We start from the raw sequence: 72,089 nt of genomic DNA, 5'->3' as shown, positions 1-72,089 counted from the left end.
CATTTCATTCAATAAGTCTCATAATTAACTATGGTTCTTATATAAACCACAGTGAGATTCCAAAAGTGTATTGAAGGTGTGTTTCAGGCACTCCAACTATCCAAAATAGCTTCCTTCTCCTCTGCTGAGTAGGGAAAATAGAGACGCCTGGCCCCAGCCGTCTTTCAGTGCTCTAAGACTCTTGAAGGGAAAGCTCTTTTTCTTGGTTTAAGGTGATATCTCTTCTTAAGTCCATCATTCTTGGCGAGTAGAGGTTTGGAACAATTTGTAAAAGTCTCTTCAGTGAACAAGCTACCCTCTCTGAGATCCTCCCAGCTGTGACTAGCCCTTTTCTAGGTGGCTTCTCTTTATCTCACACTGTGAGGAGCATGGGTGGAGCCAAGCTTCAAATTAGCCATTCCATGAGATGGAATAAACCTCAGAGTAACTTCATCATATTAGAAAACCAATGAGATAAAAATAATGCCAAATGCCTACTACAAGTCCTTTCTTTCACTTTCTCCCATTACTATTGTGGAGGGGCAAAACCACCTGGTTTTCCTCCTGGGTCAGGCTTGGTGCTTTGCATTGAAGCCCCTCCTTGGACGTGGATATTAAAGCAACACTCATACACACACACACATCTATCAAAGCTCCCGTCAGCCTTCTCAGTCAGGAGAAAAGCCAGTGGGAAAACATGACAACCTACACAAAAGTAAAGGAAAACAAGAACAGTTACCCATAAGAAGCAGTCTAGTCCTTCATTCTTGAATTGGAATGGACCAGGATCAAAAAGATAAAACAAGCAGCATAAAATATAAGGAACAAACTATCCAGTAAAAAAAAAGAAAAGATAACAGCAAGTAGAAGAAGACTAAAATTTTAAAAATCTAATGTATGTGCTTAGAGAGGATACAGATGATATTAATTTTATGAAACAAGAAGAGGATGCTATGAAAAGAGAGCAGAGAAGAAAGAGTTCTTGGAAAGATAAAACATGATTTCTAAGATAGTAATGAAAAGAATGGAAAGCTTTGAAGAACCATTCAAGAAAATCTTCTAAAAAAGAGAAAAAGATAAAAAACAGCAATTATGACAGGAAAAAATGAAGGGGTGCAGCACAGGATATCCATCACACAACTAATCAAAATTTCAAAGAGAGAAGAAGTAAAAAGTCAGGAAATTATGAAAGAAAAAATAGACTATTTCCCAGATCTGAAGGTATAGAATACTTCCAAAAAAAAAAACCTCATCAAGTACCCAAAACAATCCTTGAAAAAACACCCACAAGTGACATCTCATTGTAACATTGCAGAACACTAAGTCAGAAATATTTAAAAAAGAAAAAACGAAGGTTCCAAAGAGAAAAAAGCAAACGCACATCAAACAATAAGTAAATAATAATAATAAATAATCAAATAATAATTTTAAATCAAGCTGACGTCATACCTCTTATTAGCTACATTAGTGCTAGAAAAAAATTAAAGATGGCTTCAAAATTATAATGGAAACTATTTTCAACCTATTTTCTAAACCTAACTATATCCAGATGAGAGAGAAAGGGCATAGGAATGTGGGAGAGATCCAGAGATCCAGAAAGAAGATCTTGTGCAAAAGAATTTATTGCTGGCACACACCTAATATTTATTTCCTTTTTGGCTTGTACTTAGTAATCATCAACCATATTTTACTTCAATACTGGTCATACTCACAGATTTTAACTAGAATACAAGTGTTGCAGATGTTTTCAGTTTGGGCCTGCTTCGGATGTGTCTGCCATTCAAATTGGTGACAGGACCAGTTTGTCTTTGGAGTGACACATCCCTCCCACTGTGGTCTGCTTTCTGGCCCGAGACAGGCTCTTGAGAATCTATCCAAGGACCCGTGCTGGAGCTCCGGGAAAGAGGGGAGCTATTTCCACGAAGGTCGCTAAACTGGGGGACATCTTCATGCAGCTTCTGGCAGCAAAAGCAACAGGCCTAAGAGGGAAACCAACACACCGGACAGCCAGGCCAAGAGACGGAGAGAGGCTGCAGCCTCATCACATTGCGTGGCGCCTGGTACACCAAGTTACTCGAGAGATGTGTGACTGAGTCTGTCTACACTTACTATAATAACTGATACTTGATTGTATTTCTTCATCATTTATGTGCTGTCTCTCTATATTGTGTCATCTTTTCTACATCTGTTCTTACCTTTCCTTTTTTTGACTGAGTACCTCACACCATGTCCTTCTGTCTACTAGTTTATAAGTTACACTAAACACTTTAATATGCATACTTACAAACTATCTTTACCATTCTCTGAACAATGTGGGAAACTTAGATAGTAACTAGTCACCCCACTTCTTCATCTCCAATCTACATGATTAAGAGGTCTTTTCTCTACAAAGAAATATAATAAACTGCTAAGTCCCTAGGGGCATGTGCCACCTATAGAAGAGCTTCACTCAATATTTATAGTAGCTTCCACTTATTGAATGCTTTGAGGCTTCAGACACTATACTAAGTGCTTTAGAGACCTCTCCAGTTATCCTGACAAAAGCCTTATGAGGTAAGTTTTCTTCGTTCTACATACAAAGAAACAAAAGCTATAGAAAATTAAATATATTATTCATGGTCAGACAATGAGTTAACAGCAGAGATGGGTTTTAAACCCAAGCCTTTCTGACTCCCAAGTCTGTGCTTCTAGCACTAAACTAGATTACCAAGAGAAAGCATCACTACAGTATACATTCATATATTCTGAATACGTATTTAGCACCTTTTATGTGCTGAATAGGTATAGAAGACACAGCAATGGACAAAACACATGTGGTGCCTGCCCACATGCCGTGGATATAGGTGTCACTCTTGGGTACAGTTTTCCATGACCTTCAGGAAGATAATTTCCGTAAATATCAACTTCTTTAATAATTAGAAAATTTATTTCTACTGAAATCTATTTGCACAAGTTAACTTTAAAATAGCAGAGATGGCTATGTGATCATATGTCATTATAATCTTAAAAGCTAATGGATGGATCCACCACATAGAATTTACAGTATTTAAATAATTTTATTAATCTCTTGAATCAATTCAAATTGATAATCAACTTACGTTGTCCTCTTCTTGCTTAGCTGATAATATTCCCATGTTTCCTCTTTGATGGTGCGGAGGGTATGCCTCATCTTTAAGCCCCAAGAGTGACTTTTCCTTAAAAATAAACAGTTGGTTTCTTTCTTTGGTAACTTCTCACAAATTTGTCTACTTCATCACAAGTATTTACCCAGAGCTAAGCTGTTTTACTTATCTCTTGTTACTCTATGTTTCTGTGTCATTGCAGAAAAGTAAACTCACTCTTGCTGGATGGATGGGATGGAAGTAGCAGATTTATTTTCAGAGGAAAAAGAGTTTTAACACTCTAGTGGCACAAGAATGTTCCCAGTATGTATTATCTGACAGGAGAGCACAGATGTAAAAATGGATGGATTGCACACACGCTACAGAGCTATCCTTAAGCACGCCTGAGTGTTTCAGAGATATTGCCTATACAATGAACAGACAACGCCTAATCAGTCAAAGTGCTGATGGTTTTGCTGACGATACAGGTCCATCCAGCAATGCAAGTTGAACAACGTAACTTCTGAGTGCTCAGTCACATGTTCCACCTGTATGACCAATGAACACAGGGAAACGTGTCCAGCCATCATCTTGGGGCGCAGAGCACCTGGTGCTTACACTGGGATCATCAGTGCTGACATCAATGAGGAGAAAAGTTTCCTGGCGAAAGCTGTAAGGGATTGCCTCAACCCTCAGGACTGCAAAATGCCCACCCATTAGGTGATGGTGGAAATGACTGGTTTGGGCACTGATTTCACATTTGAGGCCATCAAACTCATCAATACTACTGAAGATTGCTTTGGGACAAAGAAAAAGAATCAAATATCAATTGTGACCACACATTGAATTAATTTAGTGTAGACATAAATTTTTTAATTATAGTAAGTGGTCTTTTTGTGCACTGCTTATGACATAAGAACTTTATGAAGTGCTTCCAATAAACTCTCCCATGTAACTGTCATAGCAGCAAAAATCAAATTTTATAGATTAAAAACTGATACTTTAAAAAGTTAACAAATTTCTCCATAATAACTCAGGTTATTACTTGAGTAATATTACCTTATATTAGATACCAAGACAAAATTTGAACTCCCATTCTATCTAGTTATACGTTATCCATAACGTAAAACTCTGAAAATAAATCCTGGGATTACAAACAAAAAACTAATCCCAGAGATTGAGGCCAGCAAGATGGAAAAGAGGAAGTCCTAGTCCTTGTTCCCCCACAGAAACACCAATTTAGAAAATGACATACAAACCCACACACCTTTACGTGAATTCCAGATCCCAGTTAAGAAGTTGCAGTACCACAAGCAAGCAGAAGCCAAGAAGAGCCGCATGAAATAGAGAAGCAGAGCAATTTCACTTTACCTGCAGCAGCCTCACCCCCAAGCTAACAGCTCAGTGCCAAGAGAGAAAGCCCGAACCTGCAATTTCTCCTTTGGGGGGAAAGACAGATGGACCCTGCATCTACTTGTCAGAGCCCCGGTTTCTGTCTCGCCTCACTCTTCAATCAGAGAGCCAGCAGAATCAGTATGGTTTGGCAGGCAGGGGGCAGCAGAGAACAACAGAAAGTGGCAGGCAGCTTGAAGCGGCTGGCAGGACTTTGCGCAACTGGGAGGTGGGGTAGGACCTGAGACTTCTCCAGCAGAGAGGGCGAGGAGTGCAGTGGGCCTCCAACATACCAACTTTTCTGAGGGCAGCCCCAGGGACTGATTTTGTCTCACCTTACTCCTTGGAGTGAGAAAGGAGTGGAGTGGAGCATGCACCCAGCTATCAGGCGTTTCAGAGGACTGTCCAAGGGACTGAAATCTCTCTGGGCTAACTCAGGGCACTGACAGGCAGCTGCCTGGTGCACTGAGAACCAGGGAGAGTAGCGTGACTTGCTACTGTAGAACCAGAGAACCCACAGAGCCACACACAGACACCAGAGGAAACAAGATTAACAAGCACCTGAAACAAGAAACTGGCAAGTGTCTCTAATCAGCACTTTACACACACAAGTCCAGAAAAAACACATCCACAGAAAAGGTTTGAGGCAAAATAAAAACTTTCTCAGACAAACAAAAATTGTAAGAATTTGTTTCTGGTAGACTCATCTTGCCAAAAATGTTAAAAGATGTTCTTTTGAAACAAGGAACATTATAGACTTGAGTCTACAAAAAGAAAAGAAGAGCATCAGAGAACGAATAAGTAAAGGAAAAATGAAAACTTTTATTTAACTTTTTCAGAAATGAAATAACAGATAACAGTTTGTTCAAAATAATTAATAGCAAAACCATATTCAATTATGTGTGCTTGTGTATATACATCATATGCTTATATATAAGTGAAACGATTGACAGCAATGATACCGGGGAAAGGAGGGAGTAATTAGGATTGTTTTGTTGTTATAAGGTACTCACTACCCATGAAGGAGTATAGTGTTATTTGAAAGTGGACTTGGATTAGCTATAAACATACATTGCAAGCACTAGGGCAAGCACTAAAAGAATAAGAACTGATATGCTAAGAAAAGAGAGAGAGCTGTCTGGGAGTGACGTCAGCAAGAGGGCAGAATAGGAGGTGTTTTTTTTTTTTTTTTCTGAGGAAGATCAGCCCAGGGCTAACATCCGTGCCCATTTTCCTCTACTTTATACGGGATGCCGCCACAGCATGGCTTGACAAGCAGTGCGTCAGTGCGTGCCCAGCATCTAAACCTGTGAACCCCCGGGCCACTGAAGTAGAGCACATGCACTTAACCGCTACACCAAGGGGCCAGCCCCAGAATAGGAGTTCTTTACCATCGTCTTCCCACACAACACTGATTTTGGCAGTCACTCAGGGGCGAGAGTACCTTGGTGGGAGTCTGCGAGTCCAGTAAAGAAGTTCCAGCACACTGTTGGAGCAAAAACATCCAGGAACAAGCAGATAGAAGAGGGTGAGAGATACAGATTCATTATGTCTGCATTACTCCTCCTCTGAGGCAGCACAGCTTGGTGCCAGGAGAGAACCCTACAGCAGGCAGTATCTCCCAAGGGGGAAAGTGAGAGCATGTGAGTGAGCACTCAGCTTTCCCAGCCATGGGGGACACTTTCCAAGAGGCCCATTTCTTTCTCACCTAACCCAGATCTGCAAAATGAGGGGCTGGGAGAGGCTGGGAGCACAGCAGCCAGGGTTCAGAACTCATCAAAGGGATTCTACTAACCACTTCATGGTTCTTTCTATTAACCATTTCACGGACTCCAACAGAAAGCCTGACCACAAGCTGCTGGCAATGCCTCACTTGTAGACCCCCAACTGGCCCACGGGCAACCCAAACATCCCATGTACCTCACCCACACCCTACTTCCTTTTCCCCCACCCATGGCCAGCAAGAGCAAGCCTTTGGAGACAGCTAATGAGCAACTGCAGAAAGCTGGGCCAGTTCTGCAAGATAGAGAGAAGGCTCACAAACATAAGCATTTCAGGGCACCATCCCAGGAAAACAAATGAGAGGCTCTCGACACCCAGCCTGGCTTTGCAGGAATGAGATAAGGTATACAATCTCAAGAATTCCCCTCTCCCAAGGGAGAACAAGAAGCATGGAGCAGGTGCATCGATAGAAAGGTCTGAGAAAGCCTCAGAATCCCTAGCTAGACTAACAGAGGAAGTCCAGCCTCTCTCCCCAAAGTCGGTCAGTAAAAACTGAAGGAGGTGACTGCCTCCACAAATGTGAAGACAGCAACATAAGACTTCAAGGAACATAAAAATTTAAGAAAACATGACACCATGAGAACACAATAATTTTCCAGTAACAAACCTCAAAGAAATGAGGATATACAAATTATCTGACAAATAACTTAAAATAGTTGTTTGAAGGAAGCTCAGCAAGCTACAAGGGAACATAGACGGAGACAATTCAATAAAATCAGGAAAATGATACTTAAGCAAAATGAGAGGTTCAACAAAGAGATAGAAATCATAAAAAAAGAACCAAACAGAAATTCTGGAGGTGAAGAATACAATGAATGAGATGAGAAATGCAATACAAAGCATCAACAGCAAATCGAATCAACCAGACAAAAGAATCTGAACTCAAAGGCAGATCCTTTGAAATTGTTCAGTCAGAGAAAAATAATGAAAAAAAGTGAAGACAGTTTACGTGAATTATGGGACACCATCAAGCGAAATAATGTTTTGCTATGAGAATCCTAAAGGAGAAGAGAGAGACAAAGGGGCAGAAAGCTTATTTAAAGAAATAATGGAGCTTGGTCATCATCTGGGTAGTGTAAGAGGATCCCTTTGTCTCTCCACTTTAATCTACAGTGAGTAAAACATCCGTAACCCAACAAAGGTTACATTGCCCAATACACCAGGATGCCAGAGAGATCCACACATCAAGACATACAGAAGTAAGTGAATTGGAGCACACAGAGGAGGCTAAACAGGGGAACAGCATAGTCAGTGCCCAAGACCCTGGACCCCCACCCTCAGCCGTGGCAGGTGAGCCAGCCACCCCCAGCCCCAGAGAACCCAATGGGCAGCAGCAGAGGTGTGCATGTGACTTCAGCCAGCCAGCCACACAGCACCTGTGGCCGTGGGGAGTGGAGAAGCAGCAGAGGAAGAGCCCCAAGATCCTGGGCCCCCTGCCACAGCTCAGAGGCATGCACAGGACTCCAGCATCCCAACTGCAGCAGTGCCTTCAGCCACAAGGTAAAGGGGAACAGCAGAAGCAGTGCCCCACAAACCCAGTTCTCCCCTCACAATCTCCTCCCCCTCCACAGCAGCAGAGTCTCTGACCCAGGTGATCTCAGATGCAGCAGAGCTGTCAGCCATCTCTGTACTCCCAAAGGCAAAGCCAGCAACCACAGTGACACCAGCAACAGCAAGGCATCAGCGACCCCCAGAGGTGCAGGCAGAGACAATGCAAGGACAAGCAACACCTGAGATAGAGGCAGTAAAGGGTGGAACTTGCAAATCCTCAAATATAGCAGAAAGGCCTCTGATCTCCAACCAATTAAAAAGTTTGAATCAAAACAAACAAAGCTATATCTAAATAAGAAAAGTGTTTGCTACAACAATTCATCAGCAGAGGAATAACTCAGCAAGCACCACAAAGTGCCACAGTAACATGGCTTCACAAAAAGAAGATAGCAATTCTCCAGAAACCAGCCATAAAGTCATGGAAGATTGTGATCTATCTGATAATTCAAAATAGCTGTCATGAAGAAACTCAATGAACTACAAGAAAACTCAGAAGGGCAATTCAATGAACTCAGGAATAAAATCAATGAACAGAAGGAAAACTTTACCAAAGGCTGAAACTTTAAAAAAGAAATTCTGGAGCATAGGGATAATGGGTACTCCTGGAGGAGAAGAGACAGACAATGGAGCAGAGAGCTTATTTAAAGAAATAGTAGCTGAGAACTCCTTAGACCTGGGGAAGAAACTAGAAATACAAGTACATGAAGCTAATAGAACACTCATTTATCTCAATGCAAAAAGACCTTCTCCAAGACATAAGATAATAAAGCTGTCAAAAGTCAATGACAAAGAAAGAATATTAATGGCAGCCAACTGACAGAGGAACCCCCATTAGGCCATCAGTAGATTACTCACCAGCAACTCTACAAGACAGGAGAGAGTGGAATGATAGATCCAAAATATTGAAAGATAAAAACTGTCAGCCCAGAATACTCTAGTCAGCAAAATTATCTTTTAGATATGAAGGACAAGACTTTCCCAGGCAAATAAAAGCTGAAAGAGTTCATTGCCACTAGCCCTACAGAAATGTTGAAAGAAGCCCTCCTACCTGAAACAAAAAGGCAAAGGTATACAAATCTTTGAGCAAGGTGATAAATACATGGACAGAATTGGAAAATTGCAACTCTATATCAGAATAGGTTAGCAAGCATGTAATGATAACATAAAGCTAAAGGGAAAGAAAGCATTCAAAATAGCTATAATCGCTTCAACTGGGTAACAAACTCACAATACAAAGAGGGATAACTTGTGACAACAGATACAAAGAAGAGGAAGAGGAAAAGGACAGAATCTGCATAGGCAAATGGAGATAAGATGCTACCAGCAGAAAAAGGACTATCTCATCTATGAGATCTTCTATACAAACCTCACGATAACTACAAAACAAAAACTCTGAGCAGAGATACAAAACATGAAAAAAAAGGAAACTGAGAAACACATCACAGAAAATCACCGAACTAAAGTGGCAGACAGAAACACAAGTAAAAAGAAACAATGAAAACATACAGCAACCATAAAACAAAGATAAAATGGCAGTATGAAGTCCTCATATATCAATATTCACCCAAAATGTAAATGAATTGACTTCATCAATCAAAAAACACAGAGTGGTTGGGTGGTTTAAAAAATAAGACCCAAAAATATGCTGGCTCCAGGAGACCCATCTCAGCTTTAACGACAAACATAGGCTCAGAGTGAAGGGATGGAAGATGATACTCCAAGCAAATGGCAACCAAAAGAAAGTGTGTGAGCCGTACTTATATCAAACAAAATAGACTTCAAGCCAAAAAAGATAACAAGAGATGAAGATGGACATTATATGATGATAAAGGGGACAATCCATCGAAAAAATATAACATGTATTAATATATACGCACCTAACATAAGAGCACCAAAGTATATAAAGCAATTATTCACAGACCTAAAGGGAGAAATTGACAGTCACACAATAATAGTAGGGGACTTTAATATCCCACTCACATCAATGGATAGATTATCCAGACAGAAAGTCAGCAAGCAAACATCAGCCTTCAATGAAACATTAGACCAGATGGACTTGATATATATAGAACATTTCATCCAAAGTAGCAGAATACACATTCTTCTCAAGTGCACATAGAGCATTCTCAAAGATAGACCATATGTTGGGAAACAAGGCAAGCCTCAATATATTTAAGAAGGCTGAAATCATATCAAGCATCTTTTCTGACTACAATGGTGTGAAACTAGAGATCAGCTACAAGAAGAAAGCTGGAAAAGTCACAAATATGTGGAGACTGAACAACATGCTACTGAACCACTATTGAATCAATGAAGAAATCAAAGGAGAAATCAAAAAATACCTGGTGACAAATGAAAATAAAATCACAACATACCAAAACCTATGGAATGCAGCAAAAGTGGTACTAAGAGGGATGTTTATAGCAATACAGGCCTACCTCAAGAAACAAGAAAAATCTCAAATAAACAATCTAACATTTCACCTAAAGGAATTAGAAAAAGAAGAACAAATGAAGCCCAAAGTCAGTAGAAGGAAGGAAATAATAAAAATCAGAGTGGAAATAAATGAAATAGAGACTAAAAAGATTTTAGAAAAAGACACTTAAACTAAGAGCTGGTTCTTTGAAAAGATAAACAAAATTGACAAACCTTTAGCTAGACTTACTAGGAAAAAAAGAGAGAAGGCTCAAATAAATCAAATCAGAAATGAAAGAGGAGACATTACAATGAATACCACAGAAATACAAAGGATTATAAGAGAATACTATGAAAAGCTGTATGCCAACAAATTGGATAACCTAGAAATAAACGGAAAAATTATTAGAATCATACAACCTCCCAGAACTGAATCAAGAAGAAATAGAGAATCTGAATAGGCCAATCACAAGTAAAGAGATTGAAACAGTAATCAAAAACCTCCCTAAAAAAAAGTCCAGGACAAGACGGCTTCTCTGGTAAATTCTACCACACATTCAAAGATTTAATACCTATCCTTCTCAAATTCTTCCAAAACATTGAAGAGAAGGGGATGCTTCCTAACTCATTTTACAAGGCCGACATTACCTTAATACCAACCAGACAAGGACAACAGAATAAAAGAAAATTACAGGCCAATATTGCTAATGAACATAGATGCAAAAATCATCAATAAAATATTAGCAAATGGTATACAACAATAAGTTAAAAGGATCAAGTGGGACTTATTCCAGGGAGGCAAGGATGGTTCAACATCTGCAAATCAATCAACGTGATACACCTTATCATAACGTGATAATATACACATTAACAAAATGAAGACTTCAAATCACATGATCATCCAAATAGATGCAGAGAAAGCATTTGACAAGATTCAGCATCCATTTACGATAAACACTCTCAATAAAATGGGTATAGAAAGAAAGTACCTCAACATAATAAATGCCATATATGACCAATTCACAGCTAACATCATACTCAATGATGAAAAACTGAAAGCTATCCCTCTAAGAACAGGAACAAGACAAGGAAGCCCACTTTCACCACTCTTATTTAACATAGTATTGGAAATCCTAGCCAGAGCAATTAGGGAGAAAAAGAAATAAAAGGGATCCAAATTGGAAAGGAAGAAGTAAAAGTGTCACTATTTGCCAATGACATGATTCTGTATATAGAAAATCCTAAAGAATCCACCAAAAAACTACCGGGAATAATTAATAAATACAGTAAAGTTGCAGGGTACAAAATCAACGTACAAAAATCAGTTGCATTTTTATATACTAACAACAAAATAGCAGAAAGAAAAATCAATAACACAATCCCATTTACAATCACAACAAAAAGAATAAAATACCTAGGAATAAATTTAACCAAGAGGTGAAAGATCTGTACACTTGAAAATCATAAGACAAAAGAAATTGAAGAAGACATCAAGAAATGGAAAGATATTCCATGATCTTGGATTGGAAGAATTAACATGATTAAAGTGCCCATATTACCTAAAGGAATCTACAGGTGCAGTGCAACCCCAATCAGAATCCCAATGACACTTTTCACAGAAATAGGACAAAGAAACCTAAGATTTATATGGAACAACCAAAATTTATATGGAATAGCCAAAGCAATCTTGAGAAAGAAGAACAAAGCTGGAGGTATCACAGTCCCTGATATCAAAGTATACCTCAAAGCTATAGTAATCAAAACAGCACGGTACTGACAGAAAAGCAGAAACACAGATCAATGAAACAGAATTGAGAGCCTAGAAAAAAAACCCCACACATTTATGGACAGCTAATTTTTGACAAAGGAGCCAAGAACATACAATGGAGAAAGGAAAGTCTCTTCAATAAATGGTGTTGGGAAATCTGGGCAGCCATATGCAAAAGAATGAAAATAGACTATCTTATACCATACACAAACACTAACTCAAAATGGATTAAAGACTTGAATACAAGAAACCTGAAACCATAAAACTCCCATTAGAAAACATAGGCAGGATGCTCTTTGACATCAGTCTTAGCAATATCTTTTTGGATATGTCTCTTCAGGCAAGAAAAAATAAACAAATGGAACTACATCAAACTAAAAAGCTTCTGAACAGCAAAGGAAACCATCAACAAAATGAAAAGATGACCTACCAATTGGGAGAAGATAATTGCAAATCATATATCCAATGAGGGGTTAATATCCAAAATACGTAGGGAAGTCAAACAATTCAACAACAAGAAAACAAACAACCCGATTAAAAAATGGACAGAGGATCTAAACAGACATTTTTCCAAAGAATCATGCTGACCCTTGAATCCCACACTTTACTCAGGACGTTCAGGGTAAAGGACAAAAATCAGCAACTCTCTAAGTGAGCTCCATATGTGTGATGGTGGCACTACCATCTATAAAATATACAAACTCCGTTTACTGTTCATTCAGTTGAGCCCAAGGGGTTCCCCATGTAGCCAAGGGATCCAGGAGAGGGTGACCTCCTGTAGCACCATGGCATCTGGCAAGGGCCTGAGGACAGGAAGGCCACCCACTGTTACAGGTGGCACATGCTGGAGGACTCAGATTTGGCTCTGTTCTGTAGGAACCATTTTCATTTTAGCAAGGGGGACTCAGAGGTCATGCCGTCGTTGTGGGGTAGTGCTTCCATGACACAGGCATAATGAGCAACTGGGTATGGAAGGTCACGGGCTCAGAACCTATGAAAACCTCCGTCCCAAACAACCTAGTATGTGGCCAGCTGTCACTCTACTGGCATGTAGTGTGGGGCCTAGGAGAGCAGCCTCTTACATCAGAAGCCCCTTCTAAGTAAGCCATTATGGCATTCTGTGTGGCCTGCAGCCTGCGGCTGGTAAAGAAGGTGGAGAACTTACGGCCATCACCGGCAGTCCAGAGACTCCGGGAGGCAAGAAAGGAGGTAGTTAAGGCCTCTCCCGCGCAGGAGTCTTGGCGGGCACCGACGGAAGTGCCTTTACGCTGCTCTTTGGACAGATTCTAGAGCTTTGTCGTAGAGGGCCCCCTTCAAAGTGGGCTGATTTGCAAGTAACAGCATAAATTGGCTTAAGCAAAACCTGTGAACGAGGACAATGTTGCCTCTAAAACCCAAAATGTCTTAAACGATATTGGGCTTATTTTAACACTGTGAGTGCTGGGAGTGTCAGTAACTGTTTCCTGATGGTACCGGGGATGGAATGGCCATTGACTAACCAGATAGTGCCCTGAAATGCCATTGAGGTGGTGAGGCCTTGTACCATGTGTGGGGCAAGGGCCTGGACCTTTTTGTGAGCAAACTGGTAAGTATTTTTATGGCCTTAGTGAATACCTCAAATAAATCTGAGAGGAGGAGGAGGATGCCATCGACGTAATATCATACCTGTGTTCCTGGAGAAAGTTGGATGCAGTGCAATGGTAGGAGTGTTGAGACCCCCCACGAATAGCCAGCTAAGGCTGGTAAAGGAGTACTGTGCTCCTTCAAAGGCAAAGGCAGACTGCAGGTAAGAGGCTGCTGAAATAGGCACTGAACAAAATGTATTAGCCAAATCTGTACTACCAAAATATTGTTCGGGCGCTGACTGCAGGTAGTCATGGGTTGCAATAATACTGTGTAGAGGCCTTATTGAGTACGCCCACAACATTCCAGTTGTGGAAATCCACCGGGAGGAGCCATTCCTTCTTGTCAGGCTTGAGAACAGCCCAAATTGGGCTGCAAAATGGAGAAACAGTGGGGGATAATCATCCCTTCTTTAAATAGGTCTTGTATAATGGGTTTCGATCCTTAAAAGCCCTGTCCTAATGTCTTTTGTGACATATTAACTACTTTAACTAGGGGTGAAGGGTTATTTTGTCAAGCCAATTGTAAGTGCCAGAGATTTAATTTAATTTATTACCTATTGGGCCAGAGTGTCCACGCCCAATGGGAGATATTTTAGGGCAAGAATGTTATATGACCATGGAAAATTTAAGCAAGGCAATAGTTCTGATGGTTAAGGTGAAGAATACCTAATTTTCCTCTATCTTATATTTGGTAACTCCCCTAAGAGTGTAAAGGGTGATTTATTTAAATTTAGTGGGATCTCCACGTATAGGGTCTATTGTTTAAATGTAGTGGGATCCCCAGGTAGAACTATACTTTCAGCCCTAGTATTGATTAAGTCTACGAAAGTTTGTCAATTGGTGCATCTCAGCAGATGTTAATTTAGAATGTACATCATAGGGGCATAAAAACTTTGTTTTGCTGTTGTATAAAGTTTTTAGTAATTTTGAACTTCTAATTGGGTCCAATTACAGCTGTCTTTTTTGGTAGTTACTGGCTATACTTTAAGAGAGTCCTCTCTATGTACTCAGTTCATATTTATAGGTTTCTTCCTCCAGAGAGTCTTAAATCAGTATTGTCAGGCTTAGGGGCCTCTCCCATAGCAATGGTTGCTCGGGAGGGGTTAAGGCACCCTGACTGAGGTTGGGTTTGAATTAACACCTTGGCTGTGCTGTGGGTATTCTTCCCTATAGATCCAAGAAACAGAATCTTTGTTGGTGACAGAGGCATAGGCAGCAGCAGCAGCAAAGCATTTTGTAGGGTCCTGGTGAGTAATTGGCTTTTAGGAACGTGGACCTCAGCATACCACGTGGTAACTATTCTTCTTCCACACAAGCAATCACCCAGTTGGCCTGTACATTGCTCAGAGAATCAATCCTTCTGCTGAGTTCTCTAGAGAATGGCACCAACACCTGGCTGAGGCACACAATCGTAGTCACAGAATAAGTCACCCTAGCATCAGCCACGGCTTATGCTGGAATCCCAATCCCATACTCCTCACCCCAAATGCAAGTTACTGAAACTTCTGACTTAGGGCTGTTAGATCTATAACAGAAGCTCCACATGACTCAGCAAATGCAGCACTAGGCCACGTAGCTCAAAGCATAAGCTAGCCGGCAGGCAGAAACACAGCTCAAAGAGCACGTCAGCCGGCAAGCATCAGCTCAAAGCACAAGCTCACCAGCTGGCAGCAGAGCCAGTCAGGAAGCCACAGCAAAAAAACACCTCCAGTGGCAGTGGTCATTGCCGAGACACATTGCTTGCTGCACCAATTGTTGTCACACATCCCGCTGAGATGGGGTGGACCTCTCACCCTAAATCTGTTCAAGTGTGAACTGATGATGTTACACTTGTACCAAGAGGGTATGAAAAGCTTTATTACTAACATAATGAGGCTTCCTGGGGAGAGCAGGGCATACTCTCAAGCACGTTCAAAAATGGCTTGTGAGAACAAGGTGGGGTGACTTGCTTTGACCTTTACTGTGGTTAACTGGTGGGTCAGGGTGAGGGCAAGGCAGGGCGTGAGGTTTGAACTTTCCCAGCACCAAAGGAGAGAGTATGCAGGATTTCTTATCATTTTGATCAGATGTGGGGCAAGAAGGGAGTAGGGACGGGTGAGGGCTTAAAAGCAGATAGCAGTCAAACACCAAAAATGGAATCAGACTCTCTTACTACGAATAAAGGAGAACGTCTCCCTCATCTCTCATTAATGATTCTGCACCAATTTAATACATAATACAGTACATTTTATTATTTTTTGGATGATTCTAATTTTTTCACCTTGTGATAATGTTTGCTTTTTTCTTTCAAAGAGTGTTAAAACCATTAACTATATTATCAAAGTGATAACTGACTACACAAAAAAGAATCAACATAAACCCACTTATAACCCACAAGATGCCTTTGGACAGAATCAGTAAAGACTTTGAAATTTAAAGCTGGAAATTGTTGAGAATAATGTTCACTGATCTCCTAAATGCCTCAACTTGGGTTTAAAAATCCTAGAGAATATGTCACTTTGGTTCCTCTGAGACGTAGTTGCCAAGACAGGATTAGGTATTGATTGGTGAAGCACTTGTGAAGGATAAAGTGCAAAGGAGCAGCAGCAGGCAGGAAGGGCCTCCAGAATGCAATGCTGACACGACACCAACTAAAGAAGAGAGAGAGGGAAGGATTGAGTGGGAAGATCCATATACCCCAGTGTAGTTTCATGAACATCTTGGGCATGCCAATGGCACGTCCCCAACAAAAAGTTTCCATTTCTGGCAGGGAGTGGCAAACTTTCTCTTAAAGATCAGTGTTATGGACTGAATTGTGTCCCCCCAGAAAAGAGAGATGTTGAGGTCCCAAGCCATGGTATCTCAGGATGTGGCCTTGTTTGGAAATAGGGTTGCAGATGTGATTAGTTAAGTTGAGATGAGGTCACACTGTAGTAGAGTGGGCCCCTAATCTTATATGACTGCTGTCCTTATAACAAGACAGCCATGTGAAAGCAGAGAGAATGCACATGTTGATGAAGGCAGAGACTAGAGTCATGCAGCTGCAAGTCAAGGAACCTAGGATGCTATGGTGGCCAAAGATTGCAGCAACCGCCAGAAGCTAGGAAGAGGCAAGGAAGGAATCCCGCTATAGTTTTCAGAGGGAGCATGGCCCTGCTGACATCTTGATCTTGGACTTCCAGCTTCCAGAACTGTGAGACAATAAATCTCTGTTGTTTTAAGCCACCCAGCTTGTGGTACATTGTTACAGTAGCCCTAGGAAACTAATACAGCCGAATAGTAAGTGTGTTAGGCTTTGAATGCCATACGCTCTCTGTCACAACTACCCAGGTCTGCCATTGTACCCCTAAAGCAGCCATAAGCAATACATAAATGGATGTGCACGGCTGCATTCCAATAAAGCTTTATTCGCAAAAACAGGTGGCAGGCCAGATTTGATCTGTGGGCTGTAATTTGCTAACCACTGTATTAAAGGAAGTCCTGTGAGCACCTAGGGGGATGAGGAGTGTCAGCATTTCTGGCGGTGGCAGCTGGAGGCCTTCCATCTGCTATGCTGCCCACAGCAGGTTCTCTTAAGACCTGAGAGGGCACCTCCATGGCTACCAGAGTCTGCCCCATGCACCACCCACAGCCGTTTCTCCTTGAATGATCAGGAGCAGCTCGTCTATGGGCCCCATGCCTTTCTTCCTGAGGAGAAACTAAGGAAAGAGATGCTGATTGGAGGACTAGAGGCCCCATTGCTGCAGATCATCTCAGAACTACAACTACCACTCACTGTCTCCCTCTTGCCTATCCATTCTAAATTTCCTTCACCCTCAGCTATCACCTCAGCATGTTAGAGTGAGTTACCTGGTTAGTGGGACCCAAATCTTTATTCCCAAGGGGTCTGAGCACTTGGAAATCATAGCCTTCCTGAGCAGTGGTTGCAGCATGTGTCCATTCACAGTCACATCTGGACAAGGGAATAGCAGGAGATGTTCAAGTGGGTCACAAGAGAGCCACACATACTCCTCCCTGCCTGCGTTATGTAAAAATAGTCCTACATAATAACACAGACAAATTGGCAAGACCTGGATTGAAAAAAAGGAAAGAAGCTGGCACAAGTTACCAGAGCCTCGGGCCTGACTGTGTAAAATATCAATACAGGTCCCATGTAAATATTCCAAGCCAGTTTGCTCTTTCTAGAGGGTCTGAAAAGCAATTTTCACCAGGGCCCATATCATCCTCAGCAATCTGAGCAGAACAAATCAAAAGAAGAGAGAAAACCAAATACACAGGATTAGGAGTGAGAAACAAAAACTACCCAAAGATAGACATTTCCTTTTCATTATAAGAAAATACTATGCACATATTTATGCAAACACGTTTGAAACTCTTGATGAATAAATGATTTTCTGAGAAAACGTTAATTATGTAAAATTGATTCAAGAAGTAGAAAACTAAAGTAATCAATCATCAAGGAAAAACTTTCTGCCTAGAATGCTTTCTCCACTAAAAGTGCAAAGCTGCCTCCTGGTCATCCAGGTCTCACTTCAAACGTCGTCTCTTCAAAGAAGCTTTCCCCCACACCCTATCAAAAACTTCACCCTCAAGGCTACCTCAGTACCCTGTTTCACAGCACTTATCTCTGTATGAAATTATTGATTTGTCTGTTTTTGTTAATTGTTCTCTCCCTCCCTCTCTCTTTCTCTGCACTAGAATATAAGCTCCTTGTGAGCAAGGCCCTTATTCATCAAGTTCACCACACATTCCTGTGGCCCAGCAGAGCACCAGGCACAGAGAACATGCAAAATGAAATATGTGTTGCATGAATAAAGATCAAAGAAGATAAGACAGCTTCCAGAAAATTCTTTCAAGTCATCTTCTATTACAACAGAAGATGCATCTTTAAAGATAAAAACATCTCTCCTAGAAAAATACTTTAGAGGGTCAGAATAATTTGGCTGGCAGATGAGGGTTAATATTTGGGTAGATGACCATGGGGTTCAAAATTCTGCTCCATCCCCATTAAAGGAAAAATTAAAAGCAGGTTTGAAAAGTCACAGAGATGTTATTGGCTTATGCAATCAAGAATCCATGTAGAAGCAGCGAACCACCTGTTAGCCTTCGCCCACTCAGTGATGCCCAACAGCTTCCCTGACTCCCTGAGTCCAGAAGCCATTCTGGCCTGAGTCTGGTGCTGTATAAGCCACAATCACTGACCAATTGTACGTCTCCCCTCTAGAATGTCAGCTCTGTGAAGACAAGGGCTTTATCTGTTTTACCCACTATTGAACCCACAGTGGCTTTTGCAGGGGCTCGATAAATAGATTAGATGCACAAATGGAAAACAAACTAACAAAAAAGTAGGCCAACCTCCTCCTGCTGATCAAAATCAGTTACCCTTGCCAGTGTGGTGACTCCTTTTCAGGCCTGCTGGTCCCTAAACACAAGGAATGTAAAGTGCCCTGGTGACAACCAGAGCTTACAGTTCATGGTGACTCTTGCTGTTTCTGCTCATAAAGCATGCCCCCTTTGGAAGCCAGGACCTCCAACCCTGTAGGAACCCAGAATTGTAGAAATGGAGAGCACTAAGACTCCAGTGGGTCATTAAAAGTCATGGTAAATGCTTCCACCTCTTGGTTCCTGGACCCATGTAGAGGTTGTAATGAGGACACAGCACCATTTAGAGGTTTCTGATTTCATGATTATACTATTTCATGAAGAATGGCACCTCGTTCTTGCAGAATATTGCCTCCAAGCTGGTGCTTCACCTATGCCTTCATCAGGCCATGCCGGTGCTCTGTGAGGCCAGTTGCTTCTGGATTGGGTGGTACGTGATCCAAGAACTGGATCTCAGTGTCACGGGCCTACTCCTCCACCACCATTACTGGGAAGGGAGTCCCATGGTCAGAGACTATGTTGTGTGGAATTCCACACCTATGGATCAGACATTCCATAAGCTCCCAGATGGTGTTTCTGGCTGAGATCTGTAGGCTGGAAAGGGAAACCCATGCCTGGAATTAGGTATCTATCCCTGGGATAACAAATCATTGCCCCTTCCAAGATGAAAGAGACCCAATGTAGTTGACTTGCCACCAAATGGCCAGCTGGTCTCCTTAAGGAATTGTGCTATGTCAGGGATTGAGAATTTACAAGGATAATATCTGCACAAACTATATAGCCACCAAAAAAGAGATTCTTTGCTAAAAGGACAGACTAATTAGTGAGAAACAGAGGGAGACATTATCAAAAAAAGACCTTTGAGTCAATCATGTGAAGATTTGGTCTTTGCTTTACATTTAGTGGATGATCTAATTACCGCATCCCTTGGACTTTTCCTAATTGAGCTAACGTTACTTCCATCCTCACAGGACTCTTGTGAAGATTTTTTTAAAAGATGCTTAGGTGTATATTGTGATTAAGTTAATTCTTCTTAGCTTGGGTCCAATATAAACATGAATAATGACTACCAAATTCAGTATAGTGATCGCCTCTGTGGGAAAGAGAGGGGTGCAATCAGAGAGGAGTTCAACTGTATTTGGTAATGTTTTATTTCCTAATCCATGTAGTGGATACATGATGGTTCATTGTAGTGTTTTATGTATATCCTTGGAGATATACTGAGTATTGCATATTTTTAAAGAGCAAAAGGAAAAATAGAATGAATAAATGATCACATTCAGTGGGAGTCACTTGAAGGACTTTCCCCTTTTTACATTAGAGTGTTGGGGGAGCAGGGCTGGGAGGCTCACAGTAGGATGACATAATTGAATAGATGCCTTGAGAAAAGTAAACTGGCAACAGAGAGAGGGGTAACTGGAGTGAGGAGTGACCGATAACGAGGGGCCCAGTTATTAGTCTATTACAGTAGGTGAAGGGAGAAATCGTGCACTGGAGTAGTGGCACTGAAGTGGAGACAAGAGGACGGAAGCAGAAATCATTGTACAAGTACAGCAAGCAGCCTGGAAACAGATGAGATGACGAGAGAAGCAGCAGAGAGCGAGGAGTTTGAAATGCCATGGAGATCCTGAGCCTGCCTGACTGAAAAGAAGAAAAACGGCAAGGAAAGGAAATAGAGGATGCACAGGTTAATAAGTGGGAAGTTAGATGGCAGTATAAAAAGGATGTCTGTTGCCTTACCAAGAAAATAATAAAATGGGCATCCAGAGTGGTTTTTTGCTGGTCCCAACTTAATTCCTCAAATAGCTTCAGTAGTTCAAGCATGCTTCTTCTTTCTACCGTAAATTAATTTTCTAATTATCTCTACTGAAGTTTTCAATGTTAAAATTAAAACTGACAAGGTAAGCCAGCAGGGAAAAAGTCCACTTCTGAGCTGTGGAAGTCAGTCAGGAGAGGACTATTCTATTACTATGACAAAGTCAATTTTGGGAATCAACTGGGAATTCTCAAAAAATGAAATTTCATCCATAACTTCATGACTAAATAACTTCCTTGGCTGCTAATTTACGTGTTCTCGCTTTGAAGGAAAGCTACTCTTCAAGGAGCTGATAGAACTGAAAGCTGACTAGCAGCCTCAAGCAGACTAAGGAATAAACCCAGAGGAGAAAGCCCTCTCCGTTAACAACCCTAGACGTAGAAACTGCCTGTCCAGGCCAAGAGGACTCTTCTTTCAAGTGAGTGTGCCTTTAAAATGCCTGTGTTGAGTGAATGGATAAGGGTGGCAATTCTTTGTCCTGTGACCTTATTTTTCTCTACTCTTCTTGAAATGTTATTAAAACATCTAGAGAAGAAGACCTGCCCAAATTTGACTACGGAGTGCTAACAATATAGAAATAACTTATGGTATCTTCTTACACCATTCATGTCTGTACCCAAGTCCCCAATCCTATGATTTCAACTTTCTTAGTTATCAAAGACTTTTGTGAAATGTAATTTGCAAGTTTCCATATGATGTTAGGCAACATATACAAAATGTAGGCAACCTACTGGAACAAAATGAAGGGCTGATCAAAGAAACTCCAAGAGGAATACTAGCATATTAATACTGCTCACCTTGCAACAAGAGAGATCAAAGCAAATGAGGAAAGGTGCAATGTATTTATTAACATGAGAAGACTCGAGTCCATCAACAGAGGTCCTTAGGTGAAGGCTCGGGAAGTAAGCAATCTAAAGTCTGATGGTGTGGGGCGTGATCCCCTGGGATGCCCACAGGTTGCCAGGCTGGTGCTTGCACCAAAGAAGGTCCTATCCTGGTGATCTCACTTCCCACCCCACTCTTCCTTGCTCATCCTACAAGAGCTCCAGGACATTCTTTCACTTCCTCAAATGTACCAAGCTCATTAACACCTCAAGTTTTTGCAGCGCTTTCCTCTGCTTGAAACTCTTCCCTCAGCTCTATGCGTGGCTCTCACAGAGAGCAGGTGAGTAGGTGCTCAATAAATATTTGTCAAGGGAAGGAAGGAAGGAAGAGCTGAAAGGAAACCACTAACAGGATTTGATCAGAAAGCTAAAAGAGTCACCAACACAGAGAATGACAGGGCTTGAAATTACAAGGAAAAGGGATAATGGATTGGATAAGGATGTTCTACCAGCTACTGTGCTTTTCAATGAAGAAACTGGAAAAAAAAAAGTATCAAGTGATTCAATCGTTGAGTACCTACACTTGCACTAGATTCATAAATGCACATAGTACAGTAAGATATGATTCCTTACTGAGCATCTAATGCAACCTGCTACTTACACAAATGAGGAAACATTCAGACAGACAGCTCCAGAGCCACAGGTTTATAGGCGCATATAGCCTGGGTGTTTTGTATGAAGTCATATGTACATTGGCTCAAGTCCTCAAATAAAATCCTGGAAAAAGGTCCATGATGAGTAGCCACTGCGACTTTCTTGTTAGCCTTTTTATTCTCCGGTGACTAGCCCAAGGTGTGGCATATATTAATTGACACAATAAAAAAGTTAATGAGTAAAAGAAAAAATGAGAGAGACGTTAGGGCACTATTATTTTAGTTTCTCAAGTAGGGTGAACAAAGACTTAATTTACCCTGAAGGTCCACCTTGTCTCCCATGTGGATTGATCAAAACAATCAAAGTAAAATGAGAGGAGACGAAATGTGAATAATCAAATGCTTTAGCCTCATAAAGAAAGTTGACATCATCACAGTTTTCAAAAGAAATAGGGTTTTGGAAAAATGAAGTAAGTGTTCAGCTTACCGCATTTTTATGAAAATTGTTGTAAATTATGTAAGCCACAATATACGTTATACAACATAAAACATTTCTCTGAGGAGCCAAGAGATTATTCCATTATCTAATCTATCTGTTAGAAATTGACATAAAATGGTAATTTCAAATGTAATGTGAAAGAATTAATGAATCTAATTCGCACTACCCTGATAAAAGTTTATGCTTCCGCATCTGAAGTTGATGTCACACTATGTGCCCAGAGCCAGCAAATGAGCAGTGATGGCAGAAGCCACTCCTCACCCCTTTGGTCCCTTCTTGAGTCTGGTATTCCCATTCCTTTCCCAATCTCTTCTCATTTCCTATCATGTCCTGTCCTTTTTCACTCATATTATTCTTTTTTCTTGAAAAGTATGGCTTATACTCTTTTGGGATATGAATAAAAAAATGTAAGGACTGAATACTAATAATCTGACTTAGATCATTTCCATTTAAAACTGTAAATGTCCCCACTAGAAGAACTAAAAATAATATAATGATGAAAAGCTGTAAGGAAGAAGAAGAAGGGGAGAGTTGTCTGTATCTTTCACAATGTATTAATATATTTTGTTTAAAATTGATAAATCAAATAAAGTATAGGCATATTATTTCATTCTACAGAGTAACTACCAGAAGAGCTGAAAACAGGAAATTTTAAGTGTGTGTGCCTCTATTTAGTGCAGTTGAGAGTGATAAATTGTTTTCTCATTATAAGCCCTTCTATTCTATTTTATTTTTTGTTATGTACCTATATTACTTAAGAAAAAATGGAAATGATAAGGTTTAAATGGGAAGTTGGAGATGGACTGTCTAAAATCTGAGACCAGGGGATTCTATTCACTAGCTCTGAGGCAGATCCCAATAACCCTGGGCACTCTGATGCTGGTGATCTTGCCAAACCACATTTTGAGAAACACTGATTTAAGTATAATCCCATTTATGTAAGGATATATTTCTTTTTTACAGGTACATATGTAGATAGAATCAATAGATTAGATACATAGAGAGAGAGAGAGATGGATATATAGATGGATAGATAGAACGATGATAGAGATAGATAGATAGATAGATAGATAGATAGATAGATGATAGATAGATAGATAGATGATAGATAGACAGATAGATAGATAGATAGATAGATAGATAGATAGATAGATAGATAGATAGATAGAGATAGATGATAGATAGATAGATAGATAGATAGATAGATAGATAGATAGATAGATAGACAGACAGACAGATAGATGATAGATAAATAGATAGAAAGTCTTCTGAAAGAATGTTCACTCAAAAGTCAACAGCGCCTATGCCAGTGTTGTGAAGCTTCAGCTAATTCTTACTTTTATAATGGTACTATTATGAATTGGTCTTTTTATGCAGTGATCATGTATAATTTTCCAAAAAACAAATAGTCGTATTTAAGCATTTAAAATTCTTCCTTGAAAAAAGAAAAAGAATAAGTTTAAAGAAAAACGAAAAGAACAGAATGAAAGTGTAAAATGAAAGTACTGAGACAGAAAGATAAAAAGGTAAATTGAAAACTAAGATAAAATAAATGAGTTTTAAGATAAAGCCAACATTGAAGCAAGTTTCAACCAGAGAAGGAGAGAAACTCTGTCTTGTTTACACCGTTTCTACTCGCCACTGATTCTATCGACACTACAAGCATCCGAGAAAGAGCAAGTAACCAGTAAATGTACGTTTATAGGTTGAGTGCCAAGGTGGAGAAGGCTTGTCCTAGACCCTTCTGTGCCTAAAACCACATGACATGGGTTATCAGGTTCCTTGAGCCACTAAATATCCATTTTTGCACAAAGCAGTTTGAGTTAGGTTTCTGTATGACTATTACAATTCTTTTCTAAATAATCTCTTTAATTTTGCTCTTTCATCTATGCTCATTCTTTTTCTGCTACCTTTCACCAGTCTTTATCATTCTTTCTAAACTTTTCTCTCTTCTCATCGTTTCTTAAGTCTTTCTTCATTATTCTTCCCCCAAAATCATGAAATTTGAAATCAGAAATCTTATTTAAGCTCTAGCTAAAATTAATCTTTTTGAAACTCAGTCTCCCCATCCATAAAGGGTTGATGTGAACAATCAGTCTAGAGGCTGGGTTAAGGGTAAAATGAGATTATGAATGTAGAACTTCCAAACCACGAAGTACCATATATATTATAGGAGAGGTGGTTATGTTTACTTCTTTCGTTTTGTTTTTCCTTCTAAAACCCTCATTTACTTTCCTTTTTTTCTTTCAATAATCCTCCTTCCTTTCTCTTCTAATTGTTCTCATCTTCATCCTTCCTTTCCCCACTTCACATCTTCCATTTTCCTTCTCCTCATCTCCTTCAATTTTTCATTTCTCCCCCTCCCCTCCTCCCCCGCTCCCCGATTGGTGTGTATGGCTACGAGTCACTCTGAGTGTGAGAATACTATAGTACTCAGTCTGAATTGGCGAGGGGCAGAGACAGAGGAGCTCTCCCATCTGCACCAGCCAGAGGGAATGATGGAGCAAGCTAAACTCTCCACAGAAAAGGCTAGCAAAGTAGGTCATGGTTTGCTCTTGAAATGTAGTCCCAGGTATGATCTTACTAGTAGGTAAAACTTTATTATCCACGGCTGTGTTGAAGTTATCATGGGAATACATGTGTACCATGCTTTATACAAGGGAAATATTCCTGGTAATTTGTAAGTCAATTTTTAAGAAATAAGATCATAACTGTGATAAAATAAGAACTATTACTATTTAAAGAAACATCTGATGAAATAAGAACTATTATTATTTAAAGAAACATCTTAATCAATCTTTCTGTAAAGTAAAAATATTCTTCTATAAAGATGAAATCCTCCTCCAAGTGCAGCCATCTATTAATATAGGAAAAAATGAATAGATAAATATCTAAGCTTGAACTGTATAGAGATTTAAAAATAAAAATGCAGTAAATGAATAGGAGTTATAAGACACAGAAACTAAGTACCAAGGTATGATAAAATGATATTTTATAAGAATGAATTTGATTAAAGAAGCAAAATTAATATTGTTTCTTTTGTCCTATATCCAAGGTAACATCCATCTTTTCTTATAATTTTCTTTGCATGATGAAGTCTAATCTTCTTTATAAATAAATGATTGATATTAGAAACTATAATGCAGAAATTTGGACTCTATAAACTGAACCGTGCTCCATAGATCATTTGACCAATATTAACGTCTGGTGCCATTTGGAATGCAGAAAAGAAATCCTCTAAGAGTAAAGTGCGTTAATCAGATGCTCGGTATAAAACAATTTTTTAAACAAAGACTGGGGCCGGCCCCATGGCTTAGCGGTTAAGTGCGCGCGCTCCACTACTGGCGGCCGCAGTCAGATCCGGGGCGGGCACCGACGCACCGCTTGTCCGGCCATGCTGAGGCGTGTCCCACATACAGCAACTAGAAAGATGTGCAACTATGACATACAACTGTCTACTGGGGCTTTGGGGAGAAAAGGGGGAAAAAAGGAGGATGATTGGCAATAGATGTTAGCTCAGGGCCAGTCTTCCTCAGCAAAAAGAGGAAGATTGACATGGATGTTAGCTCAGGGCTGATCGTCCTCACAAAAAAAAAAAAAAAAAAAAACAAAGACTGATTGTCTATCTATCTATTGATCTATCTCATAGATGACATGAGATATGTAGAGAGATATATACATACACCTGCATAACACCTACATATCTCTATAGATAGAGACATAGATATTACTGGTTTCACATTACATTTTATATTATTATTCAGATATATATACGTCTGTGTGTGGGATTGCTTTCAATGAATGAAGTAGATCATCTGCATTTCAAAGTGAGATAACCAGAATGACCAGTCAGCATAGTAGAAGTGAATTTAACTATGTATTTCACCCACTTCTAGTTCAATAGCAATAAGCCCACTTCATCATTTTATTACTTTTTTAATAGATTAGCACATGCCAGGCAGCCATTGCCTGGACAGAAAACGCCCCCAGTCCATTGAAGAGGTTGAAGTTGATTCACCAAAGGCTGGTGAGCTTCGAACTAAGGTAATATAAATGAGACTTTTAGCAGGTATGGATGTGGAAGTGTGCGTTTACAACAATTTTACAATTTTAGGAGAACAAATGGCATTTTCTGCTTAAAGATAAATAAGATTCCTTCTGCTTTATACTTAGATCCATATTACCATATATAATAGTGAGGTCATTTCATTTTGTTACAGTGGCACAAATATATATAAAAGCTGAAATATCATTAAATGCTTTAGATACACTGTTGTTTTTAAATACTTTGAAAATCAACACAGGAAATTATTGACACATAAACTTCCTATTTTTCTCACAATTACAAAATTATTCTGATATGCAGCTATATGATAGAGCAGACACTCTATTCCCAGTGGCCATAGCTAAGAAGACAGGGCTCCCTCCCCCCACCCAGCTCCCACCCATAGAGGTTCTACTCTATGTAGCTGACCTAGAATACTGGAGGCCAGATGGCCCCCTTCCTCACCATCCCTTGCTGGTATGTTCCACACCGCGAAGGGCAGGATGAGAAGAATTTGGGCTACCATTTGCTGGCTCATAGGGCTAAAGTGTCACTCCAGGAGAAACAAGCCAGCCACCACCCTCATCCCCAACTGTGATGCAGTAGCATAGAGGTTCTAACCAGGGAGAAGGGCAAGAAAGGAGGACGTAGCTGCAGCTCTGATGAGGAGGCTGACTTTATCTGGAAGACAGTGTGGAGGAACTCATGACTTAAGGCATTGTCAAAAACAATAGAGATCTTAGTGATGAGCAAATAAGAGAAGGCTAAACGCTCCATGACACTAGTAGCAACAAGTTTAACAGAGAGAGCCAGGGAAAAGAGACAATTAAAAGGGGCCCTGCTAAGACCACATTTGTCCCTGGGGTTCCAGAAGGCTGTGGGCATGCGCTAGGCTGCATCCACTCAGGAGCAACCAGAGTGGGCACTTGAGAGCTACTAGTCACTGGCTGAACATGGGGCAGACTCGAAAGCATTCCCCGAGATACACACAGATCCATCACCAAAGAATAAAAGCCTTACTGGCTCAAGGGCTTGAGCACAACCTTTGATCAGGTACTAGCAAACATTAAGCCATGCTGATCAGGAAAAATTGAAAGCCTGAGCATGATACCAGAGATTCTCCACTGGTGGAGAGTCAGGGTGAGGGGGAATAGACTTCACGGGATTAGTCTACATGAGCCACTAAACAAACCAACAAAAACAGTAATATCAATTGTTACAATCCAGAGGGAATGTTGGATGGAGGGGAAACTAATCAGAATCCAGAGATGCTACAGAATATTACCTAAAATATCCAGTTTTGAACAAAAATTGCAAGACATATAAAGAAACATGATAGTGTGACCTTTAAACAAGAAAGAGAGCAGGCAATCAAAATTACCTTTGAGAGGTCCCAGAGATTGGACTTAGCAAAGACTTCAAATCAGCTATTATAAGTATATTCAAAGAACTAAAGAAAACCATATTGAAATAGTTAAAAGAAAGCACGATGACAATGACTCATCAAAAAAGAGAATATCAATAAAGAAATAGAAATTAAAAAAATGGAGTTGAACAGTATATTCAATGAAGTGAAAAATTCACTGGAGGTGCTCACTGCTCACAGTAGATTTCAGCTGGCAGAAGAAATAATCAGCAAACTTGAAGATAGATCATTAGAGATTATACAAGCTGAAGAACAGAAAGAAAAAATGAAGGAAGAAAAATAAACAGCCTCTCAGAGACCTGTGGAATGCCATTAAGCATATCAACAGATGCATAACGGGTGTCCCAGAAGGAGAAGAGAGAGAAAAAGGGGCAGAAAAAAATATTGAAAGAAATAATTGCTGAAAACATTCCCAAATATGCTGGAAAACATTAACCTACATATCTAAGAAACTCAATGAATTCCAAGTAGAATAAACAGAGATGAACACCTAGACGTATCATAGCCAAAGTCTATGTTCAAAGAAAAAGGCAAAAAAAAAATCTTGAAATGAGCAAGAGAAAAATGACACATCACAAACCAGGAAACCCCAGTAAGACTACCAATTAACATCTGAAGCAATGAAGTTCAGAGGGCAGTGGCATGACATATTCTAAGTGCTTAAAGAAAGAAACTATCGACCAAAAATCCAGCAAAACCATCTTTCAAAAGTGAAGGTGAAATACATTTACAGATTTTAAAAAGACTGAGATAATGTGTTGTTAGCTGACTTGACTTACAAGAAATATTCTAGAAAGTTCTTCAGGCTGAATTACAAGGTGTAATAATTTTCCCTGTTAAGTGCAAATTTTACTTCATACATGAAATATTTCACCAAATCTAAAATTAACATTTATTCTTATTTTTTTGATAGTTATTTGTTTTTAAATTAAAACACAAATCAAGAAAACAAAACATCCAAACATCCATCAGTGGTATGATTTAATTCAACCTTTTGTAGATGTTTCACTTTATTAAAACTCACTTATTAGTTACTGAACAAAAATTTACATAAAACATTATTATATCTGAATATAACCAAAGGATAAAAGTTCAGACTTTTAGGTAATGAAGGAATATTTAAAAATATCCACTTCAGATGTCAAAGACACTAGGTAGCCCATTTGTTGGTAATAACTGAACCCACATTCTGAAATCTTAGAAACGCATGTATCTGGTTTACAACAAACATATGAGCTATGGGATTCTGTGAGACTCCGGTTCACTGCCACCTTTCAACATTATGGCTAAATGTTGTTAGCGGGGATGTTCCAGCTGGGATTCTTCTCTCACGTTCCAGAGAACTGCACTACATCCTGTCTGATCAGGACCCGGTACCATCCGCACTGGGATGTCTGCATCTTGATTTCAAACCTTTATTATTAGCCATACCACATTTTCAGTCTTTCAGTTTGCACTTGCTCAAAATCTAGCATTTTATGAACTGATCAATTGTCGATTGTTACCTGCAGAAAAATTTATTTCCATCCAATACATGCCGTGGAAACCTGGCTGCCTGCTTCCCCTGTCAACCAGGGGTAAATCATTTCTCACTCTCTCTCCTCTGAGCGCTCTGTCTCTCTCTTCTCCTTGGCATCTTTCGTGGTCACTGACAACGAACAATCCATTTTAAACACCCTTTGGTGGAAAATTACACTTCCTGCCAGAGTCAGATTTGGAAAAGTTTTTACCAGTGACCTTGGCTAGGATGCTTTCTGTGTAATGTTACTAAAAATTCTCAGTAGCAGCATTTAAGGAATTTCATTTCCTTTTCACTTTATTCCTGTTAGATATAGAGAGTCAATATCCCTTTCTTTACTAAATAAACAGTTAGTGATAAAATTCAAAAAACTTTTTAGCAGATTAAGTATAGCCTAAACTAACTAGCAAAGTGGTGATAGTGCTCTGCACGAATTAAAATGCTTAGAAAGAGAAACAGTTTCTTTCTTCAATCGACCCTGTCATCTTGTGACCATTTCACAATAGTGAGGGAGAGAAACAAATAGTGTGTTTCTTCTCATCTTTCTTATCCTTCTCATGGCATGTACTAGCTCATCTCCTACCAAGATCTGGCACCCAACACACTAAGGAGAATTGATCCATAATTGATACAGAACGCATAAAAAAAATTCCTGCCAGAGATGCAAGAGTATTCTAGTTTGTCCACATCCTGCATTTGGTATTATCAGTCATTTTAATTTAGTTCTTCTACTGGGTATATAGTGATATCTCATTATGATTTTAATTTACATCTGCCTGATGACTAATGAGTTTGAGCACCTTTCATATGCTCATTGGCCATTTGGATATCCTTTGTTGTGAAGTAGATGATAAAGTCACTTGTCCATTTTTGCTAATGAGTTGTTCTTTTTCTTATTGATTTGTTGTTTTTTTAACATATATATTCTGGATATGACCCCTCAGTTGATTGTAAGTGTTGCAAATTTCTTCTTCCAATCTGCGGCTTGCCTTTTCACTCTCTTAATGGTTTATATTTATGAAAGGAATTTCCTAGTTTTACTGCAGTCGAATTTACAAATCTCTTCCCTAATGGTTAGTGTTTTTCGTGTCCCAATTAAGAAACCATTGCCTGCCCCAAAGTCTTGAAGAATATTTCCTTGTTTTTGTCTAGAATCTTAGCTAGTTTTCACGTCACATTGAGATTTATAAATTTCCATCACCTGGGAGTGATCGTCTTGTGTTTATGGTGAGGCAGAGATCCTCATTTCATCTTATTTCTGCCTACATGTCAAATTGACCTGGCATCGTTTGAAAAGTCTGCTGACCCCACTGCACTACAGTACCATCTTTGTCATAAATCAAGTGACTAATATGTCTGGATCTCTTTCATGTCTTTTCTGCTCCATTGATCTATTGGTCTATTTTTTCTATCCTTGCACCAAAACCAAATGGCCTTATTGTTATAGATTGATAATAAGTCTTGATAGCTTCCAGAGTTAGTCCTATAACTTGTTCTTCTCCAAAATTTCCTTGACTATCCTGGACTTTTTGCACTGCTGCCATGAAATAACTCAGATTATTGTAATTCTGCATCACAATCCTTACCAAAATTGTCTGTAGACTTAGGCCTCAAATCTTTCTCTTCCAACTTATACATCATCTTCGAAAATTGCCACACTGGATTGTCAGACATGTTCATATAAAGATATAAAATAGAAGGGCATCATACTAAACAAGAAACTTCACTGTACAATTCACTTCTAAAATTTGGAAAAAGAAATAAAGGAAATGAGTCAGCATTGGACTGAACAATCAGACTGGCAAAAAGTATCAGAGCTCCAAGGATCAATGTGTGCTGAGCAGGAACAAAGTGCAATGGAGTGCAGCTTATATATGGCACCAGTAGAATTTGTTCATTTTTCTAGGTTAATTAGCAGCACAAAACGGGAGGATTTAGAAGATAATTAGAAAGAGAAGTGTTGACATCGCCAGCCAACTGTCCTCCTCTCCAGGCAATGTGGTGCTTATCAATTATCAATGCCCCCTCTCCCATTTCTCATTCAAATCTCAGTACAAGCTCAGCCCAAAGAACACCATCTTTCCACACACTGCTCTTTGGCACTGACAGACCCTTGAGGAACTGTTAACAGGGCTGCTTAATCATTGACCATCATACAGCATTCAAGTCCAAAAAGCTTTGTGAGGTTTTCTTTCCGATTATGATCTCTTGCTGAATTCCATATCTCATTGAAAAGCCCTGGTTAAGAAACCCTGCTTTCTTGTGTAATTCATGCAAATAAGAAAATTTTCCTACATAATTACTCACCATCAAAATACAACCATCAAAATTAGAAACTTAACATTGATATATTATTAATGTCTAATCACAGACTCCATTCAAGTTTTGCCGATTGACCAAATAATCTGCACTTTGATAAAGGACCCACCCTAACATCCCACGTTGCATTTAGTTTTCATATCCGTTTGGTCTCCTTCAATCTAGAACAGTTCCTCAATCTTTCCTTGAATATCATGGTATTGACACTTTTGAAGATTACAGTGCATTTATTTTGTAGAATGTCCCTCAGTTCAGTTGGTGGGATATTTTCCAATTAGACCAGGTTATGCACTTCTGGCAAGGGTGTCACTGAAGGTTTATCATTACATCCTATCAATTGATACATGATTTTGATTTATCCCATTAGTAGTGATCTTTTTTATATGTTGTGCCCAGCTTTTCTAGATGTCCTTAGTAGGAAGTTGAATCTGAACGATCCTAGCTCACCGTAGCCGGAAGCTGAACTACCTGTGTATAATTTTTAACTTATACTTGATGACAATCTTACAAGTTAAGTACAAGTGTTATAATTATACAAATGAGGTACTTGGTGTTGATTTTTTTAACTAGCAAATTGAAATAGGAAAAAAACAGAACATGAAGTTCATTCAGAGTACAAAAGATGAGAGAACAGCCTAAAATACTTTGGAAAACAAAAAAGGGTGGAGAGGAGGATTATTTTAGTTAAGGGAAGTAAAACTAGCAAGTGTTAATGGACAGGTAGATTTTGCTCAGAGAACTGAATAAGGGGTTGAATACAATAACCTGGACACGTGATCAGTCAGAGATTTCCTATGGTCAGAACCAAGGTGGAGAGACTTGAGCTGGCCAGGACAGCTATTTTGACCAAAAACTTGAGGAAACAGATGGGGAAGACAGACAGAAAAATGTCTTCCCCCTCCAAAGATCAGGAAGGAATAAAAGAAATAGGTCAGCATTGGACTGAACAATCAGACTGCCCAAAAGTATCAAAGCTCCAAGGATCAATGGGTGCTGAGCAGGAGAAAAATAGTCAAGACAATATCTGGGTGGAAGTCGTTGGTGCTTTAGACATGTACCAAGTGAACAGTGTGTGACATGAGAGGAACTTGCGATTTGCCACCAACTCCATTCAGCGGTGGGATCTCTTCACGCTGGAGGAAAGCTAACCGACATTTGTACTGGAATCACTGGGGAAGGAAACCAGTTATAAGGAGGAGAAGGAAAGAAAACTGTGAACCAAGGCATAGTCTTCAAAGAAAAGGCGTTCCCACTTGTCCTTTGTGATACTAGCCGTGAGCCGTGAACTAGTGTGCCAGGACCAGGACAGGAACTGGACGAGAAAAGCCTCCTGTTTTGGCGTCTTCTATTGGGGAGGGTGGGGGAAGGCAGGGAAAGGAGGGCAGTGCAGGGAGAGAAGCATGAGTTCGGTACTAATGAGTTTGGTATTACCCAGGAATTCCTTCTGTTTGAGCACAGGTTTCAGAATAGACCATAAAGTTTGGGTTGTTTGCTGTATCACAACCCATAGAACACATAGTTCTTCTTGGCAAAAAGCTAAAAAGTACTTCACTGGTGTTTGTGATGTTCAAGAGGCCTAGGGAAAATTATACGGAAACAAACTGAGGGTTTTTGGTCCTTTTTCTGAAACGGCTATACCACATGGGCACAATCAATAACATGTCAAATTTACAGCCCAGGCCTTGAACAATATACTCTACTTCTAGATTTGGAAATACTCGTTTTTCAGAAAGATCTAATTTTAAGACAAGGCATTTTATCTCCAATCATTTAATCACCTTTCTGATTCTATCTTCTGGGCTCTGTGGTTCTGATTTGCACATCCTAGAAGGGAAAACAGAGTTCCTTTTCCTGTGATTTGGGGCAATGAGGGAGCTGGAGTTGTGGAGAGTATTGGAGAAGGTGTAACCAGTGTGAAACCAGGTAGGTAACCAGGCAAGATATGTACCAACCCAGTAAATTCTTTCCTAACTCACTCCCTGGCATTTCCCCAAAACCACCATAAAGATAGCCAAACTCATCACCTATTGACAAAAACGTTTAAATACATTGACATACCAGATTAAAAAATAGGCAGTCTGAGATCCAGAAGCTTCCAATTTTGTGTTTGACTGAAAGGACTCAAAGAAACAGAATTTTTCTCCACTCACTTCCACAGAGATTGTCTCTAGTCTGCCTATCCCAAGTTAAACTAAAAATTGCAAATATATGCACTATTTGGAATATCCTGAGATTAAAAGTATGTATAATTAACAGCTTCCCCCCCCCCCACACACACACACACTCTCACACACACAGTCTCACACACTGTGTGACAAACTTTAAAGACAAACTTTAAATTGTCTGAAGTAGGCATCATCTATAATAAAGTTTCCTCCAGAATATGTAGATACTTCCTCCACACTGGATATAGTTCATTTCAAACACTTTGCAAGATGCTTTACAATATCACATATTATTCTAACAGCAAACATATGTCATAGATATTTTATGTATGAGCAAGTAGAAACTTTGGCAAATTAATCATCTTATTCAGCTGATTGAGCTACTTAATGGCAAAGCTAGGATTAAAACACAGGCTGCCTCACCTCACACTCTGGGCTCTTAATCAACGATATCATGTCTCATAATGAGTATTAATTCTAGCATTAACACTAGAGTATTCATTCATTCTTTCAACAAATATTTATTAAGCGCATACTAAGTGAAACACTCTGCTAGGCTCCTGGGATAGAACACTAACCAAAATAGACAAGCCTCATACCACAGATATTGGTGTCATTCTCAGACTTGGGTCTCTATTACCTGTGAACCTCAATGTTATTAGAGACAAATTCTCAATTTTTATTTTGTATTTTGAAGGTCCACTTGCATTAAAATTGATCTTTTTCCAATCCAAAGTGAAATGATAATTACCTTCAAAAGATAATAAGTATCATTACAACACATTGGCAAAATCTACTACAAACAACGTCCTGTCAATAAACATGGTGTTTGCGGCATTCCAAACCTCCGCCCAAGCTGGTGATCACTTCCTTTGTTCTTCTTTCCTCGGGAGACAAAGTCTCAGTGTTCTCTCTTCCTGAGTGCAGAGAATGCAGCTCCTGCTTACACCCCAAGGGCAACTTGTGCGTGAAAGAAAAGTTAGTTCCAATTTCTTGGCCCTCTTTTCACCCAATTTGCTTTCACTCAGACAGGTGTTGACCGGGAGCTACAATCCTGTCTTTCTCTCCTTGTCACTTTACGTCTCTGGGAAATAGTGCTCTTTCTCCAACTGGATTAACGTTAGATGCAACCAGCAGGTTTACCTGCAGAGGAGGTAAGATTTGTCATCTTTTTGGCACTAGCGCATTCACTGAATACACTCTTGTGCATGAAATTGCAGTGGGGAAAATTGATGCTGGTGCTCCCGTGGATACAGTCTGTATCGTGAGCTGTGAGGTGCCCACAGGCTTTGGAGGTGTGTTTAACATGGCAAGGGTAAGAACGTACTTCTGTGTTGTTTTTCAGTGACTCTGTCTACATCCTGGGAGCCAGGCAGTCAGAGAGCTTCTCCCATCAGAGAAAACCAAAGTGGCTTTTTTTCTTCCGAATTAACACTGGAGCATCAGCTTTGCATGGCTAATAGAGGTTTATCTTGTGCATTTGTAGGTCACCCCCGGTTCCACCTGCGTGGTCTTTGGACTTGGAGGAGTCGGCTCAGCCATTGTCATGGGCTGTAAAGCCTCTGGTGCCTCCAGGATCATTGGGGTTGACATCAATGGGGAGAAATCTCCCCGGGCAAGAGCATTAGGAGTCACTGATTGTCTCAACCCTCGGAACCTCAAGAAGCCTATCCAGCAGGTGGTGGTGGAAATGACGGGCTTTGGTGTCAACTTTGCCTTCAAGGCCATCGGACCCGTGGATACCATAGTATGTGGGCTTGGGGCACAGTGAGGGGGAGCTGCATGTCAACATGTGGCTACACATTAAATTAACTTTACGAAGACATGAAATTAAGGTTTGAGCACATGCTTACATGCCTTGCGCTGTGCTGAGATATTTACATACTTTATCCCATTTAATCTTCATATCATTTTATGAATTAAGTACTAATCCTCATGTTTAAGATTGAAAAATTTAATTGTGATTAAGTTAAAGCAGCTTGCCTAAGATCTCCCGGGGGGATACCACGTACTATTCTATTCTATATTATTTCTCCCATATAGCTACCCTAAGAATATGTTTTAGAATTGTGAGTCAGAAGAGGTGTGATTTGAGGAACTGAGATGCTAATCAGTCTCTTTCTGAAATTAGGTGGCGGCTTTGGAGTCATGCCATCCGAGCTACAGAGTGTGCGTGATTATCAGAGCAGCACCCTCGAATTCACAACTCTCCTTTGACCCAGTGCTGATTCTCTCTGGGAGAACCCTGAAGGGTGGCATTCTGGGAGCTAGGTTTTTGTTTTCACTCCACCTTTTCCAGAAACCTCAATACCTGCATTCTCCTTGGCAAGAAACAGAAGGGTAGAAGGTAGGAAAAATATTCCTCTATGAAAGGAAATAGAAGACAATTTGTAAAATAGAAAAGCAACCCTTAACCTTTCCTACAGGTGTTTATTACCTGTGGGAGCAAAAATAGATTAAGATTGTGACATTATTAATAAGATATAGAATAGTCACATTTCAGGCTGCTCATTGGGACCCAGGTCTTCATAATTGGTGCAGAGTCATCTTACATCTCCAAGTCACTCCCCAGCAGAGGATAAGACCGGAAGGAAATCTCACTCTATTGACCCTCAATTCTCACCTTAATCACCCTAATTTGCTATTTAAGAATAAAACAGACAACTCTAATGTGGCGAGTTGACTCTCTCTTTCCCAAACAACACCTCCAAACCCCTCTCTCGCCACGCCTCACACCCAGACCCAGTATGCTTCCAGACCGGCACTGTGCAAGAGAATTTTCTGCAATGATGGAATGTTCTATAGCTGTGTTGTCCAATTCAGCAGCCACGAGCCATATGTAGCTATTGAACACTTGAAGTATGGCTAGTGCACCTGGAGAACTGACTTTTTAATTATATTTAATTTTAATTAATTTAAATGTAAATAGCCACATATTTTGAACTTATTTAGAACATGTATTTAAACAGCCACCCTATTAGACAGCACAGCTGACTTTTGCTAGAATGCTCAGATAAGATTAATCTGAGGGAATTATGGCATGGAGCTTGAAAGCATGAGCTCTGCTGTCAGATCACTTACTAGACATGTGACTTTAGCAAGTTATTTAAACTCTTTAACTGCCATCCCATCACTGAAAAGTGGGGTAAATAATAGTTCCTTTCTTTCCCGATACGATGAGAACTAAATGAGAAAATGCAGGTAAAGCACTAGGCAAACACGCTGACACATATTGGGCACAAAATTAACGTTGAATTTTAGCAGTAACAACAACGAGGAACAGCAGCTTATTGGCCCAGACAAAAGATGAGGAGGAAGGCACCTGTATTGCAAAAGATACTGGAGGATGTTTTGCTGTTTTAAACTATCTGGGGGCTCTTTCCTTTCCTCATTGGTGCAGCTTTGCACAACTTGACTGAATGTAAATAAAACTGGATTAGTATGTGGATATCAAATACTAGAGAAAACTTTGCCATTGATCAACCTCCCATTATGAAAGTTTCTTTTTCTAGAAACTCTAGATGTCTGAATTTTCCACTTCAAATAAAAACTCAATTTAAAAAGTAAACTATTTCAAAAGTGATTGGGGGGGCCGGCCCGGTGGCACAAGTGGTTAAGTGCGCATGCTCCGCTGTGGCGGCCAGGGGTTCATCGGTTTGGATCCTGGGCATGCACCAACGCAAGGCTTGGCAAGCCATGCTGTGGCGGCGTCCCATATAAAGTGGAGGAAGATAGACATGGATGTTAGCCCAAGGCCAGTCTTCCTCAGCAAAAAAAAAAGAGGAGGATTGGCAGATGTTAGCTCAGGGCCGATCTTCCTTACAAAAAAAGAAAAAGTGATTAGGCCGCTGCTGGGAGTGACTAAGCATAATTGACACTGATATTTCTTCTCAGTGCTGGCCGTCCTTGGCTTCACTAGAGGAATTTATTCTCGTTTTCTACAACTCCTCGTTATGTATCTGTCATGTCTCCTTCCTCCAACACTATATGCAAACACACTGAGGAAAGTCACTCTTAATAAGGTTCTCATTCTGGACAGAAACATCTGTGATGGTTTTTTCCTTTCATTCACTTATGTACTGACAAGATTCTAAGTTACTCAAAATCCTGCATACCAATTACGTAATACCCACGTATTTTAGTACAAATTGTCCTATTAGGCAACATAAAATATTTGTAGCCAGGGATCTGATACAGAGTACCAACTCCCTTTTTAAAAAAGAACTGAACCTTTTTCTTTTTTACCATGTCTTAACATTTCATAATAGCCTTAAATGCAATTTTACACAGCATTTATAAAGAACATAATGTTGTAGAAACAGAACTCTGCTAGGAACATAAAGATCTGGGTTCTAGGTTCAGCTTTGCCACGTTCTAGATGTGCTTCGGTGTTTAAAATATACCCAGGATTTGATTTAGTCCAATATGGTAAAATGACAGACACAGAGACAACTTGAAAGGAGAGTTTATTCATCATAGTTCCCAAGAGGACGGAGCGTGCCATGCCATGCAGGGCCACATGGGGAAGAACCAGGGTCAGTCGGGAGACGGAAAGAGCTAGGGGAAAACATGGGCCAGAGACATTACTGTGGAAAAGGCAAGGCAGGGTAGACAAGCTAAGCAACTTTCAATGGATTCTGGACTATAGAGGTGGTCCCTACTTATCTGGTAATTGGTCCTGGGGTGATTTAGGGCAGTAGATAGTGTCCCAATCTGATAAAAGGAGTTGGATGGGGGATTGGTTGGTTTGTATATCAAAGGCGTACTAAAGCAAGCTGTTGTCTCTAGAAATTAGCTAACACAAGGCCCCAAGATATCGAAGCATCACAAAATACAGAAAATGAAAAACATTATAAATATAATCAGTGAAAAATATTTAACCTCTCTAAACCTCAGTCCCTCAAAGTTACAAAAACAGGGAAAATAATGCCTGCATCTGTGTTACTCATGGTGATCAAATAGTAAACGAGATCTAGGCAGGGTGCCACCAGCATCTTCTGCAACTATTCTACTACACTACTCTCCAAAACCCCACTAGAGAAGTAGAGAAATTTATTTCTGAGGTTGAAAGGTTAGGTTTGTGAAGAAGATATATCTAGAGCCTCAGGTGGAGGGAGAAAGTGGTAACTCAAATCACAACAGCTGGAAGGTAAGCTGCTCTAGGAAATCATTAGTGCCCTGAAGGCAAAGGAGAGCTGTGGGCTGATGGCCCGTGATCATGACCGCACTGGGTCCACTCCACAGTCCATATAGCCCTCAGAGGGCTCGTCTACAATGCTAGGTAATCTCAATATCCTGAGAACTCTCTGGATTCTGCTATGGAATTAAATTACCTTGCTTTGATGATTAGGAAAAGGATCAAAAGGTAAATGGTTTACTATCTCCCATGAATGCTTTTGCCAACTTTATGCGTAAACAGTTCATTTGATTCTTTCGTTGGTTTTGATTTTTCTCAAATCTCATTATTGTTGACATTTTCTTCTACAGAGGTTAAAAGCAGAGACTCTATTCCTAAACTGGTAACTGACTACCTGCAAAAAAAAAATCAACATAAATCCGCTTATAACCCATAAGTTGCCTTTTGAAAGAATCAACAAGGCATTTGAATTGCTCTGAGAGGGAAACTGGTGAGTATTTCTGTGTGAGTGGGGTGCGTGTCTGTGTGTATGTGTGAGAGAGAGATGTATCTATGTGAGCTATCTGATACGTGTGACTCTTACATCCAAAATTTTATGAAGAATGAGGTCTCAGATCAAGTACCAAAGAGGATGGTTGTGGGAAACAGTTTAGAGAACGACGGTGAAAGAGCGTTGTCAGTTGTGAGGAGCCCTCAGCCCTTTACACAGTCACTGTGTGACCTCTAATGGCTACCTTTACCCATGTCACTGTCCTCATCCATAAATGGGGATAATGATACCCCCTCTTGAGAGGGAACACTATTAAGCTCAAATGTGAAAAGAAAAAGGAAGGTCCAATGAAAGATAAACTACTACAAAAGTACATTGCAATAAAATTTTCATTGTTATTTGCTTGAGTACTGATATATATGACCAAGAAACTGAATTCCAACTTAGCAACATACGATGACTAACACAACTTTGAAATGATCTTCGCTTGCGACAACATGGATGGAATTTGAGGGTATTATGAAATGATCTAACTTCCACCAGAAAATTAATTCTTTATTTACAAGATGCAATTTGTGCTGCTTTTGTGGGTTTATTTTAAATCAATAGTTTACTATTTGATGTTTCAGAGGTATTTCTACTCACCATACATTCATTAAGTGTCTAATAACAACACTGTGCTAGTCCCACTGGAAAAACAGAGTTGAATGTAATCATTGCCTTCAAGTCATTGATGGTCCAGTGCTGGAGTGTAAGACACTGTATCCATCAATAACTGCAAGATAGGGCTGGATATGATGTCTGGCCAGAAAACCCAAGACTGGATTCGAGGCAGAGAGACCTCATTTCTGACTGGGAGAATGAGAAGCCCTAGGGGAGCATGTCACCCCTTAGCTGGGCCCAGAGCTTATAGAACTGTAATATGACATCTGGGTAAAAGGCACTGTAGAAATTGGAACTGTGTACAAGAACCCATAAAAGAGAGAACAAAACTTGCATATAGTAAGTAGTAAACAATCCAGTTGGCAAGCACCAGATTGTGTTTAAGTAGAGTAGTGAGTGTGGAGGTCCTGATCACAAAATGTTTTCTACATAAACAAGTAAGAGTGGGAGAATGTTTCCATCTAAAGAGAAGTGGGTTTCCCTAGGATACTATCTTGCCTTTCCTGGGCATTACTCTATGATATTGCTATGCTAGAAGTGACTGACAGAAATCAACAATAGCTTTTGTTGAAATTATTGATGTGCACTGAGTACGTTGACTGAAATCAGTCGAGTTCCAAAACATCTGAAAAATATAGGTATTGGATTGTTTGACCTTGAAGTCACTTTCCAGCTCTGTGATGCCACCTGTGCTTCTATGCATGTTGAGTGCAGAGCTGACGAGACTAGGATTATGAGTTCTAAAATGCTGTGACCCAAAGAGATTTATAGAACTTTGAAACTGACCCTTAAGTAGCTCTTCAAAAATCTTTAGCTAAATATTCACTTCCTATACTCAGGCGGTATTCAAATAAATGTACCCATTGGTCGCCAATAGTGAGAGATATTGAAATCACTTGTCACTAGTCCTAGAAAAACAAAAACAATCCACATTATTGACAGTGGATTAGAAGCTTCACCTTCGTAGGAAAAAGATGAGCATGGTGGGAATTTAGCAAAATTGCAGGATTCTTCTCCATTTGAAGCATGCAGCTAACACAATGTTTCATACAATGGTGTATATGAGAAAATCTAAACTGACAGTCATAGAACACATAGATTTTCAAGCATTTTAAATTTAATATTCTCAAAAAAATTTAAAGACAAAGGTCACCAAAACTGTGGGGGAAAATGCTAAAGGTGAAGATAGTTTCCTGAGGAGATGGGATAGGCGTTGATGCTAATTTAATGGCAAGCATGCGTTTATTTACAGGATGGTCGCTTTTGCAGAGTTCACAAGCACATAAAAAGATCAGAAGAGCTGCCATTTCTGCCCTTCACATTAACTACGACTAATAGGTAGTGACTACAAGTAAGCCTCAGATCTTAATTTAAAATAGTTATCTTCCCTACGTTGAAACCCGATTTCAGAACTTGACCCTAAAAAAAGGCAGTTTTCTCCAACATATTCACCAAGTCCTTAAACAATTTACATTGCTGAATTGTACTATCAGGAAATGTTACCTCTCTTTATATTTACTTTATTGGAATTGGCTTGATAATTATTTATGATTTAGAAACATTAGACTTTGGCACCAATGGTAAAATAAATTAGCATTACCCTGTGTAATATTTACAGTGTATGTGGTAATAGAACAAAACAGAGTGCAGAGAACCTGAGATAAACTTTCATGAGGAAAAAAATGCAGACCAAGCCTCTGGGTTTTATGCAAAGACTCCTGGGCTAGATTATTATTAACCTTCCCCAACCCACTAGCAGAGGCCATTTGTAGAAACCTTTGTGCAAAGGGACCTGTTGAACTTAGCTTTCAGTGGGTATGGGCAGGTGTAACCTCTGAGGGCATTTGGCTGTCACCTTCATTTTTTTTTTTTTTTTTGAAGTCGGATTATTTTTTTTTCTTTAAAGATTTTATTTATTTATTTATTTTCCCCCAAAGCCCCAGTAGATAGTTGTATGTCATAGCTGCACATCCTTCTAGTTGCTGTATGTGGGACACGGCCTCAGCACGGCCAGAGAAGCGGTGTGTCGGTGCGGGCCCGGAATCCGAACCCAGGCCACCAGCAGCGGAGCGTGCGCACTTAACTGCTAAGCCACGGGGCCTCATTATAGGAGGAAGAAAATCAAGACCCAGGGACGTGCAGTGCAGTGACCTACGAGGATCACATAGCCAGTTGCCAGCTGAGCAAATTCTCCTGCCTTCTTTCTACTCCTTCTCTACATCTTCCACAGTACTCTCACATCTTGTCATTTCACCCCTTGCACACAGTCCCTCAATCACACTGAGCACCTTTCAATCTTCCCCCACCCCTGCCCCTCAAAGGATGATGCCAGGCTCCCTGGTCTCCGACCCTTCACACATGTAGTTCCTTGTTCTGGAACCCATCCATGCCCAAACCCCGCCCCCACCAAACTCCACGTTCCTTAACTCCAGCCATTGTCCAAATCACAGTCTAGCAAGGCCTCTGAGCTCCCAGAAATCTAGGTCACATATACTTCCTCTCTGTTCCCATTGCACCCTCTACTTCCCCCATTACGACGTGTCAAACACCCTAATGTAATTATCTGATCAATTATTTGTTTGCGATATTAGACTGTGGATTCTTTGAGTACCATATTCATCGTCATTACCCCAGCATCAAGTACAATGCCTGAAACATTAGAGTTGCTGAGTAAAAAAATTCTGTTTAAATGAATGAATAAATAAGAACATGAATTAATGAGCCAAGGGCCCTAATACAAATGCATTTAGAAGAGACGAATTAGAATACCGCACCCATCTAGGGAAGCTGCCGACACGCAATGTATAACACATATTATTCTTCCTAACAGAGAACTATTTCACAGCTATTAAAAGCAGGGGTGTAGCACCACAGGAAATGAGGAATAAAACTAAGTAAATGACATTGGAAGTGGAATACTGTGATGGTCCTCATGTAGCCACTCACAATTAGAAAAGCGGAGAGGCTATGGGAATCCTCCCTTTCCCACCAGAACAGTTCATGGCCAGCTGAAGGGTGATTAAAAGTCATGGAGTACAGTGGACTCTGTAACTGCGGATCCAAATGAGATGACCGCTCAGGGCTCGCAATCTGTCTTTCCTTATTACCTCTGCCTCTGTCACTAAAATCAGACCTCGTGGTTGCCAGTTACCCGCTGGACTTGATTCAGGAGACATTTTCTGGTGGCCATGGGGAAATGGGGAGACATAACAAATGGGGGTGGGTAGACAATTTGTGTTTTAACATACTCATGCTGTAATCATTTTGTCCTTCCCACATTTATGGAGGCAAGTCCGTCATTTCCATGTTTGATTTTTTGTGTTTCAGCATCTGCTGTGTCCTCTTGTTTTGAGATCCCAGATAATAAAAATGGAGCATGAACATCCTCAGCAATGCTCTTTTCTGCCTTTTTCACCACCTCGATGACTTAAATGCAATATAAAGAACCCAAAACTGGAAAGAGGGCACTTCTGGAATTTTAAGAAATGAAACTGCTATAATAAAATAAACTATTTTGAACCTGATATTTACATTTCAGCCTAAACCTTGAAAAGAAGAAACAAGAATTAGTGATGAAAAGCGTCTTCTATCCATACTAATGATCTTACTTTAAATTTGTTATATTATGAATAAGCTTCAATGGACAGCTTGTATGTTTTTAAAACTTATTTTTGGCATGGAATCCTTCTCCACCATTCTATACCTTGCTGAGTTGGCCTGTTATGGAAAGAACTTCTACCAATAGTTTGCCTTTGTGGGCAAGTAGTGGGAAGAAAGGTAACCAATTTTTTGAGTCTGAGTTTGACATACATTGGGCCATATTTTCCTAGTTGAAGGATGGAAGGGTTGTTAACCGTGCCTCAAAAGTGGTAAAACTCCTTGACACTCAATCTTACCTGCCTTTCTCAAGCAAAAACAAATCTTTTCTATTTCTTCTCAATATGCTGTTCTCACGTGGTGGGCCTGCGGTCTTGGGGGTGGAGCAGAATCAGTCGCCATTCCCTTTCTCTCCTCCGTTTCCCCAGCCTGTGATTGAATAGATAAATCTGGCCACTGTTTAGTACTGTAATTTGGTCCCAAATTGGCTGCAGTTTTGGTGGCCAATTCCATCAACCAAAAACCTTGGATAAAGAAAGTGTGGCTGGCAGGATTCACGCAAAAAATTGCAACTCAAAATCTTTAATGATGGCATAGTTATAAAAGCAATTAAAAAATGGTTGTTTGGCTCTACTCTTTGGCTATACTATTGGCTAGATTATATGAAAAACATTCTTGGTAGGAAACCCCAAGAAATGTAAAATAATATGCAACAAATATCCTTTCAAATGCATGTTTGAGCTAAAAAGAAGTAGGGGATGTTCCAGGGGAGCAGGAAGCCAAATTAGAAATGAGCAGCGAAGTTACACCTGACTTGATGGGTTTTGCTGATCCAAGGAACTGTGGGGTAATAAGGGCAACACAAATAACGTGCAGCCTTGGACCCGACACGATGTGGGGAGCTGGAATGGAAACTCATGCATACCCCACATCTTCCCAGGGCTACAACTTCAAATAAACCAGAGGGCCTAGTGAATATTCTACCCACCAGCAAAAGAAAACAACAGGTATAAAGGTTTTTTTCATAGCCTTGGAGAGGGAAAGTCTCTTACCATATTTTGTGAAAATAGATGGGCCCTCAGATGAATTAAATGTGAATTTATTCTAACTGCTTCGTAGGTGGAAACCCCAAGCGAGGAAATTTTTATGTAGTGGTTCTGAGTAGGTCACATTCTAGGTCACCTGACTAAAAATATATTGTGAGATTGTGAATCAGAAGCTCAATCAATTCAAAACATGTCAGAAAAAGACAAAAATAAAAAAGGAGTAGAAAAAGCAGAATGAAAAGAAAGTAAAAAAATACATGAAGAATTCTAAAAATATCAGCATTCAAAATAATATAAATGGATTAAACTCACTAGTACCAAAAGAAATAATAAATGTTAAATGTTAACTGCAAATAAATGTTGAACTTTAGTTAGTAGGTTTATTGTCAGTAGTAATATGGATACTATGATCTTTAAAACTTAATCGTTATAATATTAAAAGATAAGTAAGTAAATGTATTACATTTATTATAAGTCAAGAGTTTTACCATAAAAGAGATATAGGGGGCCGGCCCCATGGCTTAGCGGTTAAGTGCGCACGCTCCGCTGCTGGCGGCCCGGGTTCGGATCCCGGGCGCGCACCAACGCACTGCTTCTCCGGCCACGCTGAGGCCGCGTCCCACATACAGCAACTAGAAGGATGTGCAGCTATGACATACAACTATCTACTGGGGCTTTGGGGGAAAAAAAATAAATAAATAAAATTATTGGAAAAAAAAAAGAGATATAGGTACAAAGGGAGCCTGGGAGAATTGTTGCAACTGAAATGCTCAAAGACTAAAAAGATTATGTCCAGAAAACTGAGGAGCAAGCAGAATGCTGCTCCCACTGGTCAAATTTAGGACAATTCGAGCATCAAAAAGAATAATGTCCTTCATTGGTTATAACACATTGAATTTTTTAAAATAATTTCATAGAGGACTTCCACTTCTGGGAAGATGGAATAGACATATTCCCTCGTCCTTCCAATAAGAACAATAAAAAATCCTGGACATTATACATAAAACAAACATAAGAAGATTCTAAAAAGTGGAGAGAAGGCAGAAAGGCTAGAGACCTGGAGATCCAAGGAAGCATATGGGTGTAAGTTCCCTGGGTCTTCTTTATGCCTCATATATCCCAGACTTGGAGCTGATGAAGCCAGAAACCTTGAAACACCAACAGGCACAGACAAAACGTGGCCCCAACAAAAGCCTGCTCTCTCTAGCCAGAAAATTAGGAAAGGGGCAGCCTGGCAAGACAGAAAGCTTTTAGATATTAGCTGCTCTAATCCCATCAAACTCCACTGAAAAACTGTGGCCCCATCCGTACCCATGAAGCAAAATCTGAGTAGGGAGCTTCGACCTTCAGGGAGTAGGGAGCTTCCACCTTCAGACCATAAGGAGGCACCAAACCCCCACCCACCCACCCGGGTGCTGTCAGAGAAGGCAAAGGAATGATCTGGGAATTTTAACCTTTGTTTTTGCTAGTGCCATCGACTCTTTAGCCACCCTGTGTGCAGCAGAGCAGAACCCTGCCTGGTATTTTTGCACCGTCCTCTCACCTTCTAGTGCTGTATCTGCCAGTACTCCGCTGCTATTCATAGGGTTTTCAGGGACAACGTTTTTGGAAGTAGGTGGCCGGGTCCTTCTTCCTAGTCTTAGTCTGTAAGCTCTGTTGAAACTTCTCCACCATGGGTGACCCTGCTGGTATTTGAAACCCCGGGGGCATATCTTTTGCCATCACAGCAACATGCGGTCACCACAGTATGACAACCGACAGACGGGTGGTATGGTTCCCTGATAGGAAGTGAACCTGGGCATGGTGGTGACAGCACTGAATATTAACCACTAGACCACCAGGGCTGGACACTTCAACCCTACCTTGCAGTAATGAGCACCCATGCCATAATGTCAGTGGGGAGCCTAAACCTCCATGCCCACCCAGCAGTAATGAGGTGTCCCCTCCCCCTCCTTCCTAAGGTGGTGTTAGAGGAGGCCCAATGAAGAGTCAGAACTTTCACCCAAACATTGGGTGTTTGGAATGGCCCAAAGTAGAGGCCATTTGGTAGCAGTAACAAGACACTACTATCCTTTCCAAACAGGGAGGTGTGGGTGGAATCCTAGTGGAGAGTTGGAGTTCTCACCTCAGCCCAGAAGTAATAAGGAGCAATGCTCCTCTCAGGAACTGATGAAGGCTGAGTGGGGAGCCTGAATTCTACCCCCACCTGACAGTAATGAGACAGTCTCCCCTTCCCCTGCCAGAGCCAGCTAGTTTATCAGAAAGCACTGGACAAAGAAAGTCAGCTAGGAGGGTGCCTCCTGGACTCCGAATAAATCTCAAATGTTGACTTCAAAACTATAACTTCAAAGGAATCCAAATTGAATTATATCACTCTATGGAGCCATTTATGCTCCAGGGCATTGCTGAAAAGAATAAAGCAATCAGCTAACAACTAGTAGAGCTTAACAGGCAGGCATGGTCAGGGAAACAGCCAAATCAAGTCATAGCAAAACCACTCTCACCCCAGGGTGACTGTGAGCATACCAAGGCTGTGTGCCCTAAGGAGCAACTTCATAGACTTCACACTTGGATGTGGGGGGATAGACTTTACTAAAATATTTCTGCTAGTCACTAAAAAAGTAAACAAGCCAATACCAATAATAAAGGGAGAGATCAGTACCCAGAATTGATACAATAAATTATCTAAAATGTCCAGTTACAAAAAAAAAAAAATTATAAGACATGAAGGGGCCAGCCCGATGGCATAGTGGCTGAGTTCACACACTCTGCTTCAGTGGCCTGGGGTTCACAGGTTGCAGTCCTGGGCACAGACCTATGCACCACTTATCAAGCCATGCTGTGGCAGTGTCCCATATAAAGTAGAGGAAGATGTGTATGGATGTTAGCCCAGGGCCAATCTTCCTCAGCAAAAAGAGGAGGATTGGCAACCCATGTTAATTCAGGGCTAATCTTCTTCACACACACACAAAAAAATTATAAGACATGGAAGAAACATGCATTCTGATCCATATACCAGAGAAAAAGCAAGCAAAAGAAACTGCCTGTGAGAATGACCTGTTCTAAGATTTAACAAAGACTTTAGTATATCCATCATAAATATTTTCGGAGAACTAAGGGAAAGCATGACTAAAGAAGTAAAGGAAGGTATGATGACGATGTCTCATCAAACAAGAATATCATTGAAAAGATAGAAACTATTTTTTAAAAAAATAAGGAGGAGGAGAGGAGGAGGACCAAATGGAAATTCTGGAGTTAAAAAGTACAAAAACTGGGGAAACAAATTCTCGAGAGGGGCTCAACAATGAATTTGAACTGGCAGAAGAAAGAATCAGCCAATATAAAGACAGATCAATACATTATGCAACTTGAAGAATAGAGAATAAAAAAGAATAAAGAAAAATGAACAGAGCCTCAGAGAAATGTGGGACACCATTAAATGCATCAACATATGTGTAATGGAGTGCCAAAAGGAGAGGAAAGAGGCAAGCAGAAAAATTTATTTAAAGCGATAAAGGCTGAAAAATTACCAAATGTACAGTCATATGTTGTTTAGCAATGGGGATACATTCTGAGAAATGTGTCGTTGGGCGGTTTCATCATTGTGCAAACATCATAGAGTGTTCTTACACAAACCTAGATGGTATAGCCTACTACACACCTAGGCTGTATGGTACAGACTATTGCTCCTGGGCTACAAACCTGTACAGCAAGTTACTGTACTGCATACTGTAGGCAACTGTAACATAATGGTAGATATTTGTGTTAACATAGCTAAACATAAAAAGGGTACAATAAAGATACAGTATAAAAGATTAAAAATGGCACACCTGTATAGAGCACTTACCATGAATGGAGCTTGCAGGACTGGAAGCTGCCCTGGGTGGGTGTTTCAGTGAGTGGTGAGTGAATGTGAAGGCCTAGGACATCACTGGACACCACTGTAGCTTCATAAACACTTTACACTTAGGCTACACTAAATTTATAATATAATATTTTTATTTCCTCAATAATAAATTAAGCTTAGCTTTCTGAAACTTTTTTATTTTACAAATCTTTTTATTTTTTTAACTTTTTTACTCTTCTGTAGTATCACTTAGCTTAAAACACAAACACATTGTACAGCTGTACAAAAATATTTTCTTTCTTTATATCCTCATTCTATAAACATTTTTCTATTTTTGAAATTTTTTTATTTTTACTTTTTAAACATTTTTGTTAAAAACTAAGACACATTAGATTAAGCCTACACAGGGTCAGGATCATCAATATCACTGTCTTCCACCTCCACATCTTGTCCCACTGGAAGGTCTTCAGAGGCAATTACACCCATGGAGTTATCATCTCCTCTGATAACAATGCCTTCTTCTCGAATACCCCCTGAAGGGTCTGCCTGAGGCTCATCTTGAGATGGTGTCACTCTTTTCAGAAATATGTCCATGGTGCTTCACTTGGCTTCTTTCATTTTTTCACCATAGATTTGCTTGAAAGCAGATAATGCACCCTGAACATTCCTCTCTATTAATGGAAACCTTTCGGTGTTCGGAGGTCCCTGTTTTCAAACTTTCATTGAGGTCTGGAAAAGATTCTGCTAAACTCTTCACTGTGAATTTTCTAGAAGGTTTTTTTTCTTTTCCTTGTCCTGCAGTTTCCTTTTCTCTCGCCTCTTATTCAGCTATGCATTCTGTTCCAATTCCAACAATTCCTCATTAGTCAATTCCTCAGGAACCACTTCCAGGAGCTCCTCAATGTCATCCTCATCCACATCCAGGTTAAAGTTGTTTACCATCTCAACCTCAGCCTCACTGATTTCTGCAACCTCCTCATCTTTGGCAAATCCTTGAAAGCATAGAAGAACCTCTTGAGCATCTTCTTCCAGATGCCATTCATACACTCCTTGGTGACATCACCCCAAGCCCAAGCAAGGTTCTTAATGCAGTCATAGATATTGTAATCCTTCCAGAATTGCATCAGTGTCTTCCTCAGTTGCAGCAATAGCCTAGGAAAATGTCCTTCTCAGGGAGTAAGCTTTAAAAGCTGGTATAACTCCTTGATTCATTGGTTGAATCAAATGGATGGTGTTCGGAAAGAGAAACACCACTTTTATGTTAGGATGATTACCAACAAAAAGAGGATATCCAGGAGCATTATCAATAATAAGCAAAATCTTGAAAAGTATGCTATTCTCCAAACAGTACTTCTCCATTTCACTGGCATAGCTCAGGAGGGCATCTTAGAAGAGGAGCTGGGTCATCCATGACCTCTCATTGCTCCTGTAGACACTGGCAGTGTGTCCTTATTGATGTGCTTGAAGGCCCTGGGGTTCTCACTGTGTCAGATCACAAAGGGTGTCAATTTGTAGCCTGCAACATTGCTCCCAAGCAAGACTGCTATCCTGTCCTCAGAAGCCTTGAAACTCGGCATTGATTTGGCCTCCTTATGGATGAAAGTCCTTTCAGTGATCTGTTTCCAGAATAGGGAGGTTTCATCCATACTGAATATTTGCTCTGGCAAGTAATTTTCCTCCACAATCAGTTTATCTGGAGTTTCCAAAAATTCTTCAGCTATCTTCACATCAACACTCACAGACTCACCACTCACTTTCACATGATGTAATGAATAGCAATCTTCGAGTCATTTAAACCACCCAGTGCTAGCAGTAAATTCAACATTGTAGTCAGGGCCATTCTTTTCTTTCAACATTGCAAACAAACTCTTTGCTTTGGCCATGATAGTCATGGTGCTGAGAGGGATATGCTTCTATATCTGGTCTTAATCCAGGTCATTGGAAGTTTTTCCATGTCTAATATAGGCTCTTCTTAAATTTTTGTTAGTCTCATTGACTTAAATGAAGCAGATCTTTTCACAGCTTCTGTCACTTTGTTCTTGTTCTTCAAGATGGTAGCTATGGTGGAATGAGACACGCCTGACTGGCAAGCAATAACCATCACTGATTTTCCACGTTCATAGTCCTTAATCACTTTTAATTTTGTTTCCAAGGCAATCACTCTACATGGCCTGTTACTGGCAACATTAGCAGTGGATTTTGTATGCTTAGGGGCCATAATGAACAAAATAACACAAGAGTAAGTCAAGTACAAGAGAAAAATGACACAATCAAGAGACATGGTAAACACAAGATGGCACATGAAAAGATGTTCAACATTACTAATTATTAGGGAAATGCAAATCAAAACCACAATGAGATATCACCTCATGCCTGTCAGAATGGCTATTATCAAAAAGAAAAGAAACCAATGCTGGCGAGGATGTGGTGAAAAGGAAAATTAATGAAAATACGACATGCCAAAACTTATGAGATACAGCAAAAGTGGTAATAAGAGGGAAGTTTATAGCAATACAGGCCTACTTCAACAAACAAGAAAAATTGCAAATAAACAATCACCTCACTTGCACCTCAAGTAACTGGAGAAAGAAGAACAAACAAAGGCCAAAATTAGTAGAAGGAAGGAAATAATAAAAATAAGAGCATAAATAAATGAAATAGAGACTAAAAAAAATAGAAAAAAATCACTGATACTAAGAGCTTGTTCTTGGAAAAGATAAACAAAACTGACAAACTTTTAGCTAGACTCCCTAAGAAAAAAAGAGTGAAGCCTCACATAAATGAAATCAGATACAAAAGAGGAGAAATTACAACAGACACCTTAGGAATAAAAAGGATTATAAAATACTACAAAAAGCTATACACCAACAAATTGGATATTTTAAAAGAAATGGATAAATTCTTGCAATAATACAACCTTGCAAAACTGAATCAAGAAGAAATAGAGAATTTGAATAGACCAATCACCAGTAAGGAGATCAAAACAGTAAACAAAAACCTCCCAAAAAACAAAAGTCCAGGACAGATGGATTTCCCAGTGAATTCTACCAAACATTCAAAGAAGACTTAATATCTATCCTTCTCAAACTCTTCCAAAAAAGTGAAGAGGAGGGGAAGCTTCCTAACTCACTCTACAAGGCCAACATTACCCTGATACCAAAACCAGACAAGGACAACACACAAAAAGAAAATTACAGGCCAAAATCCCCATTAGCATCAAAGCAAAAGAGCTCAACAAAATACTAGCAAATCGAATACAATAATACATTGAAAAGATCATACACCATGATCAAGTGTGATTTATCCCAGAGATGTCTCAACATCTGCAAATCAATCAATGTGATACACCACATTAACAAAATGAAAAATAAAAATCACATGATCATCTCAATAGATGCAGAGAAAGCATTTAACAAGATACAGCATCCATTTATGATAAATACTCTGAATAACACAGGTATAGAAGGAAAGTACCTCAATATAATAAAGGCCATATATGACAAACCCACAGCTAATATCATACTCCACAGTGAAAAACTGAAAGCTATCCCTTTAAAAACAGGAACCAGACAAGGATGCTCACTTTTACCACTCTTATTCAACACAGTATTAGAAGTCCTAGCCAGAGCAATCAGGCAAGAAAAAGAAATAAAAGGGATCCAAATTGGAAAGGAAGAAGTGAAACCATCACTATTTGCAGATGACATGATTTTATATATAGAAAACCCTAAATAATCCATCAAAAAATGAGTAGAAATGATAAACGAATACAGTAAATTTGCAGGATACAAAATCAATGTACAAAAATCAGTTGCATTTCTATACACTAACAACAAAGTAGCAGAGAGAGAAATTAAGAATGCAACTCCATTTACAATCACAACAAAAAGAATAAAATACCAAGGAATAAATTTAACCAAAGAGGCGAAAGACTGCACACTGAAAACCATAAAACATTGTTGAATGAAATCTAAGAAACACAAAGAAATGAAAAGATATTCTGTGCTCTTGCATTGGAAGAATTAACATAGTTAAAATGTCCATACTTCTTAAAGCAATCTGCAGATCCAATGCAATCCCTATCAGAGTTCCAATAACATTTTTCACAGAAATGGAATAAAGAATCCTAAAATTTATATGGAACAACAAAAGAACCCAAATAGCCAAAGGAATCCTGAGAAAAAAGAACAAAGCTGGAGGTATCACACTCCCTGATTTCAAAATATACTACAAAGCTATAGTAACCAAAACAACATGGTACTGGCACAAAAAACAGACACACATATCCATGGAACAGAATTGAGCCCAGAATAAACCCACACATCTATGGACAGCTAATTTTTGACAAAGGGCCCAAGAATGTACAATGGAGAAAGAAGTCTCTTCAATGAATGGGGTTGGGAAAACTGGACAGCCATACGTAAAAGAAGGAAAGACCATTACCTTACACTATACACAAAAATTAACTCAAAATGTATTAAAGACTTGAATGTAGGACCTGAAACCACAAAACTTCTAGAAGAAAACAAAGGTAGTATGCTCTTCAACATTGGTCTTAGTAGCATCTTAAGGGAAACAAAAGAAAAAATAGAAATGCAACTATATCAAACTAAAAAATCTTCTGCACAGCAAAGGAAACCATCAACAAAATAAAAAGACAATCTAATAATTGGGGGAAGATATTTGCAAACCATATAGCTGATAAGGGATTAGTATCCAAAATATATAAAGAATTCATACATCTCAACAACAAAGAAATAAACAACCCAATTAAAAATGGGCAAAAGATCTGAATAGACATTTTTCCAAAGAAGATACACAGATGGCCAACAGACACATGAAAAGATGCTCAACATCACTAATTATTGGGGAAACACAAGTCAAAACTACAATGAGATATCACCTCATGCCTATCAGAAGGACTATTAACAAGACAAGAAATAACAAGTGTTGCAGAGGATGTGGAGAAAAGGCAACTCTCATTCACTGCTTGTGGGAGTGCAAACTGGTGCAGCCATTATGGAAAACAGTATGGAGATTTCTCAAAAAATTAAGAGTAGAACTACCATAAGATCCAGCTATTCCACTGTTAGGTAGTTATCCAAAGAACATGAAAACATGAATGCATAAAGATATATGCACCCCTATGTTCATGGTAGCATTATTCACAATAGCCAAAATTTGGAAACAACCTAAGTAACCATCAAGGGGTGAATGGATAAAGAAGATATAGTATATATCCACAGTGGAATACTACTCAACTAAAAAAAAAAGATGAAATCTTGCCATTTGCGACACCATGGATAGACCATGATGGTATTATGCTAAGTGAATAAGTCAGACAGAGAAAGTCAAATACTGTATGATCTCACTCATAAGTACAACAAAATCAACAACAACAACAAACAATCACATAGAGACAGAGACTGGATTGGTGGTTACCAGAGGGGAAGGGAGGTGGGAGGAGGGTGAAAGGGGTGACAAGGCACATGTGTACTGTAGTGGATCGTAAATACTCTTTGGGTGGTGAACATGATGTAGCCCACACAGAAACTGAAATATAATGATGTATACCTGAAATTTATATAATGCTATAAACCAATGTTTAAGTAAATAAATAAAATTTTAAAAATAAAGAAAAAAAGTGCTGAAAGAAAAAAACTGCCAACCAAGAATACTTTACTCAGCAAAGTTGTCATTCAGAAATAAAGGAAAGATAAAGAATTTCCTAAACAAACAAAAGCTAAGGAAATTCATCACCACTAGACTTGCTTTACAACAAATTCTGAAAGAAGTTCTTAAACCTCAAATGAAAGAATGCCAATTAGTAACATGAAAGCATAGTATACTCTAATATTAAGGTGAGAGGACAAAAGCATTAAAAATAGCTAAAGCTACAATAATTTTTAATGTATATACAATAGGTAAATTGTGATATCAAAAAGAAAAATGTGGGAAGGAGAGTATAACAGCAGTTTTTGTATGCAATAGAAGTTAAGTTGTTATCATCTTAAAATAGACTGTAATATCTCTGAGATGTTTCAAGTAAGCTTCAGGTTAACTACAAAACAAAAACCTATAGTAGATACATGCAAGATAAGAGAAGGAAATCAAGTACACCACCATAAAAAATCATCAATTCACAAAAAGAATACAGCGAGAGAGGAAGAAAGGAACAAAGGAACTACAAAACAGCTAGAAAACAATTAACAAGATGGCAATATTAAGTCCTTACTTATCAATAATTACTCTAAATGTAAATGGATTAAATTCTCCAATGAAAAGGCATAGAGTGGCTGGATGGAAAAAAAAGCAAGACTCAAGTATACACTGCCTACAAGAGATACTTCAGCTTCAAGGACACACAGGCTCAAAGTGCAAGGATGGAAAAAGATATTCCACACAAATGGAAACCAAAAAAGAGTAGGGGTAACCACATATATATCAGACAAAATAGATTTTAAGTCAAAAATTGTAATATGAGACAAAGAAGGTCATTATATGATGAAAAAGGGGTCAATTCCTCAAGAAGATATAGCAATTGTAAATATATTCACCCAACATCAGAGCACCTAGATATTAAGCAAATACTAACAGATCTGAAGGGAGAAATAGACAATAATACAATAATAGTAGAGGACTTCAATACCTCACTTTCAACAATACATAGATCATCCAAACAGAAAATCAATAAGGACACATTAGACTTGAAGTACACTTTACACCAAATGGACTTAACAGACATATACAGAACATTCCTTCCAAAAGCAGCAGAATTCCATTCTTTTCAACACAACACATTTTCCAGGACACATCACGTTTTAAGTCACAAAAAAAGTCTTAGCAAATTTTAAAATATTGAAATCATACCAAGTATCTTTTCTGACAAAAATGGTAGGAAACTAGAAATCAGTAACAGGAAAAAAACTGGAAATTAACAAATATGTGGAAATTAAACAACACACTCCTGAACAACCAGTGCGTCAAAGAAGAAATCAAAAGGGAAATTTAAAAATAGCTTGAAAACAATGAAAATGGAAACACAGTATATCAAAACTTATGGGATGCAGCAAAAGCAGTCTTAAGAGGCAAGTTTATAACAATAAATGTCTACATTAATAAAGGGACAAACCTCAGATAAACAACCTAACTTTACAGCTCAAGGAACTAGAAAAAGAAGAACAAACTAAGCCCAAAGTTAGCAGAAAGAAGGAAATAAGAAAGATCAGAGCAGAAATAAATGAAATAGAGAATAGAAAAACAGTAGAAAAGATGAAGGAAACTAAGAGTTGGCTTTTTGAAAAGATAAACAAAATTGACAATCCTTTAGCTAGATTTACCAAGAAAAAAAGAGAAAGAACTCAAGTAAAATTATAAATGAAAGAAGAAACATAACAACTGATACCACACAAACACAAAGGATCACAAGAGACTACTATGAAAAATTATACACCAACAAATTTTACAACCTAGGAGAAAAAGATAAATTCCTAGAAACATACAACCCATCAAGAATCATGAAGAAATAGAAAATCCGAACAGACCCATAACAAGTAAGGGGATTGAATCAGTGATCAAAAACCTCCCAATAAGGAAAAGCCCAGGTTCAGATGGCTTCAAAGGTGAATTCTACCCAACATCTAAGAAAAATTAACACCATTCCTTCTCCAACTCTTCCAAAAAATTGAAGAGGAAGGAACACTCTTAAGCTTATTTTATGAGGCCAGCATTACCCTGATACCAAACCAAATAAGACTACTACAAGAACAGAAAACTGTTGGCCAATATCCCCAATAAATATAGATGCAAAAATTCTCAACAAAATACTAGTAAACTGAATTCAACAGGTCATTAAAAGGATCAGACACTATGATGAAGTGGGAATTATCCCTGGGAGGCAAAGATGGTTCAACATATAAAAATCAATAAATGTGACATACCACATTAATAGAATAAAAGATAAAAATCATACAGCCATCCCAATAGATGCAGTAAAAGCATTTGACAAAATTCAACACGCTTTCATGATAAAAACTCCAAAGAAATTGGATACAAAAGGAACATAGCTCAACATAATACAGGCCATATATGACAAACCCATAGCTAACATCATACTCAATGGTGAAAGGTTGAAAGTTTTCCCTCTAAGATCAGGAATAAGATAAGGATGCTTATAATTCACGGTACTGACATAAAAACACACACACACCAGTGTAAGAGAATCAAGAGCCTAGAAATAAACCCACACATATATGGTCAACTAGTATTTGACAAGTGAGCCAAGAATACTCAATAGGGAAAAGATAGTCTCTTCAATAAATGATGATGAGAAAACTGGACATTCACATGCAAAAGAATGAAATTGAACCTCTATCTTACACCACTCATGGAAATTAACTCAAAGTGGATTAAGAACTTAAATGTAAAACCTGAAATCATAAAACCCGTAGAAGAAAACAAGTGGAGAAATCTCCTTGATATCAGTCTTAGCAATGAATTTTCAGATATAACACCAAAAGCACACACAACAAAAGCAAAAATCAACAAGTGGGACTATATCAAACTTAAAAAGCTTCTGTATGGCAAAAGAAACAGTTTACAAAATGAAAAGGCAATCTACAGAATGGGGGAAAATATTTGTAAACTATATTTCTGATAAGGGGTTAATATCTAGGATATATAAGAAACTCATGTAACTCAATAGTAAAAAAACACAAATAATCTGATTAAAAATGATCCAAAGGACATGAATGGACATTTTTCCAGAAAAGATATGCAAATGGCCAACAAGTACTTGAAAAGGTGCTCAACATCATTAACCATCAGCAAAAGGCAAATCAGAATCCCAATGAGATATCACTTCACATCTGTTAGGATGGCTATTACCAAAAGACAAGTGATAACAAACGCCAGTGAGGATGTGGAGCAAAGGGAACCCTGTTGCACTATTGGTGGAACTGTAAACTTGTGCAGCCACTGTGGAAAACAGTATGGAGATTCCCCAAAAAATTAAGAATAGAACTAACATATGACCCAACAATCCCACTTCTGGGTATATATCCAAAAGAAATTAAATCACTATCTCAAAGAGATATCTGCAATTTTATGTTCACTGCAGCACTATTCACAATAGCCAAGACATGGAAACAACTTAAGTGTCCATCAGTGAATGAATAGAAAAGAAAATGTGGTGTGTGTATATATATATATATATACACACACACATACACACACACACACACACACAAAATGGAATATTATTCATCCATAAAAAAGAAGAAAATTCTGCCATTTGCAAAAACATGGGTGGACCTTGAGGGCATATGGGTAAGCGAAATAAGTTAGAAAGAAAAAGACAAATGCTGTATCATTTTACTTGTATGTGGAATCTAAAAACATCAAATTCACAGAAACAGAGTATAAATATGATGGTTACCAGGGGCTGAAGGGTATAGAAATGGGGAGATGGTCAAAGAGCACAGACTTTCAGTCATAAGATAAATAAGTTCCAGAGATCTAATGTACAGCATGGTGACTATAGTTAACAATACTGTATTGTATACCTGAAAGTTGCTATGAGAGTAGATCTTAAATGTTCTCATCATAACAACGACAAAAAAACAGTAATTATTTGAGGGAAAGAACGTGTTAACTAACATTGTGGTAAACATTTCACAATATATATGCGTATCAAATCATCACATTGTACATCTTAAACTTACACAATGTTATACATCAATTATATCTCAATAAAGCTGGGGGGAAAAGAAAACAAACCATCTAACCTAAAAAATAAATAAATAAAGTAAAAGGGAGTTCTTTAGGCTGAAAGCAAGTTACTCCAGATAGTAATTTGAATCCTTAGGGAGGAGGAGAAAAAGAACAGTGTTAAGGTAATTACGAAATTATAAAGAAATTATAAATGCATATTTTTCTTCTTCTCTTAGCTGATTTAAAAAGCAACTGCATAAAACAATATGTATATAATGTTTGTTGGGTCTACGATATATAAAATGTAATATCTTTGCCAATAACAGCACAGAGGAGGTGAGTGGGAGCAAAGGTGTATCGGGCTGAGGAAAAAACTTAAGATGGTGATTCAATCACAGAAACAGATAAACAGAACCAGAAATAATAAGTCAAAAGGCTAATATAGCAAAAGCTATAAATATATACTTGCTCACCTTCCTTCTCTCAGCTTCTTTAAAGAACAAAATTATAGAAAATAACACTTATAACAATGTATTATTAGTTTATCTAACATTTATAGATATGTATAACAAGAATATGACACAAAGGATGAAGGGAATAGAGCTAAAAAGTAGCAACATTTCTATACCTCACTAGAATTAACTTAGTATAAATCTGAAGCTGATTCTTCTAAGTTAATATGTATATGATAAGTCTTAGAGCAACCACTAAGGAAATAACTCAAAAATTATAGTGAAAAAATCATTAAACAAATTAAAATGCCACATTAGATTTATTCAGTTATTGAAAAAGATAGTAGTAAAGAGAAATAGAAACAAAAAAAACATGAAACATACAGAAAACAAAAAGTAAAATGGCAGATGTTAACCCAGCTATATCAATAATAACATTAAATATGAATGGATTAAACAATCAAATCAAAAGACAGAGATTGTCACACTGGCTAAAACAAACAAGATCCAAGTATGTGCTGTCTACATTTATATACAATCATGTGTCACTTAACGATGGGGATGCATTCTGAGAAATGCATTGTTAGGCAGTTTAATCACTGTGCAATCATTATAGAGTGTACTTATAGATGGCATAACCTACTACACATCTAGATTATATGGTACTAATCTTATGGGACCACCATCATATATGTGGTCCATCATTGACTGAAATGTAGTCATGTGGTGCATGACAGTATTCAAAGATATAAATAGATTGAAAGAAGAGGCTGGAAAAAGATATCATGCAAACAGCAGCTACAAGTTAGCTAGAGAGACTATACTAATATTAAACAAAATAGACTATTTAAAATGTTACTAGATACAAAGAGAGACCTATTATAATGATTAAAGGTTCAATTCATCAGGAAGATATAACAATTATAAAAATTATGTGAATCTAACAACAGAGAACTGAAACCCAGGAAACTGACAGAAATTAAGGGAGAAATAAACAATTCAGCAATAATAGTTGGAGACCTCAAAATCTCACTTTCAATATTTCATTGAACAACTAAACAGAAGATCAACAAGGAAATAGAAGATTTAAACAAGTCTATAAACCAACCAGACCTAGCACACATCTATAGAACATTCCATCCAATAATAGCAGAATATACATCTTCTCAAGTGTGTATGAAACTTCTCCAGAATAAACCATATGCTAGGCCATAAAACAAACCTCAATAAATTTAAAAGTATAGTAATACAAAGTATGATCTGTGACCAGAATGGAATGAAATTAAAAATCAATAACAGAAAGAAATTTGAGAAACTCACAAATATAGAGATTTTAAAGAACACACTCCTAAATAATCAATGGGTCAAAGAGTAAATAGAAAAGGAAATTAGAAAATACTTTGAGAAGAATGACAGTGAGGACACAGCACATCAAAACTTACGGGCTGTAGCTAAAGCAATGCGTAGAGGGAAATTTATAGCTATAAAGGCCTGTGTTTAAAAAGAAGAAAACTCTTAAATCAATAACCAAACTTTCCACCTTAAGACACTGGAAATCAAAGAGCAAACTAAACCTAAACCAAGCAGAAGGAGAGGAATAATAAAGATTAGAACTGAAATTAATAAAATAAAGAATAGAAAAATAGTGGAGAAAATTAATGAAATCAAAAGCTGGTTCTTTTGAAATGATCAACAAAATTAACAAATTTTTCGCTAGATTGACCAAGAAGGAAGACTCAAATTACTAGATTCAGAAATTAAATAGGAGACTTTACTACCACCCTCATAGAAATAAAAAGGCTTAAAAGAAATACTATGAACAATTGTATGCCAATAAATTAGATGACTTCAATGAAATGGATGAACTCCTAGAAAGACAAATACTGCCAAAACTAACTCAAGAATAAGCAGACAGTCTAAATAGACCTATAACAATTGAAGAGATTAAATTCGTAATCAGCTTGACATAGAGAAAAGCCCGAGCCCAGAAGACTTCACTGGTGAATTCTACCGAATATTTAAAGAAAAATTAATACCGACTTTTCACAAATTCCTCCAAAAAATATAAAGGGAGAGAACAGATACCTCCTAACTCTTTCTATCAGGCCAGAATTATCATGATACCAAAACCAGACAAGCACATCACAAGAAAAGAAAATTATAGCTTTATTTCTTATGAGTAAGGACTCAAAAAATTCTCAACAAAATATGAGTAAACTAAATCTAGCAACATATAAAAAGAATTATATACAATGACCAAGTGAGATATATCCCAGGCATGCAAGGCTGGTTTAACATCCAAAAATCACTTAATGTTATCCACCGTATCAATAAAATAAAAATCAAAAGCCACATGATAATTTCAATAGAGAAAGAAAATTATTTGACAAAATGCAAAACTGTTTCATGATAAAAACATTCAACAAACCAAGAATAAAAGGGAACTTCCTCAAACTGATAAAGAGCTTCTATGAAAAACCCACAGCTAACATTATAGTTAACAATGAAAGACTGGATGCTTTCCCCTAAGAAGAGAAAGAAGACAACAATGTCCACTCTTGCCACTTCTATTCAACATTGTCTGGAAGTTCTATCCAATACAGTCAGACAAGAAGTGAAATAAAAGGCATTGTATTGGAGAGAAAGAAAGAAGGAAAACTATTTCTAATTGCAGAGAAGATGAGCTTGCATACAAAAAAGTCCTAATGAATCCACTAAAAAACTATTAGAACTAATAAACATATATAACAAGGTTGTGAGCTCCATGATCAATATACAAAAATCAATTGTATTTCTACACACTTGCAAAGAACAATCTGAAAAGGAAATTAAGAAAATAATTGCATTTGCAATAGCATCAAAAAGAATAAAATACTTAGGAACAAATTAAACAAAAGAAAAACAAAACTTATTTGAAATTATAAAATACTGTTCAAAGAAATTAAAAATCTAAATAAATGGAAACATATCCCCTGTTCATGTATCAGAAAACTTAATATTGCTGGATGGCAATACTCCCCAAATTGATCTCAGATTTGACACAGTCCCCATCATAATGATAGTTGGCTTTTTATAGAAATTGACAGGTTGATTCTAAAGCTCTATAGAACTGCAAAGACCTTGAATAGAATTGAGAGTCCAGAAATAAACCGATATATATATAGTCCACTGATTTTTGACAAGGGTACCAAGACATTCAGATTGTTGAAAGAATAATCTTTTCAACAAATGGTGCTAGGACAACTGGATATCCACAAACAAAAGAATGAAGTTGGACCCTCACCTCAAATCATATACAAATTAACTCAAAATGGATCAAAGACTCAAATGTAAAATCTAAAACTATAAAACTCAGAAAAAATTATCAGTATTAATCTTTGTAACATTGGATTAGGCAATAATTTCTTATATATAACACCAAAAAAAAAAAGAAAAAAGTAGACAAATTGGATTTCACCAAATTAAAATTTTTTGTGCTATAAAGGAGCTTATCAAGAAAGTGAAAAGACAACCCATAGGATGGGAGAAAATATTTTCAAATCATATATTTGACAACAGATGTGTATCTAGAACAAAGAATTCTTACAATTTAATAATAAAAAGACAAAGAGCTCAATTAAAAACAGGTAAACGATCTGAGGGGCCAGCCCAGTGGCGCAGTGGTTAAGTGCACGTGCTCCACTTCGGTGGCCCAGGGTTCGTGGGTTCGGATCCTGGGCACTCACTGACACACCACTTGTCAAGCCATGCAGTGGCGGCATCCCATATAAAGTCGAGGAAGATGGGCACGGGTGTTAGCCCAGGGCCGATCTTCCTCAGTATAAAGATGAGGATTGGCATCGGATGTTAGCTCTGGGCTGATCTTCCTCACAAAAAACAAACAGGTAAATGATCTGAATAGACATTTCTCCAAAGGAGATATACAGATGGCCAATAAGCATATGAAAAGATGCTTGACATCATTATGCATCAGGGAAAGAAATGCAAACCAAAATCACAATGAGATACCACTTTGCACCCACAGGATGCTATCGATAAAGGATGGCTATAATAAAAAAAATAAGATAATATCAAATGTTGAAGATGTGGAAAAATCGTAACCATCATACACTGCTAGAGGGAATGTAAAATGGTGCAAACACTCTGGAAACCAGTCTGGTAGTTTCTCAAACAATTAAACATAGAGTTCTACCATATGACCCAGGAATTCAATTGCTAAGTATATACCCAAGAGAAATAAAAACATATGTCTATAAAAAAATTTGTCCACGGGGACCGGCCCCGTAGTGTAGCAGTTAAGTGTGCGCGCTCCGCTGCTGGTGGCCCAGGTTCAGATCCCGGGCACCCACCCGAAGCACTGCTTGTCAAGCCATGCTGTGGCATCAACCCATATAAAGTGGAGGAAGATGGGCACAGATGTTAGCCCAGGGCCAATCTTCCTCAGCAAACAGAGGAGGATTGGCATGGATGTTAGCTCAGGGCTGATCTTCCTCAGAAAAAAAAAAAGAAAAAAAACTTGTCCATGAATGATTATAGCAGCATGATTCATAATAGCCAAAAAGTGAAAACAACCCAAATGTGCAACAATTAAATAATGTAGTATATCCATACGACGGAATTTTTTTGACCATAAAAAGGAATGAAATATGGATACATGCTACAACACAGATGAACCTTGAAAACATTACGCTAAGTGAAAGATGCCAGTCATAAAAGACCACATATCATATGATTCCATTCATATAAAATGGAAAAGTAGATGAGTGGTTGCATAGGGCTGGGGAAGGGGGGCAAATGAAGGCATAGGGAGGTATGGGATTTCTTTCTGAGTTGATTAAAGTATTCTAAAATTGATTGTAGTGATGGTTGTACATATCTGTGAATACACAAAAAAATTAAATTGTACACTTTAAATGGATGAATTGTATAGTAGGTGAATTGTAGTTCAATAAAGCTGTTCTTTGGGCCGGCCCCGAGGCGTAGAAGTTAAGTGCGCGTGCTCTGTCGCTGGCTGCCCGGGTTCGGATCCCAGGTGCACACTGATGTACCGCTTGTCGGGCCGTGCTGTGGTGGCATCCCATATGAAGTGCAGGAAGACAGGCATGGATGTTGGCCCAGGGCCAGTCTTCCTCAGCAAAAAGGGGAGGATTGGCATGGATGTTAGCTCAGGGCTGATCTTCCTCACACAAAAAAAGCTGTTCTTTAAAAAAAGACAGAAGTCCAGCTCCAGTGGCCTCGTGGTTAAGTTTGGCATGCTCCACTTCAGGGGGCCAGGTTTGGTTCCTGAGCACGGACCTACACCGCTCGTCATGGCCATGCTGTGGCAGCAGCTCACATACAAAACGAGGAAGATTGGCAACAGATGTTAGCTCGGGGCGAATCTTTCCCAGCAAAAAAAAAGACAGAGATTGGCAGAGTAGATTTAAAAACATGACTCAATTGTATGTTGTCTATAAAAAACTCACTTCATATATAGGCAGGTTGAAAGAAAAGAAATGAAAAATATATCATGTAAACATTAATCAAAAGAAAGCAGCAGTGGCTCTATTAATAACAAAGTGGATTCAGAGAAAAAAAAATTATCACAGGCAAAGAGGAATGTTATATAATGATAAAAGGGCAATCTACCAAGAAGAGACAGCATTGTATGTATCAGAGTTGCAAATTTGTGAAGCAATATCTGATAGAACTGAAAGGAAAAATATACAAATCCACAATTTTAGTTAAAATCTTCAACATTCCTGTCTGAAGAATTGAGGGAAAAACTAGACAGAGAAAGCAAAGGTATAGAACTCACAACACCATCAACTAATGGGACCTCAAAACAAGCAGAAGGAAGAAAATGATAATAGCAGAAATCAATGAAATTGAAAAGAGAAAAACGGAGAAAAATCAATGAAACAGAGCTGGTTCTTTGAAAAGACGAAAAAAACTGACAAACCTCTGGCAACACTGACAAAGAAAAACAGAAAGAAGACACAAATTACCAATATCAAGAATAAAACAAGGGATATCACTACAGACACTGCAGACATCAAAAGAATAATAAGGGAATACTACTAACAACTCTACATACATAAATTTGACAACTTAGATGAAATGGACTAGTCCCTCAAAAAACACAAACTACCACAACTCACCAAATATGAAATAGATCATTTGCATAGCCCTACAAATATTAAGGTAATTGAATTCATAATTTAAAAATATCCCAAAAAAAGAAATCTGTAGTCATAGATGGTTTCACTGGAGAATTCTACCAAACACTTAAGGAATTAATACAAATTCTACACAATCTCTCCTAGAAAACAGAAGAGGAGGGATCAATTTTATGAAATTAGTATTACCATGACACCAAAATCAGACACGGAGAGTGCGATGAAAGAAAACTAACACCAATAACTCTCATAAGTATAGTCACAGAAATCTTTAAAAAAAATTAGCAAAACGAATCCAGCAATATATAAAAGGAATTGTACACCAAGTGGGATTTGTTCCAGGTATGTAAGGCTGGTTCAATATTTGGGAATTAATCAATATAATCCACCATATTGACATGCTAAAGAAGAAAAATCATATGACCACAGCAGGTGACACAGAAAGAGCATTTACTCTTCTTCTCTTCCCTTCTAGCTAAAACCTGCCCACTGGTACTGCCTTTTATTGGGATTGTATTTCCTTGTCCCTGTTGTTCATCAGGTCTTGGGTCTTGGTCAAGACTCTCTTAGTTCACATGCAGAGATTTTCTCAAATCCAAATCCTGATTGTCAGGCTCCTCATGCAAATTGGTTTCACTTTCTTTGAGTAATCAGCTCAGCATACCAAGAGGTGAGGAGCTTATGCTAACCTGCTAGATAAAACTCTCTAGTAACATCCTAATTCCTCAACAATGTGTCACACGTTTAGAAAATCAAAAGGATTACTCAAGTTTAGAGACACAGATGACCATATCTACATGTGAAAAACAACATAAAGAAACAATTTTATCGACTCTGTCAGAAATTCTGAACTTGGACATTTAAAAGACCAAATTTAAAACTCCACAGAGTGGATACTAAGCGGAGAACTTCATGATTGAGAGAAGAAAAAAAGACTGCACAATTTCACATTTTGTGCACTTTCACTGAGCTAAATCTATTTCAGATTATACTTAGGAACTTCCTTCAAGAAACAGGACAATCTGAGTTTCTAGGCATCAGGTATAATAATTACCTGATTATACAAACAGCTCAGGACTCAGCCTCTTTATGGATCAGTGACGTGCGTACTCTGGGACTTTGCACAGTGAAAGTTGTAACCAGAATCTCCCTTTCACAATACATTCATCTGCGGCGAGAATACAAAGAAAGTCAGCATGAATACTACAGGGAAAGTAAGTGAAGTCTTCTTTCTCCTTTTTGTCGTGTCTCAATTGTGCCAATTTGTGTGCTTACCTATTTACCAACACCTCGTCACCCAACTAGTCTCTGTACAGTGCTTGTAAAGGTGAGAGACCGTCTTAGGACCTCTCCCTCTCCTTTCCCTTTATGTGCTTTGCCTTTCCTCAGTTATTTCAGTCCTTCAATAAGCAATATATCAAGCCCTCTACCAAATTTTCCAGAGTCAAAGACATATCTCCTCCTCCAAGGATCTCACAAAGAGACAGATTAATTATAAAAGCATAATTATTATAAAAGAGTGTGCAAGAGTAGTAAAAGAGAAAGAGAGGAAGTGTTCCTAACCTGGCTTGGCTTCCCAGAGAACATGACACTTAACAGGAAACTTACAGCGGTAAGAATTCACCAGGTAAAAGAGGAGACGGTCGTGCAGGAGGATGAAATAACATGAGGAGAAACATAGAAGCAAGAAAAACGTCCTATATGAGAATCTCCAGAATATCTTTTATGCCTGGAGGGTAAAGTCTGAGGCAGGAAGTGACCGGAAATAAGGCTGGAGAAACTGACAGGGAGAAGATCATGGAAAGCCTTGTAGACCATGTCAACAGATCCTGGTAAACAACTGGTAGCAAAATCATTTTTAGGTAGGGGATTAGCATGATCAGGATTATAGTCAGATGGCAATGATATAGAGGATGGATTTGAAGGTGATGAACTCAAGCCAGGTGAAAGGTATGAGGACCTGGACCATACAGTAGAAGCAGGAATGGAAAAGAGGGGACAGACTCCAAAAAATTTTAGATTATGGAGGTTGAGGGAGAGAGAAAAATTAAGGCTACTTCCCAGGTTTCTTTCTTGGGTGAGTGAATAGGTTACTTGGCCACTCATTGAAATAGAGAATGCAGCAGGAAAAGCAGATTGTGTCCACCCCTGGTTGGGGCAGGGCGGGGTGGGGGAGGGGTGACAGGAGAAAAAAATAATGATGTGCTCATGTTTTAACATGTTGAGTTTGAGGTACCTGTAGGACATTCAAATAGCAGATGAATAAATAAGTCTAAAGCTTAGGGACAAGTCTGTTCATAGATACAGATTGTGAAAGTCATCTACATAAAGGTAGTGGTTGAATCTATGGAAATAGGTGAGACCACATGGAAAGAGAATTTATAGTGAGAACAGTGGTGGGCTGAAATCAGAACCCCTAAGGACTACCTTGCCACCAACAACCTCTCTAACCTCGATCTGCCAATGACCACCACCATTTGATGGATTGCCGGAACTAGATGGTCTCCGCTCCCTGCTCCATACCCCTCCACCCCAAAACTGACTGTCTCCCGTGCCTAGGAGCACAAATAACTTCCACACTGCAATGCCATCCCTACCCTGAAATAGGCACTGGACAACTTCATTCATGGTAAGATCAAAAATATGATATCTATCCTCTTGGTTGTGTCACATTATGTAAATATAATTAGTATTGCAAAACTAATTTGAATACAGAGACTGATAATACAAAAAAGTTGGATTGGGGTTCAAGAGGCTACATATAGCATATATTTAAGCAATGTTTTTTTTTTTTTTTTTTTGGCTTGAGTGAAGGAGAACTGGACTAAACCTTGTAAAAATCATTACTATAGGAATCTTCCATATTCCAAGCCTAAGGAGTTTCCCTTTCTGCTCCCATATTCCATTTCCCAGGTTATCAGGTGCAGAGCAGCCATACTCTGGAAGCCAGGTACACCACTTTCCATTGAGGAGATAGAAGTGGCCCCACCAAAGGTGAAGGAAGTTCGCATAAAGGTAAAAAAAAATCCACAACATTCCACACCAAAAATCAGAGCTGTTCACTGTAAGTTATACATTCTTTTCACAATGTTCAATTCAGAAAGAAAACTACATACTCTTTTATTTCTTTTTCGTTAAACATTTCTATCATTCTTCAAATAAAGCCAAAGAAAAGGTTAAGGAGGTGTGGCATAGGCTAAATACCCAAAGGATACTTATTTACAGCTATAGTACTAATTACTAATTAAAAGAAGTTTCTACCCATGAACCATATTTTTAATCTGTACCTTTAAATTTCTTCATGACATTCTTCATAATATTTAGGTTATCTTGAAATATGTTGTATGAAAAATTTGATTACAGATAAATCAAGTCTGAATCCTGAAAATTCAGGTTAGAGCTAGAAGGGACCCAGGGTACCTGGTTTTACAGATGAGACTGAAATCCACTGAGGCACAGCGACTCTTCACACAGCTAAGTAGAGTAAGAATACAGACTTCAACAGTTTTTCTCAACCTTGGTTACACATTTGGAATCCCCTGGGAGCTTTGAAAAATGATGATAACTGGGTCTCACCCCCAGACATTCTGAATTTGTGATTCATTGGTCTGGGGTGCAGTCTGGTCATGAGAGTTCTTAAGTCTGCACTACGTGACTCCAATAGGGGGCCTCCGGAGCAGAACGTAGTTCACTTCACTTCTAGTTCAGGGTCCTTTAACTGTTATTATTTAATTTTAATAATGATGAATAAGTACTGTTTATTAATAGATTACAAAGAGACAGTCATTTTCTCAGTTACCTTACCTGCACAATCCATGCCCTCTTCTCAGAGAGTCTTCTCGGGCCTGCATCCCCTGCAGAGAGCACAGTGGGCCATCTGGCTATCCTCATCCACTATCCACCCGCAGGGTCACAACTCATGCAACCAGATTTGGACACTGACTCAGAGACATCCAACCGTTATCTGACAAGCTACAAATCTGAATCCCTCACCCGTGAATCTGAACAAGATACAGGGATGAGCAAGGCAGGGGATGGTGGGCACTGGAGAGGCTGGATGGACTCAGGACTGGTAGCCATTTTTAACTGTCATGTGATCATGTGAGCATGAAGAATAAGAGAAAGCCTGTCTGCAGAGAATAATAGCTATGCACACATCAAATCAAAGTAGGGAGATGAAGACAAAGGCTGCTTGATGCATTTCTAGATCCATGAGGTCTGACTGCACTTCCCACAGTCAGATTGCAAGAAATTTTATGGCATGCTTCCAATAATCCCCCTTTTACATGGGAAAATTTCAATAGATTTCAATTCTTGACTTCGTTGTGTGTGTGTGTGTGCCAACCTCATACCCATTTTAGAAATGAAGAAACTTGAGACTCACGCAGGATAATTTTGCCCCAGGTCATACAGCTAAGAAGGGGCAGAGCCAGGATTTCAGCCTTAAGCTCTTAACCACTGCTGTAGAATGCCTCCCTTTAAACTGTCTGGCTGATTTACAACAAAAAGTGGGATTATGACTTGTACCAATAACACAACTACACAGCCTTCGTGTGAAACTCATTAAGGCTTCAATCACAATAGGAAACATTACCCCTTTCCTTCTGTGTTGCACTTCCTTCACTTCTGCAGTTGGTCTTGCTCCTCCACACTCCCATCCACAGCTCCAAGAAAGGATGAAGCGAGACCTTTGTTGTCACACTATGGTCCCACAACTCTCTTCTGAACCCACTCTGTCCTCCCCAGTAAGTTTTAAAATCATCACTTTGATTCTGAAATTAGGTAATGAAAAACGTTGCATTGCTTTAAACAAATTACTATTGATCCTTGTCTAGAACTAAAACTAAGAAATGAATGTATTAATATTAATGCAGCATATCGCATTAGAAAAAATGTTTAAAACATTAACAATTCTAAAACAACTTTATCTGAGACAGAAAAAACTGTATCACACTTTGCCTTCCGTACAGATCGTGGCCACGGGGCTCTGTGGTACAGAAATGAAAATGTTGGCAAATAAAATCCCTCACAACAATTATCCCATCATTTTGGGCCATGAAGGGGCTGGAATAGTCGAGAGTGTGGGAGAAGGCGTGAGCACAGTGAAAACAGGTATGAACTGGCACCTGGAGTGAGGAGTCAGCAGCAATTTGGAACCCACATCAGGAAAATAAAAAGTATCCTTTAAATATGTTAAGATCAAGTGAAATAAAAGGTGAACTGTTGCCCATTTCTTAGAAAAAGAGGGATACTTATTTACAAGTTACACAAAAATACTCAATGTATTACATTCTTTGCATTTAAATTTTGATATTAATAAGAACAAGAAATACAGTGCACTGAAACTGAACTGACAGAAAGTGCAAATGAGACAAAAATTGACAAATAGGGAAACACTGTTGAACAATTATTTAAATGAAGCATATGATAAAGAGTCAAACACGTTAGTGGAACCAAATAGGGAAGAAGTCCAGAACTGGATAAAATATATATAGAAATTTAATGCAGGATTAGGTTTGTCTTTCAAATTTTAGGGGGAAAACATGGATTATTCAACAAATATGTTGAAACAACTGGATAGTCACCTGGGAAAAAAAGTAAGTTGAGTTGCTATTGCATTCTTTATCCAAAAAAAATGCTGTATGAATCCAAGAATTAAATGTGAAAAGTGAAACCATAGAAGATCTGTAAAATACCATGAGAGAATGTTGTATTAGCTCAGAGGACGTAAAATAATATATAGATAAATTTGACAATGTAATAAGTTTTTTAAATTCTGTATATAAAAAATATCCCCCCAGGGCCGGCCCAGTGACATAGTGGTTAAGTTCGTGTGCTCCGCTTCAGTGGCCTGGGGTTCCCAGGTTCGGATCCTGGGTGCAGACGTACGCACCACTCATCAAGCCATGCTGTAGCAGGCGTCCCATATATAAAGTGGAGGAAGATGGGCGTGGATGTTAGCCCAGGGCCAATCTTCCTCAGCAAAAAGAGGAGGATTGGCAATAGATGTTAGCTCAGGGCTAATCTTCCTCGTCAAAAAAAAAAATGTTTTTAAATATGCCCCCAAAATCAACAAACAAATATGACAATGGGCAGATTTCCTTAATATATAAAGAATTCCTTAAAAGCAATTTAAAAAATAGCCCAGTGGAAAAATGAGCAAAAGAAATACACATCTAGTTTGGAGAGAAAAAAAATATATGTATATATAGATAGATATGCATACACACATAAAAAACTTTTAAGCATGTGAAAAGATGCACAACCTCAAACATATTAAATAAATAAAATTTTAAAAACAGTATTTACCTAACATTAGCAAAGATTTAAAAGTTCAGTAGTATATAGGGTTGACAAGAGTGTAGGCAAACAACTCCCTCATACCTTATTATTTGGAAAGTAAATTTGCACAACTCTAAATTAGGCAATATGTAGCATCATTTAAATGCATATGTTTGGGACCCCATACTTCCAATTCTAGATAGTTATTCCATACATATATACCCATGTGTTAGTTTTCTATTGTTGATGTAAAAAAATCACCACAAATTTAGCAGCTTAAAACAAAACAAATTTATTATCTCACAGTTCCTGTAGGTCAGAAGTCTGAGCGGGCTTGGCTGGGTTCTCTGCTTAGGGTCTCACAAGGTCAAAATCAAGGCATTGGCCAGCTGGTTCTTATCTGGAGACTCTGGAGAAGAATCCACTTCCAAGCTCATTCAAGTTGTTGCCAGAATCAAATTCCTTG

General features: G+C 38.7%; 1 protein-coding gene and 1 pseudogene across 1 annotated transcript in view; both read left to right on the top strand.

Moving 5' to 3' along the window:
* Positions 1–25,261: 25,261 nt before the first annotated feature.
* LOC131409372 (alcohol dehydrogenase 1-like) lies at positions 25,262–39,856 on the top strand (annotated as a pseudogene).
* Positions 39,857–66,537: 26,681 nt separating this feature from the next.
* Positions 66,538–72,089, top strand: part of LOC131409371 (alcohol dehydrogenase 6-like) — a 14,086-nt gene continuing 8,534 nt past the window's right edge. The window contains exons 1-3 of the mRNA XM_058546464.1: positions 66,538–66,555; positions 68,255–68,356; positions 70,312–70,453. Of these exons, the coding sequence (XP_058402447.1) occupies positions 66,538–66,555; positions 68,255–68,356; positions 70,312–70,453 (262 nt within the window). The remainder of the gene's footprint in view (positions 66,556–68,254; positions 68,357–70,311; positions 70,454–72,089) is intronic.

Source organism: Diceros bicornis, chromosome 8, assembly GCF_020826845.1.
Source record: "Diceros bicornis minor isolate mBicDic1 chromosome 8, mDicBic1.mat.cur, whole genome shotgun sequence".
NCBI classification, from domain to species: domain Eukaryota; kingdom Metazoa; phylum Chordata; class Mammalia; order Perissodactyla; family Rhinocerotidae; genus Diceros; species Diceros bicornis.
Note: the sequence above shows the minus strand (reverse complement) of the source record. Positions and strands in the feature narration are given on the sequence as shown.